The sequence below is a fragment of the Sorex araneus genome, chromosome X, assembly GCF_027595985.1.
Source record: "Sorex araneus isolate mSorAra2 chromosome X, mSorAra2.pri, whole genome shotgun sequence".
Taxonomy (NCBI): Eukaryota; Metazoa; Chordata; class Mammalia; order Eulipotyphla; family Soricidae; genus Sorex; species Sorex araneus.
The window spans coordinates 86,387,781-86,453,083 of NC_073313.1; the positions used below are offsets into that span (position 1 = coordinate 86,387,781).

Genomic DNA, 65,303 nt, shown 5'->3' on the forward strand with positions numbered 1-65,303 from the left:
GTTTCCATGGCTTGGAGGCTGGTCTCTCATTCTGGGTAACTCAGGGAAGGGACCACTAAGTAAAATGTGGTTGGAGGTCATGTGGGGGAAGGGTGAGGCGGGCCGAATACAGACTAGAGACTGAACACAATGGCCACTCAACACCTTTATTGCAAACCACAACACCTAATCAGAGAGAGAGAACAAAAGGGAATTCCCGGCCATAGTGGCAGGGTGGGGTGGGGTGAGACAGGACTGGGGAGGGGGGGAGGGATGCTGGGTTTACGGGTGGTGGAGAATGGGCACTGGTGAAGGGATGGGTTATTGAACTTTGTATGGGGGAAGCATGAGCACAAAGATGTATGGATCTGTAACTGTACCCTCACGATGACTCTCTAATTAAAAATAAACTAATAAAAAAAAGTGACAATAAAAAAAAATTTTAAAAAAAAGAATCCTGGTTCTACAACTTTCTTGAAGCAAATGTGCCATACCTTTCTGTGCCTCAGTTTCTCATCTAAAAAGTAAAATCTGTACCTACCTCATAGCACAGCTGGAACAATGCAGTGTCTTCTAAACCAATACTCTCAGAATAGTATGACACAATATAAACCACTCAAGTGTTAGATATTACCCAAATTCTCTTATGTTCTAGTCTACCAAAAAGTTTTCCTAAAATAAAATCTTAGAGATTGGAATCATGCTTTTATCCCTAACTCTGAAGTCTCTTGATAAGAAATGTCAATTGTTTGATCTTACTGTTTCAGTAACATGATGGATTTATTTAATCCAAACAAAAATACACATGTGACGATCTGGAGTTAAAATGAACTAATCCATATTTTGCAACCAAGCAGTTTTATGGAAATGCTTCACTCACCACCCTTAGATGTTACCATATATTGGACTTTTTCTATAAAGCTTTATTAAAATATCACTGTCATCACTGTCATCCAGTTGTTCATTGATTTACTCGAGCAAGCGCCAGTAACATCTCCATTTGTCCCACCCCTGAGATTTTAGCAGCCTCTCCTTACTCATTTTTTTCCCAATGATTGGAGGTTCTTTTCATGGTCAGGGGAATGAGACCTGTTATTGTTACTGTATTTGGCATATTGAATACACCATGGGGAGCTTGCCAGGCTCTTCTGTGCGGGCAGGATACTCTCAGTAGCTTGCCGGGCTCTCCAAGAGGTGTGTGTGTGTGTGTGTGTGTGTGTGTGTGTGTATACATACATACATATTTCTCTTTATGATGTGTCGCACGGCCACTGTGTGGCCGAGTGGTCCAGAAATATGTTCACTATGTATGAGGCTCGGCCTGAGCCTGTGGAAAGCAGCCTGGAGCATGACGGCGGTGGGGTATCAGAGGTCAGCTGCTGGGGCTAGGTCCCTTGGGGCAGGGAGGGCTCTCACCCTTCCCCTTCTGGCGCACCCCTGGTGTAGAGTCTGATGGCATGGTTATGGGGGCCTTATTTTATTCTCCATTTCGGGAGAAGCAGCCATGATTTCTGGAAAGTGGCCTATGAGGAGATTATCTGGAGGTGGCTTATGGGTGTGACCCCTGGGTCACAGGAGATTGGCTGTAGCAGGCAGAGGATCTTTGCTCTCGGGTCCTGTTGAGCCCACAGTCCAAGATCACAAAGTTCCGCATTACCTGGGTACTGTGGGACTTCGTTCATGTGTGAGGCTCAGCCTTAGCTGTGTGGAAAGCGGCCTGAATTGTGGCGGCGGTGGGATAGTGGAGTTCAGCTGCCTGGGCTGGGTGCTTTGGGGCAGGGAGGGCTCTCACCCGCCCCCCTCTGGGCGGTTTACCAGATACTGGACTTTCTTAAAAACTTTATTAAAATATACTTTATAAACCACAAAGATCACCCATTTAATGCATATAATTCAATGCTTCATAGCGTATTTATAGAGTTTACAACCAAAACCATAATCGAATTTTGGTATATATCCACCCCAAAAGAAATATAATACTCACTAGTAATACCATTTTTCCACAGTCCTCCATAACCACTAATTATTTTGTCATTATGAATCTATATTGTAGCAATCTGAGAATTCTTTGTTCTTCATCATGGCTGAATAATATTCCATTGTATGATTATACCAACATTTGTTCACACATTCATTAATTTATGCACTTCTGTGTTGTTTCTGCCTTTTACTAATGTGAATAATGCTTTAATTAATTCCAATGAATGGGAATCTGTGTGAGTCACCATTTTTAATTATTTTGGGGGGCCATGGGTCACACCCAGCAATGCTCAGGGGTTACTCCTGGCTCTGCACTCAGGAATTACTACTGGCGGTGCTCGGGGGACCATATGGGATGCTGGAGATAATAACCCGGATCGTCCGTGTGCAAGGTAAATGTCCTACCTGCTGTACTATCACTCCAGCCCCTTTCATTATTTTTATGTGCCAAGGAAATAGGTCAAGGAGCTGGGGTGGATGGCATACAGAAGGTCCAGTGCTTGATTCCCAATCTGAACCACGGTCAGCCGCATGCAAGGCAAACACTTGACTTCCTATACTTTCCCTCCATTCTCCCTGAAATTAATTTTTTGCTTTTTTTGGGGGGTCACACCTGACGTTGCACAGGGGTTACTCTTGGCTCATGCACTCAAGAACCACTCCTGGCAGTTCTCGGGATCGAACCCCGGGTCGGCCGTGTGCAAGGCAAACACCCTACCCACTGTGCTATCGCTCCAGCCTCTGATGAACTTTAATCTTTTATTTATTTGTTTGTTTGTTTGTTTTTTCTTTTTGGTTCACACCTGGTGATGCACAGGGGTCACTCCTGGCTCTGCACTCAGGAATTACCCCTGGCGATGCTCAGGGGACCATATGGGATACTGGGATTTAACCAGGGTTGGCTGTGTGTAAGACAAACGCCCTCCCCGCTGTGCTGTCGCTCCAGCCCCTGAAATTAATTTTTTAAAGGCAGAATTTCAAATTTATAGGAATGCACTGTGGGGTGGTAGATTAAGATGGAAGAAATCTGGTGACTTATGTTCTAGACTCCAATCTGCCACCACATAGGTGTGGCTTGGGATAAATTTGCTTAGTTTTTCTGGACCTTTCGTTATCTACCTGTGCATAAAGGGGAAGGGAGTTCAGTGGTTGTAACGCTTTGGGGCTGTGCCTCCCAGGGTACTCTCCAAACTAGGGTTATCTTCTTAGAAATAAAGGCTGGGGGCTGGACTGATAGCTTAATAGGCCAAGTGCATGCTTTGCATGTGGGAGACACGGGTCTAATACCTGGCTCCATATATACTCCCCTGAGCTGCCAGGAGCTAGCCCTCAGCAGAGCTGGGAATAGGCCCCAAACAATATCACATGGACCCCCAAACTTAAATATACAAAAATTAAGGTCTGTTTACAGACGAGACCCCAAGCGCCTGCCCACGAATGGCTCCTCCGCTCCTGAACGGCCATGATCCCAGAGGCACAAAAACCAATCTTGGAACCCAGCAGCTTCTGGCAGCTATCCCTCTGGACTTAATTACTAAAATACCAGAAATACAAAATCACGTGGTCACTGTTGTGGCCATACGACATCATATGCTCTTCATTATCAGCAATAAAAAACAAATTATCTAATGATGCCTTTTTGGCAGGTCTGATTGTTGGGGGAGAATTCCAAATAATAATAGTGGGTCTTCTGTCGAAAAATTGAATGTAATCAAAGAGAGAGCAAAGTGAAAATCATCTGCCACACAGGCAGGGTAGGGGTGGGAAAGGGGGGTATACTGGGGTTCTTGGTGGTGGAACATGTGCACTGGTGAAGGGATGAGTGTTACATCATTGTATGACTGAGACTTAAACCTGAAAGCTTTGTAACTGTTCTCATGTTGATTCAATAAAAAAAATTAAAGGCTGTTTACATTATTTCCCTATTTTGAACTTCCTTGCTTGCTCCTTCCCCCTAAGATAAAAGCCAAAATCTTAGGATACATAAGACCCTTCAATAATTGAACAAATAGGCAAAACTATTCTATTTCTCTTTCTACCCTACATTATCAGTGTTTTTCAAGCTTTAATTTATTATCAAGTGCCTTTGACAAAACTAATACCTTTAACTCCAATAAAGTTACGGTATCAGATGACGAAATAGAAAATATACATTTTCCCAATATCTGCAGGCCTTTTTGTCTCAGATGTTATTTGGAAAACCACTGCCCTACATTTCAACCATACTTGAGTTTCCTCCAGTTCCTTGCCTAGAATGTCTTTCCTTATCTACATCTGCTCTTCAGTACAAATGTCACCTCTGCTATGAAGTCTATGATCAATCCCTAGGTATTGGCTGTCCCTCCTCTGTGCTTCTACAGTACTTTCTCTCCTACATGGTATTTAGTATGTACTGCAATGATCTACTTGCATGTGTATTTCTTCTACAAGAATATAAGTTGAAACCAAGAAGACGGTTCCTTTGTTTTAGCCACAACCTGAGGTGATAAGAGGCTACTCCTGGTTCTGTGCTCAGGGGTCACTCCTGACAGTGCTTAAGTGTTATCCTTAAGCATAAGGCAAGTACATGAATCCCTTACTAGCTCTCCAAGCCAAGAAAGACTATGTTTTACCTTTGTATTCTCAGTTTCAAGGATAAAACAGTGTGTTGAATAAGTGAATGAATGGATAAAAGGAAGAACTAAAGTAATCATACCTCAAATATTTGAGTGTCTACAGTATACTGGCCACTGTTCTATCTAGTACAAGAAAGTAGCCAGTTTTGCTTAAGATGATTAGAACCTTGGTCACGGGGTTCTATTTTAAGTTCTTTTTTATTGGGGGGGGGCACACCCAGTAGTCCTTAGGTCTTACTCCTGGCTCTATACTCAGGGATCACTCCTCTACCTGCTGTGTTATATGGAGAGGGGCAAGGGGGGGTTCTTTTGGCATTTTATCAACAGTAGTGTTCAGATAAGTTTGCTTATTCGTGTTTAAATGTTATTCATGTTTAGACAAGAAACACTTGCCTTAGGGTACTCACCTTGCACACCGCTGACCTGAGTTTGATCACTGGCATCCCCCAAGCTCTGCCAGAAATGATCCCTGAGTGGGGTGCCAAGAGTAAGCTCTGAGTACTTTCAGGTGTGAACAAAATCAAAAACCAAATAAACAAACAATAAATTAATACTTGTCTGAAGTTTACAAGTTAGGTGGTACTATGACAACAAATGACAGTGGGAAAGTACAATGTGCATTGTCTGTTAACATAAATGTGCTTTAAAAATCCAGACTCAGTTTCATAGTCACTTTCTCTCTAATAGTATCCGTAGAAGGTAACTTAAAAGAGTTGGCAATGGTGGGGCAGGAGAGACATTACAGCAGGTAGGGCACTTGCCTTGCCCATGGCTGACCTGGATTAGATCCCTGGTATCCCATATGGTCCCCTGAGTACCCTTAGGAGTAATTTCTTAGTGAAGAGCCAAAAGTGAACCCTAAGCATCATTGGATGTGGCCCCAAAACCAAGAAAAAAGTTCACAAAGGTAAGCCAGAAAGATAAGCCACAAAGATTATGGTAAGTCACAAGGATTATGGCCACAAGGTAAGCCACAAGGGTTATGGCAATTGCCTTGAATGTGGGTGACCCCAGTTTGATCGTCAATTCCTGACACCAATCCCTGAGCACCACAGGGAGTGACCCTGAGCACAAAAAACAGGAATAGCCACTGAGGATGGCCAGGTAAGGCACAAATGCCCATGCCCATCCCAAAAGAGGTGTCATAAGAGAAAGGAATGAATAAAGACAAAAGCGAAGTTATACTGACAATAAATACTTTAATGAAAACCGAAGTTGGTAACGTACATAGCAATAACTGCCCTGGCCTATGCCTTCTGCTAGGGCCCAAGTTTGGGGCTAACCAACTACATTTAACCCACATTTCAAGAGAAGGCCATTTTAAATGTCACCCATCAGTATCCATCTTCACAGAAGATACCAATCTGTGGCCAGAGTTTCAATGTTAACAGTTTTTCTCAGGGAAAAGTTAACATGGTAACACAAACACAATTTAGAACCATCCTAGTATTTTTCCATCAGGAGGTCACTGGGAAACTGGTGGTTTTGTAAACACTTACAAGTTTGTCAAAATACAATAGAAGACGGAAAAGGGGGGAAGAAATGAGTAGAAAGGTCGGAGGGCTTGGCTCACGTGGACATTTGTCCTTAGATTTGAAGCCTCTTGAGCTGTTCGTATGTGATAAAAAACTGAAGAGTAAGTCATGGAAGATCACCCAGTTGATACTGAAAGCCAAATCCCATTCCAAAATTGTGTATTACGTTCTCTTAAAATGAGGTTCTTGTTCTATGCTAGTCTTAAGCTGCACTTTCTTGTAAGCTTTTCTTATTAAACAATAGATCTAAATATCCAAATCACACTCAACAGCTCTGAAATTGTGAGACCCAAATTTTAACAACCAAATTTAAGCTGTCAAGCTGTAAGGCTGGGGGGAGGGGTTTAAGTGAGGGAACCTGGGAGGTGGAGGGAGGTTGACACTGATGGTGGGATCGGTGCTGCAATATTGTCTGTCTAAAACTCAACTATGAATAACTTTGTAAATCATGGTGCTTGAATAAAGTGTCAAAAAATTTAATAAAATTTCTGACAAATCAAGCATGCACTGAGTCCCCATTATATGAGCATTATGATTTTTGGCACTTAGCAACATAAACTGATTATAGGCTAGACTACACTCTCAGAGGCAAACAGAACACACACACATACACCAAGAACATCAATGACCATACATAATTGAGTGCTAGAATCCTTGTTAGGGATATTAGACTATCATACCAATCTGAGGGAAGAGAGAAAGGCTCTCAGACTATAGGTTCCACAAGGATAGGGCATTACTTCTTCCTTTCTTTTTTTGGGGGGAACCACTCTGAGAAAGTTCAGGACTTACTCCTGGCTATGTGCTCAGGGGTCACTCCTGGCGGGATTTAGGGGGACCATATGGGATGCCAGAGATTGAACCTGGGTCAGCCGTGTGCAAGACATATGCCCTACATGCTCTACAATTATTGCTCGGGCCCAAGGTAGAGAATTACTTTTCAATCCTGCAGTGTTCATGACTTATATATACACCACAACATTATCCAATTTATGACTCTATACAAGAGACGCTCAAACACAGGAGAAGCTTTCACTCTAATGGTAAGAGCCTTAACCTGGCTCTGGATTTCTCCAGATTTCTATGAGTAATTTTGTCTTATTTTCTAGCTACCCTAAGGACTATATCTGCAGAGATTTTCCTCTGGTCATGTCCAAACAGGATTTCCAAACTTTTCATAGTCCCTTTCTAAACTGGCTATATTTGTTGTTGTTGTTTTGTTTAAACAGGACAAGAAGGGAAACATTGGCCTTCATTCTTTCTACCCCTTTTACTTTGTATTTACATGCAGTCTTGCCAACTTTGAGACACACAGAATTAAACTCTAGCTGAAAGAGTTTCTCTATTTAGTTCAGTGTTTTCCTAAGCAGTCAATATTGCTCCCACCCAGAGGTGCTGGGATGATCCAGGAAGTTGGTAGAAGCGTTAGGTGCAACTGAGACACACTTTCTGTCTGTTTGTTTAAAGAAGGCTGATAATCGGAGAGTGCTAAATAGTTTCTCTTTTCTATAAAGGGAGAAATAGGTCAGAAAAGTTTGGGAACCTTTGATTTGGTCTCATCTTCAAGAATACCATGACAATACTTAAATTTCTTATTTGCCTGAAAGTTTCAGTACTTAAAATTTCCTTCCCATATTCGATACGCCAAAAACAAATGGAGACGTTATTAGTGCCTGCTCGAGCAAACCGATGAACAACGGGACGACAGTGCTACAGTGCTACAGTACTCTACCATTACTGGAAGCCTGAAATACTTGCTTTTATTCTTGTGTTCTCAAAGGATACAATGATGTTCCATGGTCCAAGTCGAAGCCAGTTTGGCCAAAATCCTTTATAGAGAGCAAAAAAGCCTTCATGTTTCCACATCTGAAAGATAAATTAAAAACAGTAAGTTCCACTTTCTTTTATATGTATGGCAATACTTTTGTTTCAGTATGTATCTTCCGTGCCTTTTCCCCCTGCATGTGAGGCCAGCTGTGGAGCAATCCTCCTGGCATTCACCTCTAGTATTCTTGGGTATACGTCTCCCATTCTGTTTTATAATCCACAAATGAGTGCAATCTATGTCTATCCCTCTCTTTCTGACTCATTTCACTTAACATGATGCTCTCCATGTAAATCCACTTATACACAATTTTATGACTTCATCCTTTCTAACAGCTGCATAGTATTCCATTGTGTAGATGTACCAAAGTTTCTTTAACCAGTCATCTGTTTTCAGGCACTCAGGTTTTTTCCAAATTCTGGCTACTGTAAACAGTGCAAATGCATACATTTTAATGCTATTTAGTCTAAGTCCATCCACTCTTCCTTTAACATTTACTAAGCATATAGCATATGGAAGATACATTAAAAATAATTGTTTCCTCACTTGATTTTAGCCAAAAGGCCTACCTGAATATTGCAAGTCATAATGCCCAAAAGGAAGCAGAGAGACACACACAGAGAGAGAAAGAGAGAAGTGCCTGTAATGGAGACAAGCGGGGATGAGCGGCACACAGTGGCGAGAGGGAGATTGAAGATATTGTTGGTGGGAAATTTCCACTGATGAAAAGATGTGCATTCGAACACTAAATGACTGAAATCAAATCATGAACAACTTTGCAACTGTATATCTCACGTTGATTCAACAAAAAGTAACAACTTTTTCTACTTTTTTTTATTAGTGAATCACCGTGTCGTACAGTTACAAACTTATGAACTTTCATGTTTGCATTTCAGTCATATGTAGGATGACATTACTTTGTCCTCTCCCCGCTTGCCACTAGTAGCTTGTCCAGGTATTTCCTGGAGTTTAGGCTTACCCCAGTCTCACCCATCAAGGTGTTCCCGAATCACTCCCATCCCTTTGTTTAGCTTGTAATCACTTCTCTATGCTCTCTTCCCCAAAACAGCTAATCCGCTTTCCCTTAATCTGACTCTGCTAATTTGTAAGGTCAGACTTTCCTAGGACACTGAATATTATAACATTGCCTTTCTCCCCTCTTTATGCCTTTTGAATAATTTACTTTAAAGCAATGTCCTTTTTATATAGACACAAGAAGACAATATTATGCTTTTGTAACTTGGGATTTAATTGGCCTCGAATATTATTCCCTCCTGGGCATCTGCTTTCTCCACTTAAGCCTCAGTTGTCCTCAGTTCCTAACACCCCAAAAGCAGGGTCCCGACGAGGGACGGGATGGATCCAGGGTAAGCGGTATAACACCGGCATTGAGATGGGCCTGGCCAAAGTGCCTAATTCTTAACTATAAGTTAAGAGCTTGATCATAGACAAATGGTGTCATGATCCAAAAGTAATGATGAGACTAGGACCCTGCTCGGGATAGGAAAGACTGATCTGGCCTGAGCACTGTAGTCTGAGATCAAGATGACCCCTGGAGAGCAATTCTATAAGCTTTAATGCATTTCTTATTGTGTCCATACAAAATGATTAATATTATGAATTCTTATATGTTTACTGGCTGAGGAGAAGAGAAACACATTCTTGGGACTCCGCCCTTGGGTGGATCCTCCTGCTGAAAGGGAGTCAGTCCTAGGAGAAGCATCCCCTGAGGGAAAGGAACCTCAACCCTATTGATGGTGACCACACCTATGTGTACACCCCAACCCCCTCATGCTGGGGAGATTTAACTAGGCTGTAAGAGTGGATTTGGGGGCCAGATCCACAGATCCAGAAAGAGATCCAGAGCCGGGAGAGAAGCAGAGAGAGAATGAAATAAACTGATCTAGCAAGCAGTTTGGCCTTCTTCCTTCCGTCGCCTGCCCTTGGCCAACAGCACACACAGCGGTTCCAGGGCACCGAACGTGGGCGGTGAGACAGAGCCACCCAGAGAGCCCAAAAGTGCACATGCCCCTCGGCGAGCCTTAGTTTTTTACAGTCATACAGTGATCGTTTACATCCCTCCACCAGTGCCCATTCTCCTCCACCAATGTTCCCAGTATCCCTCCCGCCACCCCCACCCCAACCCTTACCACCCCACCTTGCGCAGGGCATTCCCTTTTGTTCTCTCTCCTTTGGGGTGTTGTAGTTTGCAATCAAAATTTATTTCAAGGGGCTGGAGTGATAGCAAGCAAGTAGGGCATTTGCCTTACACGTGGCCGACCCAGGTTCGATTCCCAGCATCCTACATGGTCCCCTGAGCACGGCTAGGAGTAACTCCTGAGTGCGTGAGCCAGGAGTAACCCCAGTGCATCGCCGGGTGTGACCCAAAAAAAAGCAAAAAAAAATTGATTTCAAGGGATTGGGGAAATAGCTCAACAGTCTGAATGCATACTTTGCATACTGGTAGACCAGGTTGGATTCTAGGCACCCACTTGGTCCCGTGAGCAGTGCCTGAGTTTGTTCCCCAAACCAGAACAAAACGAGTCTGACAACAATTATCAAGTGATGCTAGGTCTTATGAGTAAAAACATAGCAAAAATTAGCTATTTTAAAAAATACTCCCAAAACTTATCTGATTATGTTTTATATTTTGCTTTGCCCATCAGTCTTACAAGCCTATATTGCAGATATAGGTGAGATCATCTAACAATGGTCTTTTACCTTCTTACTTCCCTTAATTCTCTCCATTTTGTTGCAAGTAAAAAACTTCCTTCTTTCATTGTGTAAATGTATTTTTGTTATCTTGCTATCTTTGCCTAGGGTGGGAGTACTCCTAGCAATACTCAGTCAGGTTCACTGCTCTGCCCAGCAAAGCTGGGAATGACCAGGGTCATATGGGCAGAGCATGGGGGACCATGTGATTCAGGGGATCAAACTCAGGGCTTTTCAAATATCAGACGTGTGCTCTGCCCCTCTGCATTATCTCCTGGCCCCTGCACCACATCATCTCTAGAGAATCACTGATCAACAGACACTTCAGCTGCTTCCATTTTAGCAATTGTATATAATGTTTCAAAAAACACTGGGGTGGATATAACCATTTGTCTTATTTTTCTTATTCTTCTGACAAATATCAAAAAGTGGGGCAGCTGAAACAAGTGTCAAAAAGTGGGGCTGCTCAAGGAAGCCTTGGCAGCCTTATGAGGAAGCGCCACATTGTTTTCTAGTACAATTGCACCAATTTACATTCCCACCAACAGAACATAGATATAATGAGTTCCTTTCTCACCATACTCATACCAACGTGTTATTCGTGCTTTTGTGGTTTTCTTTTCTTTGGTTTGGCGGCCCTACCTAGCAGTATTCAGGCACCATTCCTAGAACAGTGCTAAGGGGACCATGTCATGCTAAGAATCAAACTCTGAGCTCTCTGAGGCAAACAAAGCATGTGCTTCGGTCCTCTGAATATTCTCCCTGGCCTTATTGCTGTTTGTTGGTTTGGGGGCAATGTCCGGCTATATCAGAGCTTACTCCTGGCTCTCTGAGCAGGGATCATTTCTGGAACTGCTCAGGAGATATCAGGTGTTAGGGATAGAACTTGGGTTGGAAGCATGCAAGGCAAGAGCCCTACCTGCTGTACTATCACTCCAGCCCCTATTACTGCTGTTCATGTAAGTGAGCTCATGGGTACAGTATGTCATTGTGGTCTTAATTTGCATTTCCCTGATGAGAACCTTTTCATATACCTCTCTGCCATCTCTATGTGCTCTTTGGAGTTGTGTCTTTTCAAATTATTATGTCCATTTTTTATTGTTTTTTGTTGTTAAGTTTTATGCGTTCACATGAATCTTGGATATCCAAAAACTTTATATCCTTTATATTCAAAAACTCTACTGAATGGAGGAAGATATATGCATGTCACACAAATATCTCTCCCCAATTAGAAGGCTGTTTTTTGCCCCTTTCACTGAATAAAATCTTTTTGTTTAATGAACCCTAAGTGTTACTATCTACGTTCATTTCCTACAAGACACTTTCCTGTTACTGGGAATATAACACATAGAGTAATGTTTGTGGTTAGCCAGCCTCCAATATGGCCCTCAATGAAAGCCAACACTAGTTACACATTTGTGTAGCTCTTACCATAATGTGTCATGGCTGTCCTGTACCGTCAATACAGAAGTAGCAGACTTGTTGTTTCTTTTTGTTCATTTGGGGGCCACACCTAGCACTGCCCAGGGTAACTCCTGGCTCTGCATTCAGGGATTTCTCCTTGCAGTGCTCTAGAACCATATGGGGTGCTGGGGATCACACCAGGGTTGGCCGTGTGCAAAGCAGATACCCTACCCACTGTCCTACTCGCTAACACACATCACTTTTAATGCTCTGCTCTAAAAAACTCACTTTCTATGTCAGTCCTTGTTCTTTTTTGCATCATGTCAGGAAGAAAGAGCCATGTCAGGATGAAAGAGACCCACATGAAAAGAAACTAAGAACTCTGCCAACAGTCCCAGAGGCACTGAGATGTCCTGCAAATAGTCACATCAGTGACCTTTGAAACAGATGTCCCCGTTCCATTCAAGTATTTAGATGAATGCAGCCCTAGCTGACAATTGTTCTATAACCGCCTGAGAGAATCTAAGCAGAAATCACACAGTTAAGCTGCTACTGAATTTCTTTTTTTGGGTTTTTTTTTGGGGGGTCACACCCAGCAATACTCTGGGGTTGCTCCTGGATTTGCACTCAGGAATAACTCCTGATGGTGTTCAGGGGACCATGTGAGATGCTGGGGATCGAACATGAGTTGGCTGCATGCAAGGCAAATGCCCTCCCTGCTATACTGTCACTCCAGCCCCTGCTACTGAATTCCTGACTTATTAAAAACTGCAAGATAATAGAAGTTTGTTGTTTTAGGCACTGAATTTTGGGGTAATCTGTTACACAGCAAAAGGTAACCTTAGCAGTTTTTACCTTCGTGGAATGTATAGTCTAGCGGTGCTGAACTAATTGATATGTTATATCCAGAAATGATCAATTCCAATAATAAAATAAAAACAGAGTAAGGGATTAGGGAATTAAATAAGGAGTAGTCCTTATGAGTCCATTTTTATAACCTGTCAGATTTTTTCTACCTCAGGAAAGAGATTTGAGGATTACATTAATAATGTGAATTTCTGTGTTTGGGCTTCTTTTTTAAACAATGAGGATTCTGCACACAACTCAGTGGTTAAGGGAATCAAATGACCAATTATAATTACCACAGGACATAAACTACTGGTATGTACTGAATTCAACCAATATAAACAGTTCACATTTTTTTCATTTTGGTCCATACCCAGTGGTGTTCAGGGTCCCAACATTGCTCAGGGAACCATGCAGTGCTGGAGATTGAATAAACCGTTCATATTTAATTAAAAACTATCTATTATGTAAACTCTTCTGTGTTAGGTATTTAGTTTGACATTGGGAAAAGTTGATTTTCTTTTCCACTGGTGAAGTGAAACTGACCACTACACAAAAGATATATTTAAGAGGCAGAGACAGTAAGGGGTTAAGTTGCGGTTCCTTCATGTGAATGAGCCAGGGTCAATCCTTAGCACTTAATATGGCCCCTCAAGCACCATCAGAAATGACCCCTGAGCACAGCCAGTTGTAGGTCAAACACTGCCCCCTTCCCCAAAAGGATATATTTAGATAGGACAATAACATGATAATCCAAACTTGTAAGTATCTCTTATCCCATCCTGTAGATTTAGAAACTCAAGGGGTCAGGAGAGAGCTCAAAGATCTGGAATGACTGTTTTGCATGTCAGATCACTGACACTGTATAAATCACCTGAGGACCACTGGGTATATATCCCCTAAAAACACAAACAAAAAAATGTTCAAGAAAATCAGCTTTACTAACCATCTGGGCAAAGTTTCCCCAGTGATACTTGGCTGGTGGTACGACCCAATGGTCCAGTACAGATTCAGTGATGAGGCTCAGTAGTGTTGGGCTCTACTAGCACTGCCCTGATGGCACTCAGAGGACACCATGCTACATCCACCAATGTTTGGCAAGGAGGCATGCAATATTATAAATCAAATGTGGGGGGCCAGGTTGCTAGTGTGGGTAGGGTGTTTGCCATGCATGTGGCCAACCCGGGTTTGATCCCCAGCATCCCATATGCTCCCTGAGCACTGCCAGGAGTAATTCTTGAGTGGAGAGCCAGGAAAACCCCTGAGAATCACTGGTTGTGACCCAAAAAGCAAAAATAAAATAAAATAAAAAAGAATTTAAAAAAAAATCAAATGCGGGTCTTATGTATGCAAGGAGGGACACAAACAGCTATCTCCACAGCCCCATTTTAAACTAATTTTGGGAACAAACAGTAACATTCTAAGGGAAATAACATGAAACATAGACTATAGTGATAATATGCTTCCCCCAATAGATTCTCAGCAAATGCTGAAGTTATCACACCAAAATTAATGTCAGAAAATCATGAAAATCAGTGAAGGTAAGGGCTACATGCAGATAATCTACAATCACAGACTGCAAAAAAATGGCAAGAGACCTTAGAGATACAATTTAACCCTATCACTTCTCACCTCGGTTAAAACACTAAGTCTTTAAAATGGTCTACAATTTCCATCTAGAAGCCAAAACCATTTAAAATGACAAATGAGGGGCTGAATAGGTAGTACAGCAGGTATAAGGCTTGCCTTGTATGCAACTGACCAAGACTTGATCCCTGGCACCCCATACAGTCCCTCAAGACCTAAGACCTAAGACCACCTGTGTGACACCCCCCCAAAAAAGCACAATAAAATAAAATTATAAATGAGATTGTGTCTCTTCCAATTTAAACTCTCCAATGGTTTCCCTGAGTTGAGCCTATACCTCCGAGTCTATTACTGTGTACCTGGTAAAACTTCAAACTGAGTGTCCAAAACTGGAAAATCTCCCATAAAACCCAATTCTCTTTCTAAGATGCCTGGCTCAATGACTGTTACCACATGGTCTCCAAAACCCCAAACTGGGAAGTTATCTTTGACACACCCTTTGTCCCATATCTCTTTACATAGTCAACCAAATCCTGCCCAGCTATGAACTATTCTTAACAACAGCCCACCTTCTACATTCCCACAATCATGTTAGACTCAGCCACACATCACTGCTTGCTCAGAGGCCTTCTAACCAATAACCGTAATCTCTAGGTCAGATTTCCTCAAAGTAGATCCCCAGACCAACCAGCAGCATAATTATTGCTGAGAACTTGTTATAAATGCAGATTCTCAGGGAAGGAGAGATGGTACAAGAAGTAATACACCTGCCTTGCATGTATCAGACCCAATTCCATTCTTAGCATTGCATATTGTCCCCCAAACACTACCAGGCATTTCTAGAAATAGCCCGAGTACTCTAAGGTACTCCCCTTCAAATGCAAATTCACAGACCAATCCGAAACCTACCTCATCAATCCAGTGTTGGAGTCCAATCAGCTGCATTTTAATGAGCCCTCCAAGTGATTCAATCTACTTTAAAGTTTTAACAATCATTAGGATAATTTTAAAAATAAGAGCCACTGGAGCAGACTTATCACGTTAGCTGACTGGTTTTCTTTTCTTTTTTTAATTTTTTTTATTGAATCACCAAGTGGAGGGTTACATAGTTCTCAGGATTATGTCAGTTATACAATACTCAAACACCCTTCCCTTCACCAGTGCCCATCTTCCATCACCAACCCCCCCAGTATATCTGCCGTCCCCTTCCACCTCCCCAGTCCCCACCCTTGTACGTGATAAGTTTCACTTCGTTTACGCTTTATCTCGATTACATTCCATGTTTCAACACACAACTCACTACCGTTGCACCGTTGCTGGGGTTTCCCCCCAAAAAGAAAAAGACAGTCCTATTGCCAAGGAAGCATTTGATAGCTGACTGGTTTTCAACATTGAGTGAGCAACACTGAGAAAGCGCCATGGATTCATTTTTTTTTTCTTTTTTGCTTTTTGGTTCACATCCAGAGATGTTCAGGGGTTACTTCTGACTGCACTCAGGAGTTACTCCTGGAGGTGTTTGGGGAACCATATGGGATGCCAGGGATGGAAACTGGGTCTACCGTGTGCAACCGTGTGCAACGCAAACATCCTACCCACTGTACTATCACTCCAGCCCCTCGAATTCATTTTTTGAGTACACAAATCACAATACCTGATAATTTGAAAATACTGATACCTAGGGACAAAGAGACAGTACAGGGCTTAAGGGATTGCCTTGCATGCAGCCAAACCTGGTTCAATAACCTGGCACTGTATATGGTCCTACTTACCACAGGGACAGAACTAGCCCCTGAGCACAACCAAATGTGGTTAAAAAAATAATCATGAAAGTTCTGTGTTCACTGGTTTAAGGTAGACAAGAAGATGTGAAAGTTCCATAGTGATTCAATGAACACCTATGAACACCTAGAATGGAAAATCACTGTCCAGCCCCCACAAAATCAAAGTGATCGATTCAAGGGGACAGACAGACAGTTCAGAGAGCAAGGGATTTGCCTTGCACACGGCTATCTCAGGTTCAACCTCCGGCATACCATATAGTCCTTTGAGCCAACCTGGAGTGACCCCTGAGCACAGAACCAGGACTAAGTCCTGAGCACTGCTGAGTATGGTCCTAAAATGAAAAACAGAGCGATCAATGCAAACCTGGGAATCATGGGGCTGGAGCGATAGCACAGCGGGTAGGGTGTTTGCCTTACATGCAGCTGACCTGGGTTCGATTCCCAGCATCCCATATGGTCCCCTGAGAACCGCCAGGAGTAATTTCTGAGCGCAGAGCCAGAAGTAAACCCTGTGCATCGCCGGGTGTGACACAAAAAGAAAAAACAAAAACCTGGGAATCAAAGATATAGCACAGGGGGTAACGTGCTTGCCTTGTATGTAGCTAACCCTATTTTAATCTCTGTCACTTCATATTGTCCATGAGCACTGTCAGAAGTAACCCCTAAGCAGAGCCAGGAGTAGCTTTAAACACCACAAAACATGGCCAAAAATATAATTAATTAAATACAAATCCGTCCTTATGAAAATCTCTTAATAGTTCCCCATCAAATATTTAAGTGCAAGCAAGCACCTCAGTATAGCATACAGTATTCTTTTTACTTTATTATTTTATTTTTTGCTTTTTTGGGTCACACCTGTCGATGCACAGGGGTCACTCCTGGCTCTGCACTCAGGAATTACTGCTAGTGGTGCTCAGGGGACCATATGGAATGCTGGGAATCAAACCTGGGTCGGACACATGCAAGGCAAACACCCTACCTGCTGTGCTATCACTCCAGCCCCTATACAGTATCTGTTTAAACCTAATCAAGCCACCAAACTTAGGAAGACATCATGGCTATAGAAAGTCCACTTTTCCAAAAGGTAAAAAAAAACTTTTGGGGCTGGAATGATAGCACAGTGGGTAGGGTGTTTGCCTTGCACGCAGCCAACCTGGGTTCGATTCCCAGCATCCCATATGGTTCCCCAAGCACCGCCAGGAGTAGTTCCTGAGTGCATGAGCCAGGAGTAATCCCTGTGCATCACCAGGTGTGACTCCCACCCCCACAAAAGAAAGCAAAAAAAAAAAACCTTTGAACAGGTTAATCTCTCAGTGCTTCAGAATCTACCTCAATTGTGAGACTAAATAAATAAATGCATGTAAGTCCCAATAAAACACTTCCTAATACACACAGTACAGTACTTGGTGTAAATTATTAGTTTTCCCTCTTCCCTTCCTTTTGCTATCACTGTGATGCCTGCAGGTGACTCACATGGTTGGGCTGAGACCCCTATAGTAATTGCCACGGGTCTCAGTTCTGGTTTGTGGTGCTCAAACATGAACTGTGATGCATGCTTAGGGTCAAGCTCTTCAGCTGTGATGCTCCCGCATATTCTACCTACAGTGGTCACAGGTAGTTTCACTCCTGTATCAGCATTTGTACTTTACTTTAAATTCCTGTGCTTGCTGAGGGGGGTAGTCACGTAACTGTCTTGCATTGCTTAGATATTCCTGGCTGCAGTGTACCACATCACATAATTTTCTGTTGTTCCAGGGGAAAGAGGGTCCCAAGTACCAGTGTTACTAGGACCACACTCAGTGCATGTGGGTAGCACAGGGATCAAACTTGAAGCCCTATGCTTATAAGGTAGGTTGCTTTGTCAGGAGCCAATCCCGGGACCAAGATATATTATTAAAAATGTCAACACTTACAGGCAGACAAACCTATAGTTCCAATGGAAGTAAAAATTTCCTCCCATAGACTGAGTTTATCATTTACCAAGTTGTGCTGATTATGTTTATATGTCTGTGATATGCTACTCTGTACCTAATTGGCCCTATGAGCCATTTCACTGGTCCCTAGAAACTTAAAAAAAAAGAGATATCCTTCAACAGCTGTTAAACTAAATATCTAATAGTAGAAAACCCAAATGCTTCCTTTTATTATATCCTACCTCCAATTTTTGTAGTATTATCATGGATTACATATTACATTTATGAAAACTTCCTACAAACCTAGCATAGGAGAAATTTTCAAAACCAAGGCACAGTGCTGAACACTGAGTGACAGATTTTCCATTACGTGGTCTTGATCTTTTCTGAAGTGGGCAAATGTGGGATGCTAAGTTCTTTCTTTCAGTTACATATATAGCTATTAATAAAAGCATCCTGCATTCTCAAACACTCAAGCTGGAATAATACTAAGGACCAGCATGCATCAGCGATTGCCAAGGAGACAGCTTTTCTGAGAATGACTCTGACAGACTATAAAAATAGATAAAATGATTCTTCCCCATCTACCTTCAAAATGCTAAGAGGGAATCAAAAATAATAACCTAACAAAGGTCTGAAGCAATGAAGAAAAATGAAAATACAGGGGTTGTGGTGCTGCCAGTCGGTCAACCTGTACCCCCAGGACAGTGTATCAGCAACCTAATGGTGCCTTCAGGATCCCTAACACCCGAAAATTGCCCATGTGCCTTTGGCCACACTCCAACAAATTGGGACCAAGTTTTCCGAGAAATTAAATGGCCACAAGTTAGGAACGTGGGAGCCACACCCACAACCATCTTCAGCTCAGCTATATAAGCTCATTTATCGGCCTTGCTTCAGAGACCCATAAATAAATCTCAAAAGAGATCAAAAGCCGCAGTTAATCTCGTACCTGTGCAAAACTGAACAGACCAGGGTAAATCAGAGTGGGTGGGTTAGCCCAATACCCACTCAAGCAGAGTTCCCAGTAGCTGCTTGCTCCCACAATCCAAAACCGCTGCCATACCCCTGGCCGGACTCCACCGTCTCAGGATAGAACATACCAAGATATTAACCTGTTGAAAATTTTGATATGTGGGTTTTGTGACTGGAATCTCCAGGCTTTCTCAGAGTTGGAATTGGCTACCTCCCCCCACTTCCCTATACTCCTGGAAACACTGGCAGTCACTCCCAAGAACCAAGTCCAGTGCACCATGTAAGCTCATCTACCGGTCCTGCTTGAGAGAGAGACCCATAAAGAAATACTGAAAAAAATCAGAGTAAACTGGAGTAGGGTAAGTCAGCCTGGTGCTTCCCCAAGCAGAGCCCACAGCAGCCATTTGTTCCCACAATCCAAAACTGCTGCAATGGGGTTGGAGCGATAGTTCCGTGGGGAGGGCATTTGCCTTGCACACAGTCAACCCTGGTTAGATCCCCAGTATTCCATTACGGTCCCCTGAGTACCACCAGGAGTGATTCCTGAATGATGAGCCAGGAATAACCCCTGAGCATAACTAGGTTGACCCAAAAAGAAAAAAAATTGCCACCATGTCCCTGGCCGTACTCTCTCAGAACAGACCTCACTGAGATATAATCTGCTGAAAATGTGGGTACACGGGTTTTGTGATGGAAATCTCCAGGCTTTCTCAGGGTCGGGATGGGCTACCACCCCCACCTCCCCATACTTCCAGAAGCCTTGGCAGTAATGTCCACTCCGCAAGCTCCCACCCAGTTAAAAAAGCTACTCCAGCCTTACCTTCCCAGTAAAAATCCTGAATGCCCTGAAAATCACAATGACCTCTTAGTATCTTCATTGAAAACCGTAATGCACAAAAGAGAGAGAGAGGAGGGGTGCCTGCCATAGAGGCAAGCTGGTGGGGAAGGGTGTTGGGGATGGCAGAGGGATATGGGGGACATTAGTGGTGAGAGGTGTGCACTGGTGCTGGGATGGGTGTTGGATCATTGTGTGAATGAAACCCCATCATGATCAGCTTTGTAATAGTCTATCTCATGAATATTCAACAAATTTTTTTGTAATTAAAATACAATCAATAGCCATAGTGTACGTACCTTTAAAATGCCATCCAAAGTACCCTTGTACAAATCCACATGTCCCACAATTGCTCTCTGGTTCATCATACGAGTTCGAACAACATCAACTGGATTGGAGGCCAGAGCCCCAGCCAAGCCACATGTAAAGCTGGAACTAAAGATGAAAACTTTAAGAAGGCTTACTGATGGAATTTCATCATTTTCCACTAAATAGAAATTAAGCTAAATACAAATGTACAATGAGGCAAACACACTAGTAAAATCTGACACTTACATTTTCCTTGTAATATAAAGGGAAGGGGCACGCTTGACAGTACTTAAAAGACCATGTGGTGGTGGAGACTGAATGTGTGCCAGACCTTTGAGCCATTTCCCTGGTCCTTAGAAACTTTTAAAAAATGAGATATCCTAATAAAAATAAAAGAGAAAGAAAGAAAGAAAGAAAGAAAGAAAGAAAGAAAGAAAGAAAGAAAGAAAGAAAGAAAGAAAGAAAGAAAGAAAGAAAGAGAGAGAGAGAGAGAGAGAAGGAAGGAAGGAAGGAAGGAAGGAAGGAAGGAAGGAAGGAAGGAAGGAAGGAAGGAAGGAAGGAAGGAAGGAAGGAAGGAAGGAAGGAAGGAAAGAAGGATACCCTATCACCTATTTACCCAATTTTCCCAGACCCATTTGTTGAAGAGGCTACCTTTACTCGATTTTATGTTCTCAGTCCCTTTATCAAACATTAATTGCCCATATACATGGAGCTTTGTCAGAGGGTATTCAATTCTGATCTCTTATATGTGGCATGTAGAATACTGGATAAGAAAATGTACTGTAGTGAAAGGGGGATCTTTAGATCACCTTTGACCCCAGTGTTTAGAGAGGAGGAAAGAAATAAAGAGGGAGGGGGAAGAGAACAGGAAATATTGGGTGAACAGGCATGAGGGCTTCAGTTATACTGGTGATACGGATGTAGGAAAGCCATATATCTAAAACACAGGCTCATTTAACACTGAAAACATGAGATTTAAGCTGCAACTACTGAAATTTTGTAATGTTCCTGTCAAGTTGACAGGTGGGGATGGGATGGGGGTGGGAGTTAGGGTGGGAGGGAATATGGGAACACTGGTGGTGGCAGGACTAGTATTAAAATATTATATGCCTAAATGCCTAAAGGACTAGAGCGTTAGCACAGCAGATAGGGCATTTGCCTTGCACATGGCCAACCCGGGTTTGATTTCTTCGTCCCTCTCAGAGAGCCTGGCAAGCTACCAAGAGTATCCCTCCCACGTGGCAGAGCCTAGCAAGCTACCCATGGCATATCTGATATGCCGAAAACAGTAACAAGTCTCACAATGGAGACATTACTGGTGCCCACTCAAGCAAATTGATGAACAATGGGACGACAGTGCTACAGTGCAATGCCTAAAGCACAACTATCAGTAACTTTGTAAATCATAGTACTTTAACAAAAAATTTTTAAAAATCGACAACAATAAATTAAAAATGTTTATATACAATTAGAAAACCAAAAGAAAAAGAGAGATACCCTTTGGGCTGGAGAGCTAGCACAGCGGATAAAGTGCTTGCCTTTCATCACCCAAACCAGGTTTGATCCCTGGCATCCCATATGGTCCCCCAAGTACTCACAGGAGTAATTCCTGAATGCAGAGCTAGGAGAAACCCCTAAGCATTGCCATATGTGGCCCAAAGAACAAAAGAAAGAGAGACAGTCAGAGCGAGACAGAGAGAGATACAGGGAGATCCTTTGGTGGGAGGATTAGTACTAAAATACTGTATGTTTAAAACCCAACTATGAAAAAATTTGTAAATCATGGTGGTTTAATAAAAATATTAAATAAAAAGAGATATCCTTCAGATGTTGTCCCTCACCTAGAGAAATATTAAAGGGCTTAAAAGGGGGTTAAGGTGCTTGCTTGCACGCAACCAACCCAGGTTTGATTTCTGGCTGTCCATGGTCCCCCAAGTACCACCCAGAGAAACCTCTGAGAATGGTGCCAGTAGTAAGCTCCAAGTAATACTGGTATGGCCTCAAATCCCCATCCCTCTAAAACACTCATCCATATAACTTTATAATCTGAAACTCAAATAGCGTTATTTTAAAAAGAAGAAGTCAGTTTATAAGTCTACTAAGATTCCTAAGTGGGAAGCAAAGATACACTAGGAAGACTGAAGTGCTTGCATTATATGCAAACGATCCCAATTTGATCCCTGACATTACAAATGGTCCCTGAAGCATTGCACGAAGTAACCTGGAGCAGAGACCCAGGAGTAGCCCCGGTGCACTGTAGCAAGTATGGTCCCAACGCCCTCCTCTGTAAGATTTTTAAGTCCCGAACTGGCAAGTATCATGCATCATCTATAATTTATGTAAAATTGTTAACCATGGCATATCACATGAACTTAAGTAGCAAAATAGCATAAATGTTACAAGAGAAAGAAAATATAGATAAGACCAGCAACAGTTATTAGTTCCAAACTGGTTTTGTTTCACAGGCCAGATAAAATGTCATCTTTTTTTAAAAAAAATTCATTCTTTTATTGAATCACCATGTGGAAAGTTACAAAGCTTTCAGGTTTAAGTCCCAGTTATACAATGCTTGAACATCCATCCCTTCACCAGTGCACATATTCCACCACCAAGAATCACAGTATACCTCCCCCCACCCCCCCACCTCCCCAGCCTCCCACCCCCCCTGTGTAACTGATAAATTTCACTTTACTTTGATTACATTCAATATCTCAACAAAAAAACCCTCACTATTATTATTTGGAGTTTCTCCCCCCTAAAGTTGGACGTGCTGAAAAGGAAGCATTTGATAATTTGTTTTGCATTGCTGAGAATGAAGAAATATGAGGTCAAAGCGGCCACACTAGCAGCCGCATAGTTTTGGATTTCTGCATGTTAGTATTTTAGTAACGAAGTCCAGAGAAATATCTGCCAGAAATTGCATCATTGCAAGCTTGTACCTCTCAGCTACTTTATATTCCACATATGAGTGTAACCTTTCTATGTCTGTCTCTTTCTTTCTGACTCATTTCACTCAACATGACACTCTCCATGTTGATCCACTTATATGCAAATTTCATTTTAATTCTCACTGAGAAAAGTTTGCTTTCTCATCTAAACCAAAGCAAATGAAAGGTAACTAGAGATTACATGTGAACAAACATAAAATGATAGATAGCTGGGAGACTGCTGTTACATACTGCCACCAAGTTCCAAAGTAGTTAAGATGTCTATATACATGTCAGAAAATCGGAAGTTCTGTTAAAGAGGTAAGGGGATTTAGGCCAGATGTATCTGTTATCGACTCTAATGAGAACTTAAGTGAAAGATGCTCCCTGTGTTTAAGATACGGCAGAGCGTGGCAAGCTACCCGTGGCATATTCGATATGCCAAAAACAGTAACAAGTCTCACAATGGAGACATTACTGGTGCCCACTCAAGCACATCAATGAACAACGGGACAACAGTACTACAGTGCTACAGTGTTCAAGATATTAAAAATGAAGAATGAGCATAACCTGCCATACTTACATAAAGTGAGTTAATATGGTGTCTCCCATCATTCCCGACATTATCAAATGCTTCTTGGTAATATCATAGACTGGTAGCTCTACTCCCACTACGATGGCAGCCCTTTGAGCAGTTGGCACAACACCCTGCAGGAGATAAGTGACAGAAGACACCAAGAAAATAAATAGGTAGTAATCTAAGTCTAAAAATGAACAAAATGGGAGTTGGAAAGAAATTTTAGGAGTATTGCAATTGCCTTGCATGCAGCCAACCCTGACTCCATCCCTTGTACTTCATATGGTCTCCTGAGCACTGCCAGGAGTAATTCCTCAGTAAAAAATCAGGACTAGCTCCTGGGTACTACGGGGAGTGTCCCAGTAGTCCCTCTATGTAAATAAATAAATATAAACAAAATGGGATGGAGAGCAGAGAAACAGTACTTAGATGTAGTTAACTTGTGTTTGATCCCTGGCACGCCATATGGCCTATGAGTACCACCTGGAGTGACTCTTGAGCACAGAGCCAGGACTAGTCCTGCACACTGCCAGGTGTGACACAAATTTTTTAAAAAGGGGCCAGAGGATAGAAGGAAACAAAAAATCCGGTATGGATTACAGAGGTAACTCTTGAAAATTGATGGCTGATATATAACACTAATAAATCTCCAATTCATTTGCTGTACATGAAATAAAATCACTGACACAAAATACAAGCAACAACGTAATAAACTGAACTTCTTAATAATTAAACATTTTTTGTTATTTAAAGAGTACCATCAAGAAAGTGAAAGACTGGGGCTGGAGGGATAGCGCAGCAGGTAGATGTTTGCCTTGCACGAGGCTGACCCGGGTTTGATTCCCAGCATCCTATATGGTCCCCTGAGCTCTGCCAGGAGTAATTCCTGAGTGCAGAGCCAGGAGTGACCCCGTGCATCGCTGGGCGTGACCCAAAAAGCCAAAAAAAAAAAGAAAGTGAAAGACATGTGAGAAAGCATACATATCACAGACTAGTATACAAAATTTATGAATAACGCTTAAAACACAATAAATAATCCAATTTTAAAAAGAGCAAAAGATCTAAACAGACATTTTCCAAAAAATATACACAAATATACAATAAGTACATAAAAAGATATTTAACATCATTAATTTTTAAGGAAAATCAATCAACACTACAATGATATACCACTACAAAACATTAGGATAGCTATAAGGGGGAAAAAGCAGACAAGTGTAGATGAGGATGTGGAGAAATTGGAAACTCTTACAAACTGCTGGCACAAACATAAATTGAAGAAATCAAATTATTTTTATTTTTTTTATTTTGCCTTTTTTTTGGGGGGGTCACACCCAGCGATGCACAGGGGTTACTCCTGGCTCTTCAATCAGGAATTATTCCCGGTGGTGCTCAGGGGACCATATGGGATGCTGGGAATCGAACCTGGGTTAGCCGTGTGCAAGGCAAATGCCCTGCCCGCTATGCTATCGCCCCAGCCCCTGGAATAATCACTTTAGTACCTCGTTGATAATTCTTCAAAAGGGTAAAACAGAAATAACAGGTGACTCAGTAATTTCCCACCGAAATACATACCGAAAAAAACTAAAAACATGTAATCAACCAAACTTTTATACACATAGAAATGTTCATATTATCAATATCCCCTAATAGCCAAGCAGTATAAACAACCAAAATGCCAAGTGAAACTATCAAGAGAATGTGATGTGTAAATATAACATTCTATCGTAAATTGGCTAATTAATAGAGAAGAGAGAGAAAGGACATTCAAGTTTGTCTAGGGTTAGGAGGCTTAGGGCACAGGAAAGTGATAATTAGATATGGGGGTTTCTTTTCATAATGACAAAAATGTTCTAAAAGTGCTAATTACACAAGTCTGGATGTAGTAAAAATTATATTGTATACTTTAAGATAAGGTATGCTATAATTTTAAAGCACATGCATTGCTTCAAATATACAGCCACCAAGCATTAAATAGAAATAAAAACCGTGGGGCTGGAGCAATAGCATAGCGGGTAGGGCATTTGCCTTGCACACGGCTAACCCAGGTTCAATTCCCAGCATCCCATATGGTCCCCTGAGCACCACCGGGAATAATTCCTGATTGAAGAGCCAGGAGTAACCCCTGTGCATCGCCAGGTGTGACTCAAAAAAGTAAAAAAAAACAAAAAGAAAAAGAAAAACTGTTAAATTTTTGTATTTTGCTCTTTTGTGTATGTTACCAAGTCACTTACAATATTATGACAATTCAGAATTTTATGGCTTTTTATAAAAAAATTTTTCTTTTGCTGTGGCCGGAGCGATAGTACTGCAAGTAGGGCGTTTGCCTTGCACACGACCAACCTGGGTTTGAACCTGGCATCTCATATGGTCCCCCAAGCACTGCCAGGAGTAATTCCTGAGTGCAGAGCCAGGAGCAATCCCAGAGCATTGCTGGGTGTGACCCCAAAAACAAAAAAAAATCAAACAAAAAATAACACTTTTCTCTTGCTAATTCTAGGTACTGATAATATAGAATAATTCTAGTAATAAACTACTTACTCTCCAGAGACCCTTGGTACCTTCTTGTTGGTATATATCAATGAAGCTTCCAATCATGCTGCCTTGGAACAAGCTTCCTTGAGCCTGCATTCGAATCTAAAACAAGAGGAAAAATTTTGTATCAACAGAGAGAATCCAAAGGAGATTCTCTACTCCTTTGAAAATAAGAAAAACCTAATATCTCATGACAGATAACCTTGCTATCTCTATGGTTTCATGATAGACCTGGTGACAAGGGGTTGGAAATAAGAGCACATGTAAGCCAAGAAATCCCGAGAAGATATCATGGTCCCAATCCAGCGTTTCTTTTTTTTTCTTTTTGGGTCACACCCGTCGATACACAGGGGTTACTCCTGGCTCTGCACTCAGGAATTACTCCTGGTGGTGCTCAGGGGACCATATGGGATGCTGGGAATCGAACCCAGGTCGGCCGGCCGCGTGCAAGGCCAAATGGGTAGGCCCTTGTCCTGCATATGGCCAACCTGGATTCTATCTTGGCACCCTATATGTTCCCCCAAGCCCACAAAAGAACCCTGAGCAGAGCCAGGAGTTAGTTCTGAGCACAGCCAGGTGTGGCCCAAAAACTGGGGGGAAAATCCATCCCACTAATCTCGGATTACAAACTAAATATTACATATGACAAGTTTATCTAACTCTTCCTCTGTTCTATCCTCAGCCCTTCTCGCTTCATCTCCTCTGTTCTAATTTGGCATGTGAAAAAAATCTTGCATGTGAGTCCTTTTTTATCTTCATTTCCCACGACTCAAAGAACAATGATTTTTTTTTTTACAAACACTCAAATCCTGGGGGCTGGAGCAATAGCACAGTGGGTAAGGCGTTTGCCTTGCAATTCCCAGCATCCCATATGGTCCCCTGAGCACCACCAGGAGTAATTCCTGAGTGCAGAGCCAGGAGTAACCCCTGTGAATTGCCGGGTGTGACCCAAAAGAAAAAAAAACACTCAAGTCCAGAAAATTGACTTTTATTTCATGCAACAGATTTACAAACATAGTAGGACATCAGCACTATCAGTGTCTAAAAATATTGATTTGGCTCAGAAAGTCCTTCTACCCGAGACATAGGATAGACGTTAGGGTACTTGCCTGACACACAGCCCCCCCCCCACGTTTTGAGCCCCAGAAGTGATCCCTGAGCTCAGAGCCAGGAGTAAGCCCTAAGCACTGCTGGGTGTGGTCCAAAAACAAAATCACACACACAAAAGAAATAGCTTTTCTGAGCACTAGCCTTGGCATTCAGAAAGGGCCTAATGAAACACTGGATTGGGGGCTGGAGCAATAGCACAGCAGGTAGGGCATTTGCCTTGCATACGGCTAACCCAAGTTCGATTCCCAGCATCCTATACAGGTCCCCTGAGCACTGCCAGAAGTAATTCCTGACTGAAGAGCCAGGAGTATCCCCTGTGTGTTGCCGGGTGAGACACAAAAAGAAAAAAAGGAAACGCTGGATTGGGACCATGATATCTTCTTGGGATTTCTTTGCTTCTATACATGACTGGGTACTTCAAGCCTGGCTTAACATGGTTTTCCTGGGGTTGGAGCGATAGCACAGCAGGTAGGGCGTCTGTCTTGCACACAGCCGACCCGGGATCGATTACCAGCACCCCATATGGTCCCCTGAGCACTGCCAAGAGTAATTTCTGAGTGCATGAGCCAGGAGTAACCCCTGTGTATTGCTGGGTGTGACTCGAAATGCAAAACAAAACAAAACAAACCACATGTTCTTCCTATTCACATTTACAAGAAGACTCTTGGCATTTCTAGGCAAACCTCATTTTATCTATTTTAAATGAAAGTATGGCTATTTAACACCTTTATAAAGATAATTTGGATTTACCACCCATGGTCTATGACCTTATGCTGATACCCCTCTAGTTCCTTGCTGATTCTAGTGTACTTGGTCCTTGGTTTTAATGCTGGTATCTCACTGGTCCTCTCCCTCTAAGTTCTAGTCAAACTCTTGACAGTGTAAATGAAAATCTCTGTCATGGCTTTGTTGCTCTGAGATGAGAAATCTCTCCATTCCTGTCCAAATAGCTATGAACAGAAAGAGCTAGAGGGGAGGGAAGTTCTCAAGAGGGGATATGTGAATAGAGAAACAGATTTCTCTACAATCTCCCACTCTATCCTGGTTTTTATGAATAATGAATATAATCTTTTTTGTTTGCGGCCACACATGGTGGCGCTTAGGGATCACTCCTAGCAGGACTCAAGGTGCCATATGGATTCTGGGGATGGAACGTGGGTCATCTCATGCAAAATCAGCACACTACTCACTGTATGACCTCTACAACCGCCACTCATTTCTTTTTACCTTAAATTTTTAACCATAACAATGCATGCAATTATCCACAAAAATTAGTTATCAAGCAGATTCTGTGGGAATTAATCTCATTTTTCTACGTCCTTCTGTAAAAAGATGAATTATGGGGGCTGGAATGATAATACGTTGGATAGCTTGCTTGCCTTGCATGTGGCTGACCCAGATTCTATCTTGACATCCCTTATGGTCCCCTGAGCACCAGCAGAAATAATTCCTGAGTGCAGAGCCAGTTATAATGCCTGAGCACTGCTAAGTGTGCCCTACCCACCTTCTGTAAAAAGAGATGAATTATGGGAATATCTTTAGGGTTAATTCCTTTTCTTTTTATTTGGGGCAGGTGGTGGGGAGGTGGTTTGAAGAGCTCAAGCCAACTGGTATCATGGGCTATTCCTGGCTCCATGTTCAGGGGTGACCCCTGGTGGTGCTCAAGGGACCATATTGCAATACCAAGTCCAGCCTGTGTAGGGCAATGGTTCAGCCTGTGTAACGCAAGTGCCTTAACTACTGTACTATTTCTTCCTGTCCTTGTGGTTAATTCTTTGTCAGTCTAACACAGGGATGCACATACAAAGACAGAACCAAATCGCATCTGTAGGGATTTTCTAAGTGTAATGTCTTAAGATTAGCCTGAGGAAAATACTGGAAATGATGAAGCATATGTGTCCTTTTGGGACATCTACTGCACCTCTAGCAAGTTATTATAATGACTAAAGAATCCAGAGTAACCCCGGTGTGGCCCCAAAACAAAACAAAAAAATCACATTCTCCCTATATTTTTTTTTGTTTTGGGGTCACACCCAGCAATGCTGTGGGATTGCATTTGTACTCAGGAAGTACTCCTGACAGTGCTCGGGGGACCACATGAGATTCTGGGAATTGAACCTGGGTCGGCCACGTGCAAGGCAAATTCCCTACCCGCTGTACTATCGCTCTAGCCCCCTCCCTAATTTCTTAGAACTTAGAATTCACATATTTAATCATATATTTATTGATACCTCCTAAGAAAAAGAAAGACATGGAGCCAGAGCAATAGGACAGTAGGTAGGATGTTTGCTTTGCACACAGCTGAGTCAGGTTCAACCCGTGGTACCCCATATACTCTCCTGAATTGTCCAGAAGTGATCCATGAGTGCAGAGCAAGGAATAATCCCTAACACCACCAGATGTGATTCAAAAGCAAATAAGGAAAGGAAAGACAGCACCATTTTAGACTTAAGGTACCTCAAAATGAAAACTTTCTTCTTTTTTTATTTTATTGAATCACCATGAGATATAGTTACAAGCCTTCACGGTTTAGTTACAATCACACAATGATCAAACACCCATCCTTCCACCAGTGTGCATTCCCTACCACCAATATTCCCAATATACCCCCCCTTTCCCACCCTCCCACTCCCTCCCTGGCAGACAATATTTCCCATCTCTCTCTCTCTACTTTGGGGCATTATGATTTGTAATACAGATAATGAGAGGTTATCATGTTTGGTCCTTTATGTACTTTCAGCACACCTCTCCCATCTTGACCGATTCCTCCAACCATCATTTTCTTAGTGACTCCTAAAAGGAGAATTTTCTTTTATTTATTTACTGTCTTTTTGCTCTTTGAATCATACCCGGAGATGCACAGGAGTTTCTGCACTCAGGAATTACCACTGGAGGTGTTCAGGGGACCATATGGGATGCTGGGAATCGAATCCGGGTCAGCCGCATGCAAGGCAAATGCCCTACCTGCTGTGCTATCATTCCAGCCCCAAATGAGAATTTTCTTAAGATCTTTTTTCTTTCTTGTTGTGTAGGTGGGACACACCTGACAGTGCTCAGGGCTTATTCATGGCTCTGCACTCAGGAATCACTTCTGGCAAGGCTTGGGGGCCATATGTGTTGCCAAGGATCAAACCCAGGTCAGCGCGTGGCATGCAAGGAAAATGCCCCAACCACTATCTCTCTGGCCCTACTAAATGCCATTTTAATCATCTTTATTTCCTCAAATTATGACACAGGTCAATCGATCATACCATAATAAGTGAAGATTACAGAATCTATCTTGTTTTGTTTTGTTTTGGGACCACACCCAGCAGTGCTCAGGGATAAGTTAGTCTTGGCTCTGTGCTCATGGATCATTCCTGGTGGGGTTCAGAAGATCATATGGGGTGGAAGGAATTAAACACGGGTTGGCAAGGCAAGTGCCCTACCCACTGTACTATCACTTCAGACCCCCAGAATATATCTTTCTTTTGTAAAGTGGGGAAAGGATCATTAACAAACACAAGTTTCATCTCTGATAGATTTCAGAAAAGAGTACAAATAGAATCCAGAACTGATTCCCTTATAAATGCACAGCCTTAGTTAGCAACAAATTAATGCATATCATATATACTACTATTTAATGAGCATCTATCACCTACCAGGCAGAATGATAAGCAGTTTACATTAACCATTTCTAATCCTTAGCAACCTCTCCAATAAGCATAGTATTATCCTCATTTTAGAGGTAAGAAAATATAGACATAAATGATTCTGTGATTTGACATAAGTTTTATTGCTAGCAACTGACAGATTAGGAATTGAGTTTGAATCTTCACATTTGTGCTCTTTCCACATCACATTGCAAACATCCAATACCACGAGCTCTCTTACCTTTAATACATCAGTGGGATTGGCTATAGCGGAAGATATCACTCCCGACACTACCCCACAGATCATATTAATCAGGAGAGTTTCATCTGTATAAAGGGAAAAAAGAAACATTTGCTTATGTTATATAACAGTTTCTGAGTTATCAGAGAAAGGGAGCCCCAATCAGAGAATGAACTACAGAAATGAAGTGCAAAGAGAAGCAGGTATCTCTAGATTCCAAATTACTGCTGAGACATATAAAAATTGGGAAATATTAAAAAATAGGGCTGGCGAGATAGTACAGGAGGTAAGGCTCTTGCTTTGCATGCAGCCTACCCTACTTCAAATCCCTGGCATCATATATGGTCTCCCGAGCACCGCCAGGGGTCATTTCTGAATAAGGAGCCAGGAATTACCCCTGAGCACTGTGCAGTATGGTCCCAATTTCCAAGTTATCGGGGGCGTGGGGGGGGGAAGAGTTCCCAAGTGATATTCAGGAGGTTCTGGAAAATCCCTAGTATTAGTCAGCGAAACAGCTACTCAGTACTTGAGGAATCAGTGCTACCTGGGCCCTGCAGGGCCAAGGATTATGCAGGTCACTCAGCATCCAAGCTGTGCTCAGGGGCCTACAGAGTCATACCCAGTGATGCTCCAGGGACCATGGAGCATTGGAACTCCAAACCAGCTTGGACCCATGCAGTGTGCCCTAACCAATGGATAACCTTTTTGGTTTTGGTTGATTTGGGGACCACATCTGGCAGTGCCCAGAGAATGGGGGTCCTGGTGGCCAATCCCAAATGGATGCCTGGCAAGGGAAGGGCCTTACCTGCTTTACTATCTCTCCAGTCCTACCCCATAAATCATTTTTTTAAAAAAATAAGGTATATCTAAAGGATATCAGGAAATACCCTCTACAAACTCGGATAACCACATCAATTTAGCATTGAATCCTTTTCTGGATAATTGATTTTAGGGACTGACGAGAAAACGGTGGGTAAGGTACTTATTTTGCACACGGCTAACACAGGTACAATTCCTGGCACATGGTCCCCCAATTACTGCCAGAATGATCCCTGAGCACAGAGCCAGGAGTAAGCCCTGAGCACAATCAGGTGTAGTCCAAGCCCCCACCCACAAAGAATCTAAATATGTAAGAGCCAATACTAAAAGATAAAAATCCTTTGTTGAATAAGAAAACTTTATTTAATTATTAAATTTGAGTGGCCTTGGTATCCATAAAATCAAATACTAGTTTGAAATTAGACATTCCAGTCATGGGTTGGAGCAATAGCACAGCGGGTAGGGCATTTGCCTTTCATGCGGCTGACCTGGGTTCCATTCCCAGCATCCCAGATGGTTCCCCGAGCATTGCCAGGAATAATTCCTGAGTGTATGAGCCAGGAGTAACCCCTGTGCAATGCCGGGTGTGACCCAAAAAGAAAAAAAAGACGTTCTAGTCATTAAGAACTTATTTTCTTGGCTAGAAAAAGAGAGACTATAGAACCTATTGTTGTTAAATGAAATTCAATCTTCACCACACTTAACCAAGAAAGTGAAACAAGGTAAATGCAAGTGAAGATTCTAAGAAAGGAAAACTATTTTAGGAAGAGTTACAAGAGAACCCTTCAAAATTCTCAAAGAAGACATTCCAAAAATTCTGAATTATGAAAATAAGGTTATACAAAGGACATTACTAACCTCAAGGTTCTCCAGCTACCCCAATCTCTAGTTAAATACCCTTCTAATATAGAATTAAGGCACAAAGCAGTAGCAGATAAATGATAATGCTAAATGTGGAAAAGGTGGCATTAAAAATAAGAATAACATAATATTAAATAACCTAAAAGAGGGCCAGAGTGATAGCACAGTGGGTAGGGCGTTTGCCTTGCACACATCCAACCTGGGTTCAATCCCTGGCACCCCATATGGTCCCCTAAGCACCACCAGGAGTAATTCCTGAGTGCAGAGCCAGGAGTAACCCCTGAGCATCGCTGAGTGTGACCCAAAAAGCAAAAATAAATAAATAAATAAGCTAAAAGAAGTTTAACAAAATTTACAGCTAGCTGTGGGGAGGCGAAGAAACAGTACAAGAGTTAAGGCACTTGCACTGCATCCTTCTGACCCGGGTTCGAGTCCCCAGTACCACATGTTTCCCCTAATCACCACCAGGGATCCCGTCTGAACACCAGTGGATGTGGACCAAACCCCACCCTTCCCCAAACTGATAGCTAGAGAATATATTTGGTTTGAAGTTTTCCTGATGAAGAGACTATTAACTACTAACAAATTAATTAGAATAACAATAAAATTAATGTTTGAGACAAAACTAAACTGTTTCATGTTCCCTCTCTAATGACCAGCCAGTATTGTCTTTTTTCTGATCTTTAATTGGTTTTCTTTTCTGGAGGGAGCCACACCCAGCTGTGTTCAAGGTTTCCTCCTAGCTCTATGTTCAGGAAACACTACTGGTGAAGCCAACAGGACCATAAGGGGTAACAGGGATTGAACTTGAGTCAGCCATGTACTATCCACTGTACTATCTTTTCCAGCTCCCTATGACAGAAAAAAAGAACAGTAGAAGAGTAGATCTCTCTAATCTAGCATTCATCAACTTTTTTTCATTGGATCATGAAATAGACCATTACAAAGCTGGTCACGATTGGGTTTTAGTCATACAGTGTTCCAACACCCATCCCTCTACCAATGTACATTTCCCAGAACCAATGTCCCAGTTTCCCTCCCACCACCCCTAACTTCTCACTCCCCAACCTGCCTCTATAACAGGCTCTCTCTCTCTCACCACCCACCATTTGCAAAATAGATACTGAAAGGTATCATGTATATCCCTTTACCACCAGTAACCAGTCCTCCTGGCCCCTGTTTTCCTTGTCCTTTGCTCTTAGTCTCATATTAATTTTTATATACTACAAGTGAATGCAGTCGTATATCTGTTCCTCTCCTTCTTACTAAGCTCACTCAGCATACTCTCAATGTCCATCCATTTATAGGCAAATACCATGACTTTATTTTTCCTAACATCTGCGTAGCATTCCACTATATAGCTATACCATAGTTTCTTTATCCAGTTGTCTGTTCTCAGACTCTTCTACTTTTTTAATACCTGTGGACCAGCCCCAATCCTGCATACCAGTCCATGGACCACAGTTAGAACCAAAACAGTTGACCAGTGATTGAAGATCAACCCTGTAACCCACGCTCACCTATTTCTGCAAGGATTTATCCCATCAGTATAAGCTAGCTTTGTCCTTGCAGTGACTGTCAATCATTTTCAGGCATCCCATGACAAACACGTCTTTAATCAATCAAGCATAATTTCAATAATTCCATCAAGTACTACCACAAAAGAGAGTAAGATATCTATACTGACCTTCCAAACGCTCTACAAATAATCGCTTCAAGCTCTGGTAAATGCCAATTTTAATGGTGCCATATGATGCCTGTCTTAGTAAAGCAGGAGCAATTCTACCAAAAAAGAAAGAAAACATGGACTTGCAAATTTGCACTACCTCCCTCCCTCCTTTTAACCACAGAGACTTCTCCCCAACCCCCTCCAAGGACTCATGAAACTTTCACCAAGAGAAACACATCTTAGGTCATAAAACAAATCAACAAACTTAAGTGAAGTCATATAGAATATTTTCTCTAATCATAATAGAATTAAACTGAAAATCAATAAAGAACTACTAAAAACATGGGAATTAAATATTATATTCCTGAACAATCCATGGTTCACAGGATCTCAATGATTTTTTTAAAAAAACAAACTGAATGAAAATTAAAATTCAACATATGAAAATATGCAGGAAAAGAGCCAGAAGACAGTACATTAGGGAGGGAACAGCCTAACATGCATCTGAATTGGGTTCAATCCCTGGCATCACTTGATCTCCCCCAAACAATTCTGATGGCCCCCATACACGGCTGGGGTGGCCCAGGTAATCCCTGGCATCGGGGGACCTGAGCAGTGTGTCATCCTTGGGCTTTTGCATTGAATCCCTAGCCCAGCTGGCAGAGAACTGCATGTGGGGCCCCCAGACCTCCTGATCACCACCTGGTAGGTCCCCCCCAAATATGCAGGATACAGCTGAAGCAGTGCTGAAAGAAAATTTATTATACAAAATACTAGGAAAGAGGCAACATCTCAAATGAATAATCTAAATTCCTACCTCAAGAAACTAGAAAAAGACACTGCTGCTGAGATGTGACCCGGGGGGCCGCATGCGCGTGCGGCTCCTCCGCAGCTGCACAAGCATGAATCCAGACCCAGCTGAACCAACTTCAACATGGGCAGCTCCTTGCAGATTGTCTCCAGCCAGAGAACTAAGCCGCAACCCCATGCCCGCCCAGGTGGGGAAAGGTATTTCTCTCTCTCGCCTGTCCCTTCCCGGGGATGAAGGGTGTGGGGACCGCCATATTATGATGACCACAGATGGGGTTTACAAGCTTGCAATGATTGAATATCTGGAAGAAATCTCCCTGGACTTAGTTGTAAAAGTAAGCGGCCGCGCGACCTCATTTCTCTTTACAACAGGTCTGACTCTAGTGGGGTGCTCCTAATAATAATGGTGAGGTTTGTGTTGAAATATTGAATGTAACCAAAGTAAATAGAAAGTAAAGTGAAATTTATCAGTTACAAGGCGGGGGGGGTGCGGGGGTGGGCGGAATGGGAGGTGTACTGTGTTTTTTTTTTTTTTGTCTTCGGTGGTGGGATATGGGCACTGGTGAAGGGATGGTTGTTTCAGCATTGTATGACTAAGACTTAAGCCTGAAAGCATTGTAATTTTCCATATGGTGATTCAATAAAATACAATTAAAAAAAAGAAACTAGAAAAAGAGTAAAATAAACCCAGATCAAGCAAAAGGAGGCTAAGAAGACAGCTAGCTCAATCAGCTGGCACTCCTGCCCAGGTCTGGCCCCCAGCAAGATATGGTTTTCTGAGCAATGCTGAGATCAACCCCTAAGCACCACCAGGTATGACCCCCCCAAACCAAACCAAAGGAAAACCAAAAGAAAGAAAATAGAGCATCAATCAAAGATCCTGAAAACAGGAAAATGGAGAAAAATTAAAGAAACAAAAAGTTCTTCAGGAAAAATAACAGTAAAGTTTATAAATTCTAACATGGCTAACAAAAAACCTAGAGCACTGATACCAGAAATGAAACAGAGAAAAACATCACAAATTTTGTAGCATTACACATATTAACAGGGGGCCGGAGCAGCAGTACAGCAGGTAGGGCGTTTGCCTTCCATGCAGCTGACCCAGGTTCAATCCCCGGCATCTCATATGGTCCCCCAAGCACTGCCAGGAGTAGTGCAGAGTCAGGAGTAACCTCTGAGCATTGCGCAGTTATAAATAAGCAATAAATAAATAAACATATTAACAAAAAATGAAGAGGGGCTGGAGAGATAGTAGGATACACAGCTAAGCTGAGTTTGATCCGGTGCACCATATGGTACCCCAGGCACTGCAGAGAATAATTCCTGAGCACCATGGGGTGTGTCCCCAAAACCAAAAATAAAAGAATACAGGCTGGAAAAACATACAGAGGTTAAGGCACTTGCCTTGCATGTGGCTAACTGTGTTCATTTTCTGGTTACTGCCAGGAATAACCCCTGAGCACCACTGAGTGTGGCCCCCAAATCCAAATTAATGATTTCTTCAATACCACAACTATCACGTTCCCATTTATATAATGTTTTTTAAAATTTCTTCAGGGGGGCCTGGAGTGATAGCACAGCAGGTAGGGCATTTACCTTGCACGCGGCTGACTGGGGTTCGATTCCCAACATCCCATATGGTCCCCCAAGAATCACCAGGAGTAATTCCTAAGTGCATGAGCCAAAAGTAACCCCTGTGCATCACCGGGTGTGACCCAAAAAGCAAAATAACAAAAAGCAAAAAATAAATTAAAAAAATTAAAAAATGGGGCTGGAGTGATAGCACAGCGGGTAGGGCGTTTGCCTTGCACGCGGCCTACCCGGGTTCTATTCCCAGCTTTCCATATGGTCCCCTGAGCACCGCCAGGAGTAATTCCTGAGTGCAGAGCCAGGAGTAACCCCTGAGCATCGCTGGGTGTGACCCAAAAAGCAAAAAAATAAATAAATAAAAATAAATAAAATTTAAAAAAACAAAAAGCAAAATAAATAAATAAAAATAAAATAATGGGTTCTGTCTAGATCTGTAAACTGGTTTAGGTTTGTTAACTGTTGATATAGTCCATGACTCTGCTTTGCGGTAAAATTTAAAAAATAAATAAATAAAATTTCTTCAGGGGCCAGAGCGATAGTATAGCAGGTAGGGTGTTTGCCTTGCCCACGCCTGATCTGAATTCAATCCCCAACATTCCATATGGTCCCCAAGAACCGCCAGGAGTAATTCCTGAGTGAAGGGCATCGCTGGGTATGACCCAAAAAGCAATAAAATAAAATAAAATAAAATTTCTTCATAGTTGTATTGTTTTTGAGAGATCACAGTGCTTCAAAACATAAAACATAAATTAATCATAAATCTATAATTTAAATGAACAATGTTTTAAGAGAAGGAATGATTCTTCATCAAGGGACAGGGTGGAAATTTTTTTTCATTTTTTCATTTTGGGAAGCCACACCCAGCAGTGCTCAGGGTTTATTTCTGGCACCATGCTTAGGGATAACTCCTGGTGGGCTCAGGGACCATATGAGGTACTGGAAACTGAACCACATTACCCACGTGTAAAGCAAACCCTCTACCCACTGTCCTATCCCTCGAGTCCCTGGAAGTTTCTTCTGCCAAAATCTGGGATCCACACTTCTGTTTCGTAAGAGGATAGCCAGCCTTCATCTACACCACTGAACGGAAACATTCCGTCAATATTCTGATAAGTGTATTCTGTGTGGATAAAGTCTGGACAATCTGAGCTGTATGTTGGAAAACGTTTCTCTTCTCGTGAATCAACATGTTCCTGCTATCAATACTGGTATGTCACACATTTATTTACTTATCTCTAGGGGGCAGAGATGTAACTCAGTGGTGATACATTGGCCTTGCATGTTCTGTGAGGTCCTGATTATGATCCCTAAAACAAAAAATGTGGGCTTTCATCTCCCTTATTCTGCACTGAACATTTATCATTCCAATTTTAGTATATGTGCTGCAGAAGCGAGCACTACATTAAACTACCAGGATAGTACTTTTTTAAGGAGGAAAATTTTCAAAGATGTCAGTATCTAGAAACTCGGGAAGAATAGAAACATATAGTTAATGGGGCTATTACTCAGAGTGGCATCAAAGACTCTGGAAATGGCATGTTAAATGGCAATGTAAAACTAACAAAAGGGCTGAGTGAAAGACCCATGAATAACCAAAACTCCATCAAGATGAAACAGATCATGTGAAGCGTCTCATAATCATTGAAGAATTTTAATTCATGATTTAAAACTCCCCCCGAAGACTGTCTCCAAGTCCAGATAATTTCACCAAAGAATTCTACCAAACATTTAAAAATTCACATCAAGGAGTCAGAGATCTAGTTCACAGAAAGAGCACTTGCCTTGCATGTATGAAGCCCTAGGTTCTGTCTCCAGCACCACGAACATACAATCATGCATGTGCTGTCACACACACAAACACAACTTCCACATATAAATTAACAAAAATAAATCACAAAATTTCTTCCAGAAAAAAAAGAGGAAACGGTCCCTAAGCTACTTCATGAAAACTATCATGATTATTAAAATCATGATATTAAAATCAGACAGATATTAAAATCAGACAACATCCCAAAAACAAAAGCCCAGACCGAGAAGGATTCACTAGTGAATTTTTCCAAACTTTAATGAGGACTTCTGCCAATCCTTTTCAAGATTTTCCAGAAGAGTAAAGAAACAGAAACACTCCCAAACAGTTTCTGTAAGACAAATATCACCCTGATACCAAAACACCACAAAAGAGAATTACAGGCCGATATCTCTAATAAACACAGATGAAAAGATCCTCAACAAAATTCTGCAAATAGAATGCAACAATTCATAAAAAAGACCATACACCATAACCAAGTACGATTCATCTCAGGGACGCAAGGAAGATTTATCATTCGCAAGTCAACCAACATAATATACCATATCAATTAAAAAAACCATATGATCATATCAATAGATGCAGAGAAAGCACTTTACAGGCTCCATTCATGGTAAGAAAAACTCTCATCAAAATGGGAGTTGAGGGGCTGGAGCAATAGAACAGCAGGTAGAGCATTTGCCTTGCACACGGCTGACCCGGGTTTTATTCCCAGCATCCTATATGGTCCCCTGCGCATTGCCAGGAGTAATTCCTGAGTGCAGAGCCAGAAATAACCCCTGTGCATCACCAAAAAGCAAAAAAAAAGTGGTAGTTAGGAGGTTGACTCCATGGCTTCGAGGCTGGCCTCACGTTCCGGGGAAAGGTCAACTCAGAGAAGCGATCACCAACTACATTGCAGTCGAAGGCCATGTGGGGGAAGGGAGTTGCGGGCTGAATGAGGGCTAGAGACTGAGCACAGCGGCCACTCAACACCTTTGTTGCAAACCACAACAGCTAATTAGAGAGAGAAAGCAGAAGGGAATGCCTTGCCACAGTGGCAGGGTGGGGAGGGGGGGAGATGGGATTGGGGAGGGTGGGAGGGACACTGGGTTTACGGGTGGTGGAGAATGGGCACTGGTGAAGGGATGGGTTCCCAAACTCTGTATGAGGGAAGTGTGAGCACAGAAGTGTATAAATCTGTAACTGTACCCTCACGGTGATTCTCTAATTAAAAATAAATAAATTAAAAAAAAAATTGTACAATAAAAAAAAAAAAAAAAGTGGTAGTTGAAGAACTTTCCTCAGTATAGTCAAAGCCATCTACCACAAGCCCATAGCAAGCATTATTCTCAACGAGGGAAAACTAAAAGCACAAGATAAGGTTGCCCACTCTCACCACTTCTATTCAATATAGTACTGGAAGTACTTCCCTGGCAGTTAGGAAAGAAAAGGATATCAAGGGCATCCAGATAGGAAAGGAAGAAGTAAGCTTCAACTATTTACAGATATGATACTATACTTAGAAAATCCTAAAAACTCTATTAAAAAAAGCTCCTAGAGGGGCTGGAGAGATAGCACAGCGGGTAGGGCATTTGCCTTGCACACGACCGAAATCGGTTCGAGTCTCAGCATCCCATATGGTACCCCGAGCACCACCAGGAGTAATTCCTGAGTGAAGAGCCAGGAGTAACCCCTGTGCATCGCCAGATGTGACCCAAATAGAAAAAAAAGCTCCTAGAGGGGCTGGAGAGATAGCACAGTGGGTAGGGCGTTTGCCTTGCATGTGGGCAACCCAGGTTCGATTTCCAGCATCGCATATGGTCCCCTGAGCAACACCAGGAGTATTTCCTAAGTGCTGAGCCAGGAGTAACTCATATGCATCGCCAGATATGACCCAAATAGAAAAAAAAGATTATAGAAACAGTATATTTATATACTAAGAGTGGCAGGTTACAAAATCGTTACCACAAAGTCTATGGCTTTCCTATACACAAGTAATGAAAGAGAAGACAGAGATATTAAAAACCAACTCTGTTCACAATTGTGCCTCAGAAAATCAAGTACATTGGGATCAATTTAACTAAAGAGGTGAAGGACCTATCTAAAAATAAAACCACAGAACACTACTTCAATGAAATAAAAGAGGATACAAGGAAATGGAGACACATCCCATGCGCATGGATTGGGAGGATTACCATCACAAAAATGTCAATACTCCCTAAAACATAACACAGATTGAAGCTGTCCCTATAAGGATACCCATTACATTTTTCAAAGAAGCAGATCAAACACTCCTGAAATTCATATGGAACACTAAACCCCCACAAAAAGCTAAAGGAATCCCTGGGAAAAAGAAGATGGGACGCATCACCTTCCCCAACTTCAAACTGTATTACAAAGAGGTAGTAATTAAAACTGCATTGTCTTGGAATAAAGACAGACCTGTAGATCAATGGAATAGAGTTGAAAATCCTGATAGAGACCCTCAAATATATAATTATCTAATCTTCGATAAAGTAGCGAGAAATATGGAGGAAGGAAAGCCTTTTCAACGAGTGGTACTTGGAAAACTGTAGCTACATGCAAAAAACGAGCTCAGACCTCTTTCTAATGTCATGCACAAAAGTCAGATCAAAATGGATTAAAGACCTCAATATTAGACGTGAATCCATAAAGTACATGGAAAAAACATATGCAGAACCCTCCATGACGTTGAAACTAAACACATTTTGAAAGATAAAACACATAACGAAGCAAGTGGAAGCAAAGATAAACAAATGTGACTACATTAAACTAAGGAGCTTCTGCACCTCAAAGCAAACAGCAAACGGGGCCAGAGCGATAGTACAGCGGGTCGGGCATTTGCCTTGCATCCAGCTGACCTGGGTTCGATCCACGGCATTCCATGTGGTCTCCCAGCACTGCCAGGAGTGATTCCTGCCAGAAGTAATTCCTGATTACAGAGCCAGGAGAAACCCCTGAGCATCGCTTGGTGTGACTCCACCCCCCCAAAAAAAAGCAAAGAGCAAACAAGATATAAAAACAGCCCATGAAATGGGAAAAATATTTACCCAATATTTTACTCATCTAATATTTAGCCAATATTTACTCATCTAATAAGGGCTTAATATCAAAAAAATATATATGGCACGGGTAAAACTTTACAAGAAAAAATCTAATCCCATCAAAAGATGGGGAGAAGATATGAACAGAAACTTCCTCAAAGAAGAAATACAAATGCCCAAAGACACATGAAAAAATGCTCTACATCACTAATTATCAGGGAGATACAAATCAGAACAATGAGATATCATCTCACACTACAGAGACTGGCACACATCAAAAAGAATAATAAATCAGTGCTGGCTCAAATGCCGGGAAAAAGGCACTCTCATTCACTTTCGGTGGGAATGCCGACTGGTCCAGCTGTTTTGGAAAACAATATGGGCATTCCTCAAAAAACAAGAAATTGAGCTTCCATACAAACCAGTAATATCACTTCAGGGAATATATCATAGGGGCCTAAAAACATACAGCAGAAACACCATCTGTACTTCTGTGTTCATTGAGGAACGATTCACAATTTACAGCACTATTCACAATAGCCAGAATCTGAAAACTACCTGAGTACCTGAGAACAGAACAGACAACTGGATAAAGGAACTATAGTATATCTATACAATGGAATACTACACAGCCACCAGGGAAAACGAAGTCATGAAATTTGCTTATAAATGGATGGACATGAAAAGTATCACGCTGAGAAAAATAAGTCAGAAGGAGAGGGACAGACATAGAATAACTGCACTCATTTGAAAAACATATTATGTGACTAGTACTGGGGAGGACTGGTCCACAGTTGGAAACTTGCCACAAGTTTGACAGGAGGGCAATTAAGATAGAGAAAGGACCACTATGACAATGATAGTAGGAATTGGTCACCCTGAACAAGAACTGAATGTTGAAAGGAGGTAAAATAATATATATAACCTGTATTGCAAACCATAATGCCTAGAAGGAAAGGAAGAGAAAAGCAGAGAGGGAGAAGTGTCTGCTCATGGGGGCTGGAGTCCTAGTACAGCGGGTTGGGCATTCACCTTGCACGTGGTCCATTTGGGTTCAATCCCCAGCATCCCATGTGGGACCCCTGCAAGGAGTACTTCCTGAGTGCAGAGCCAGGAGAAAGCCCTGAGCAATTCAGGGTGTAAGCAAAAAGCCAAAAAATAGTGCCTGCTATAGGGGCAAGCTAGGGGGGTGGTTGGCGGGAGGGAAACTGGGGACACTGGTGGTGAAGATACGGGTATTGGGACACTGTATGATTGAAACCCTATGATGAACAACTTTGTAACTGTGCATCTCATGGTGATTCAATTAAAATGAATAAATAGAAATAAAATCAGAGAGAAACAGTATGAAAAAGCAAAAGTGTACAGTCTCAAGAACTTAGATGGAAAATCCTTAAAAGAACACTAGCAAATTGAATACAGTAAAATAAAAAAAATAATACTTCATTACTCACCTTAGGGATTTGAAAACTTCAATTTCTACTTCCAAAACGTTGCAGGTATCTCTTTAATCTTATCAAGAAAGAAATACTGGAGCCAAGTGTACCCTATTTAACTTCTGTTATAAACTAGAAACATTTTCACTCATACTTCCTTTGAAGTTCTTCCAAATTGCAGAACTAAACTTTAGTAGTTATAAATAAAGACATCAGCAGCTCAGATGGTTAAGATTAAAAATATTATGACTAAATATGGATATGTGACTTTATTGCTTGTGATCTGGGAAAAAATAATCCTGTGATCATTCATGCTGATGGAAGAACAAGGTGAAACAAATGATCCATAACTTGCGTGTTTCAAGACATAGTACTTTATTTCTCCCCACGAAAATTCTTTTTGTTTGGCCACACCAGGCAGTGTTCAGGACTTATTACTAGCTTGGCTCTCAGGGATCACTCCTGCAGGAGCTTTGGGGACCATATAGGGTGCTGGGGATTGAATCCAAGTTAGCTGCATGCAAGGTAAAAACTTTACCTGTCCAATCTCACCAGCTGTCTAATCTCACCGGCCCCTAGGAAAATAATCCTTTAAATTAAGTTTTAAAATATATTAAGGGGCCAGAGAGAATACAGGAGGTAAGGTACTTGCCTTGTATGCAGCTGACCCCAGTTCTACCCTGTTACCACATATGTTCCCCTGAGGACAGAGCCTGGAGTTACTTTTGAGCACCAGGATGTGGCCCAACCCCTGACCCTCACCCAAAATTAAGTCTAACACAGGCCAATAATAAAACATATGTCCATTCTTTAAGCAACTAATATGTACTCTGGAGGGAGGAGTGGCCGAGAAAATTGTCAAAGATAAATTGAATGATAAACCACAAACTTATGGCTAATCAAAAGCTGACCCCAAAAAGGGTTTCTCTGGGCCAGATATATAACTCGGGGGTGATATGGTTGCCTTGCATGTTATGTGAGGCCCTGGATATGATCCCTAGTACAAAAAAGGGTGGGCTTCCATCTCTCTCATTCTATATTTAATGTTTAAAATGCCAGAATAGCATTTCTTTAAATAATGAAATTTTCAAAGATGTCAGCATATGGAAACTCAGGGAGAATAGCACTTAGTAGGGTGCTATTCACAGTCATGTCAATGCCTCCGGGAAAGGATGCAATGAGACATCAAAGTGTTTCATTTATAGTCAATTGGGTACATGATTCAAAGCCTTACAAAGTTTCATTCCATTCAGGGGACCCCAGAGGTCCCAGTCCCAATAGCAGAAAACCTCCCGAAATCAACCGTCATCATGCTCATGGCTGCTCTCCACACACTCGGGCCAAGCCTCATCCACAAGTAAACCTATCCTTAATGCGGCCGCACTACATCTCATACTTCACACCACTACTCCAAGAGTAGCGCTCCACATTTTATGGAGTTTAAAGTAGAAGGCAACCAATCTTAGAGGGAAATATATATTTTACAGATACATTATATATATGCACACAAGGCTCAACCCTGACAACATATTAGTAATCTCTTATAGAAGGGCTTAATGGTCCCTGGATGAAATATAACAATCTTCACACACTCTACTCTAAGGAAAGTTTTTTGGAACATTTTCAGCAGTTTATTCATAACAAACAATACAAATAAATCATTTTGGTTCTACTTTGGGGCAGGGATAGGGGTTCGGGATGGAAACATCCACATATGGTGGTGGGAATGTGTACTGGTGGTGGGATTTGTGTTCAAATATTAAATGTAATCAAATATTGTGAACTACTTTATAAAAATTAAATTAAATTTAAAAAAAGAAAAAAAGACTTAAAAGCAGAAGTGAAATTCATCAGTTATAGAGTTGGGGGTAGGGGACAGGGGTGGGGGGTATAACTGGGGATTTTGGTGGTGGAATATGGGCACTGGTGAAGGGATGGTGTTTGAATATTGTATAATGAGACATAAACCTGAGAATTTTGTAACTTTCCACATGGTGATAAAATAAAAAAAAATAAATAATCTTTTAAAAATACATTAAAAAAATTTAAAAAAGCAAAGTAACATATTACCTATTCATCAGGGGATAGGACTCAAGGCATGTGTAAGGCCTAAGTTTGATTCTTGAAACAACATACCCCCAGACCTCTGGTACAGTTCTGATGGCTCACAGAGCATCACTAGAATTGCCCCTCAATAAATTAATTAAAATTAAAGTAGCACATCAATATTGAATTACAAGTTAAAATGGTGATTATGAAGAGTTGAAACTAGCAGAAAACTGAAATACAAAGCTTCTTTAATAAAAAGTACTTCTATTTATGATCTAAGGAAAGAATCCAGTCTTACCCTGAATACAGAGCCAATACACCTTCTTCTTTATAGATTCGGAACAAGGCATGAAACATTCCTCGGTATTTTATCTCTTTGAAGCGGACATCAATACTTTGGCCTTGAACCTGAAGTCTTGTTTTGGTGAGGTCCACAGGAAAAGTTCCTGTGAAAGAACACACTCATAAATTTTTCCAAGTGGCACAATTAAATTTTGCTGGATTTAAGCCAATGATGATTATTAAAATATAAGTAAAGTCCTTTTATAATACATACAGGATCTCTACTAGAATACATAAGAGTTGTATGGGGTAAAATAAAATGTACTAGACAGCATAGAGAAGGCAGAATTTGAAACACGGTTTAAGTGAAACTGATAAACCATTTTGAGATGGTTCCCATAACTTCAAATGTAAAACAATTCAAATATTTTAATTTTACCAGTAACATAGTCATCTCCTTCTACTCGTCTCCCACCCAATGTCTCCCCATCTCCCTCTCATAAAATATTATCAAAATTTCATAAATAAGAACAGATGACCAAGAAAAAATTTTTCATAAAAAATTCAGTTCTCTGAAGCATTACAAAGTTCAAGATTGTTCTCTTTTACCTTGACAGGAAATAATCATTTTCCTAATATGATGTAAGGTAATGGTGAAGACCATAATGAGCTATTCACCCTGAAGTAATAATACCAGTAGAGTGCCTGAAAAACATTTTCTTTAAACGAATGTCTTTCTCTTATAATTTTCAACAAGATAGTGTCTATTATATTGACAAAATAGCTTTCAAGGAATATTCCAAGATATAAAAACAACATAGTGATCCTGATATTACTTATGAGCATATGTCAAGAAAATAAATAAAGGTTAGATGATAGAGTCATTTACGAATACTTAAGAAAAAATTTGGGAAGATGATAAAACATAAACCAAAACTATTTAAAAGCTAAAATCAAATAGAAAGCAATCTGGTTTGACTGTATTTTGTTTTGGAGCCATAACCAGTGGTGCTCAGAGCTTACTCCTGGCTCTGCACTCAGGAATCAATCCTGGTAGGCTCGGGGACCATATGGGATGCTGGGGATCAAATGAGATCAGCTGTGTGCAAGGTGAGCAACTTACTCACTGTATGACCTCTCTGGTCCCACAAATCTGCTCCTTATGGTATAGATGGTAACATATAGTAGCAGTTATTTTTGGTAAAACTAGAGGAAATGTGAAAAAAAGCTCACTATATTTGCTTTTCAAAGTACTGTTTTAAAGCTAACAAGTAATTTATGACAAAATATGACTAATAATGGTGTGACTGAATTTTAAGAAAAGTCAGACTAGACCAGAGAGATAATTCAATAGGTGGAGTGTGTACTTTGTATGCAAGTGGCCCAAAATTCAATCTCTGGCACTGAATGGAGCCCAAGCACTGCCAGGAGTAATTTCTGATTGCAGAGCCCAGAGTAACCCCTGATCATGGCTGGGTAGGACCCAAAAAGCACCCCCCCAAAAAAAAAGTCCACCTGAAGTAGCCCCTAAGCACCACCCAGTGTGCCCTCACTGAATATTTTTTTCTTTTTGGGTCACACCTGGAGATGCACAGGGGTTACTCCTGGCTCATGCACTCAGGAATTACTCCTGGCAGTGCTCAGGGGACCATATGGGATGCTGGGAATTGAACCCAGGTTGGCTGTGTGTAAGGCAAACGCCCTACCCGCTGTCGCTGTGCTATTGCTCCAGCCCCAGGTAGTTACTCTTTAATTATCTTATGTTGTACAGAATAAAGGCAAACAAGGCTGAACCCATGGTCAAAGACAAATTTGTCAGTCTCATATCCACCAAAATCCTTCCCACTGGGATCAAATCCAGGTTGGCTGCATGCAAGGCAAGCACCCGACCCACTGTACTATGTTTCGTTCCCTCTGATTTGAACTTGTCTGTGTATTTGCTTATATAATGAAACAGAGCTTTGAAGTAATAAAATCTGGATACTAAGAAAACTTGGATACCAACAACTTAGCAAAAGTGAAAAAGCATCAGTAGAGAAAAATAGCAGAAACCACTATAATGTCTAACTCCCTCTGGATCTTCACAAGCAATCTAAACCTAGTAAATTAACAAATAATCAAACTGTACAAAAGGCTTTTGAAGTCTGACCTAAATTTTTTTTTACTAGGATAGAGAAACAATGAGGGATTAAGGTGTTTGTCTTTTAAGCAGCTGACCTAAGTTTGATCCCCAGCACCGCACATGGTCCCCAAGAGTGATCCCTGGGTATAGAGTCAGAAGTAATCCTTAAGTAAGCCACCTGGTGTGACCCAAAAATTTTGGGAGGCCTGGAATGATAGCAAGGCGAATAGGGCATTTGCCTTGCACACAGTTAACCCAGATTTGATTCCAAGCATCCCATATGGTCCCTTGAGCACCACCAGGAGTAATTCCTGAGTGTATGAGCAAGGAATAACACCAGGTATAACCCAAAAATAAATAAATAAATAAATAAATAAATAAATAAGATTTTGAAAATTAATGTTTAATTAAAACAAAATTTTTGAATAAAAACTTAGGTGGGGGGCTGGAGCGATAGCACAGCGGGTAGGGCGTTTGCCTTGCACACAGCCAACCTGGGTTCAATTCCCAGCATCCCATATGGTCCCCTGAGTACCGCCAGGAGTAATTCCTGAGTGCATGAGCCAGGAGTAACCCCTGTGCATCTCCAGGTGTGACCCAAAAAGAAAAAAATATTCAGTGAGGGCACACTGGGTGGTGCTTAGGGGCTACTTCAGGTGGACTTTTTTTTGGGGGGGTGCTTTTTGGGTCCTACCCAGCCATGATCAGGGGTTACTCTGGGCTCTGCAATCAGAAATTACTCCTGGCAGTGCTTGGGCTCCATTCAGTGCCAGAGATTGAACTTTGGGCCACTTGCATACAAAGTACACACTCCACCTATTGAATTATCTCTCTGGTCTAGTCTGACTTTTCTTAAAATTCAGTCACACCATTAGTCGTATTTTGTCATAAATTACTTGTTAGCTTTAAAACAGTACTTTGAAAAGCAAATATAGTGAGCTTTTTTTCACATTTCCTCTAGTTTTACCAAAAATAACTGCTACTATATGTTACCATCTATACCATAAGGAGCAGGTTTGTGGGACAAGAGAGGTCATACAGTGAATAAGTTGTTCACCTTGCACACAGCTGACCTCGTTTGATCCCCAGCATCCCATATATTCCCCTGAGCATCCCAGGAATGATTCCTGAGTGCAGAGCCAGGAGTAACTCCTGAGAACCACCATGGTGATTCAAAAAGAAATAGACAGATTTGTCAGTTTTCACACTCCTTTAAAAATTAATATAAATCAATTACATTTTTGTGCATCATGTCTTACAAAGCTATTAATATCTGATGAATGTGACAGATTTACCCATGAGAAAAGCCAAAGAAAACAAGAATTGCTTAGCATGGTTAAAAGAGCAGACTCTAATGAGGTCAGACAAGCAGTGAGATGACAGTGACAAGCCTTTTGAAATGTGAGCTTCTTTTATTTTGTTGCAATTTTATTTCTCCCCAGTGGAAAGTTGTTGAATGAGAATAAGCAGTAAAACGGCTCCTCATTTTGAAAGGCATTAAAGAACAAACCTATGTACTGCTGTCCTTGGGACAAGCTTTCTAATTTGCTAAATATATTTGCCCATTTTACTGACAAGGAAATTAGAGTTCAAAGATGTTAAACTGGATATATCTATAATTGGAGGGGGGGCAAGAAATAACAAGTTTAGTTTGACTTAGAAACCAGTAGCCTCTTCCTTGGCCCCCATGCCTTCCTGTAATATATCTATGATTAATTTCTCATAGAATTATTTGTTTGAAAATCACATATGAAAGTGCAGCTGCTGAGGAATGTATTGTCAGAACTAACAAAGAATTATCTTCTATATCCTAAGGTAGGATAAAGGTTCCAGGAGGTAAGACCGATCAGTTACAAAGGCATTGACCAGAGTCTAGGCAGCAAGTGGGTGAGACATGGAATATAGGCATTTGGTTTTGGTGAATAATCATTCTGGAGCATGTTGCTATGTAAGATAAGTATAGAACCAGAAAATGAAAAATTAGGCTAGGAAAAAGAATAGAAAGCTTCAGTGATGATAACTAGGCCAAAGAAAGTCAGGAAAGGCCCAGACTTAGTTTTTTAATTATTATCTTCTGAAAGTTGACAAGAAATAAAGGTTTATCACATATGTGTTTGTTCTGTTTTCACTGCAGAAGTCTAGCTATTTAGTCTCTTCTGTACTTTAGTATTTTATTTTAGACTATAAAACCAAGCTCCCGGATGCACGTGGCCGCATCGTGGCCTAACATCTAACATCTGGTAGCCTAGTTCTCCCTCTTGGAGAACCTGGCAAGCTACCCAGAATTTACTGCCCACATGGGGGAGAGCCTGGCAAGCTCCCCATGACATATTCATACATCAAATACAGTAGCAATGATGGGTCTCATTCCCCTGAAAGCCTCTAATGTGGCACCATTGGGAAGGACGAGTAAAGAGAAGCTGCTAAAATCTCAGGGCTAGGATGAATGGAGACATTCCTGGGCCCGCACAAGCAAACAGATGATCAACGTGATAACAGTGATATAGACAGTGATTAATAACAGAGTTTCGGGCATTCAGTGTTCCAACTCCAAACCCATCACCAGTGTCAGTGTCTCTCCACTAATGCCTCAAGCTTCCCTCCCTGCCCCACCCCATAGTTCTCACATTCTTACCAAACTCAGCAACAATAGAGGCAAGGCCGCCATATACAAAGGGTTTCCAATTCAGACCAGACATCTCATGGCTTACAGTGGTACTTCTCTGGTGCTAGAAATAAACACAAATCAGATCAAGGCAAGAATGAGAAAGCATATGTTAGTATCTGGTTATGTTTTATATTGCTTTTACTGACTAAATTGCAAAGAAAACACATGTACAGGGAAAAACCCTACCAACTAGAATGCCACAAAATGGGGGATGCTGGATGTACTAGATGAATATGGATTTATTCCTTATTGCCATTATGTGGGGGTCAGGGTGATTCACTTGAAGCTAAAATTGTGCCCCTCATTCTCCAGTTTCTTTAATATCCCCAGCGCCCTCCTAGTAATAGACTTCAGTCCATCCAGCACACCAAACTTAGCCATTCAACTAGACAACAAGTTAAGGAATCTGCCAATCCAATTATACAGGCTAAAGCAACTCACAAAAGCACTTTATAGTATTTAGTTTGCTTGATGCAGGTGCAAAGCACACCCCAATATCACCACCCTTTCATACTCCTCTCATCTCTTCACCAAACATTTGAGTTTTAGTTAATCTAGCTACTTCCAGCTGTATACAACTTACCCATTAGGTCCCAGGCTGATTTAAATACCAACTTTCCCACCTTCCTTCAGGTTCCCTGAGGAGCAAGAACAAGCCTTGCTCTCTTCCTTCCTCATCCAGGCCCCATTAGATCTGTCATTTTGATCCTTTTTTTGGCTTTTTGGGTCAACCCAATGATGATCAGGGGTTACTCCTGGCTCCAAACTCAGGAATTACTCCTGGTGGTGTTGGTGACCATAAAGGACACCAGGGATTGAACCTGGGTTGGCTGTGTGCAAGGCAAACACCATCCTCGTTGTACTATTGCTCCAGCCCTGTCATTTCAATCTTTGCAGCATTGTTTTCTGCTATCCTCAGCTATTACTTTCTCATACTTTCCTATTTTTCTCCTCTGTCCCTTTTTCTTTTAGTGTTGGAGAAATATTCTACTGTTCAACCTCTGTGTAAGGCTGGTAATCCTGAGAACTCCTATTTAAAAATGTGGCATGGGGCCAGAGCGATAGTACAGTGTGGGTATGATGTTTACCTTGCATTTGACTGATTTGGGTTCAATCCCTGGCATCCCACATAGTCCCTTGAGCACTTCCAGGAGTAATTCCTGTGTGCAGAGCCAGGATTAAGCCCTGGGCATCACCAGGTATGACCAAAAAAAAAGCCAAAAGTTAAAAAAACAAAACATAAAAAATGTAGCATTTTACACAGTCCTCCAAACCCTATCAGGAGTAATTCTGAGTGCCAAGCCAGGAGTAAGCCCTGATCACTGTTAGGTGTTCTCCCCTCAAAAAATAAGGGGCTGTAGAGACAGTACTGAGGGTAGAATACTTGCCACCTTGCATGCACATTATCTGGATTCGATCCTCAGGATCCCACATGATTCCCTGAGCACCATCAGGAGTAACTCCTGAGCACAAGGACATTGCTGGGTGTGGCCCAAGAATTCTCCCACAAAATACAGCATGTTATGGATGTATTTCTGCTTCTAAAGAAACGAGGAGCAGGCAATGCCACATACAACTGCATTTTATTTTTCCCCAAAGTTTCTCCCTCTAGATCAGAGTGGGTTTCAAATATTAATGTGTACCATCTCGAAAGCTGAAAACAGACTTCAGGGTCTCATTCACACTAATTCATGGTTTGGATCTTGCCTGAAAATCTCCATGTTCTCTCATTATACTGATGCTTCCACATTTTAACAACTGCTGCTCCAGGAATCAATCTGCTAAATCCAGGTCTAGCTGGAAGTAGTATCCTTTCATAGAACAGACACTCCAGGTTTCTTTCCAGTATTTATTCCCTTTTCAGAGCTTCAGAATATGCATATCGTTGAATTTTATGAGCAATTTCCAAGTTGTCTATGATCAGAAATGAAGTCTCTGAAATCATACTGTCTTGATTCAAATGGTTCAAATTCTGACACCACCTTTTATTAGTTCTTATGACCTTAGGCAAGTTAATATTCAGTACTTGAGTTTTCTGAACTATCAAGTGGGACTAATAAACACTAATTATAAGGTAGCACTATAGCACTGTCCTCCTGTTGTTCATCAATTTGCTCGAGCGGGCACCAGTAACGTCTCCATTGTGAGACTTGTTGATACTGTTTTTGGCATATCGAATACACCACAGGAAGCCTGCCAGGCTCTTCCGTGCAGGCGGGATACTCTCAGAAGCTTGCCGGGCTCTCCGAAAGGGAGGAAGGAATCAAACCCGGGTTGGCTGCGTGCAAGGGAAACACCCTACCCACTGTGCTAATTATAGGGAAGCTTTGAAAATTAAATAAGAAGTGTAAACAACTAGATGTCTGTCACCTAACTCAATATCTGTTAGCTATTATCATTACTACATTTTAAAAGTACCTAAATTTATATTTTAATAGATATTATTTGCTGTCCTCCTGCACTGCCCAACGGGATTAGCAACATTAAGCCACAGTCTCTTTTTTAGGACAGACCAGGTTTTACCTTATATCCATATAAGGAATTCTCTAAGCACAGAACAATTATCCAGAGAGGAGAGCAAACATGTTTTATTTATTGGCAGGGGCAGAGGGGGGAAGGTTATTTGCTTTTGAGCCACACCCAAGTGTGTAGGGGGTCACGCCTGGTGGTACTCAAGGAATCTTTTGCAGTGCCAGGGACCAAACCGGACTAAAGCCACACACGAAGCTAGCGCCTGACCCTCTGTACTATCTCTCCAGCCCACATACCAAAGTTCTGGCTACAGACCAAAAAACAATTATGGAAACTCCCTTTCAAGCATAGTGTGATCAGCCAGCCAGTCCATCTGTCTTAAATAGCTTCCTTGGAGGAAGTTGTTCAAAGGAATTCTATAAAATCGAAGTGGGGAGGGGTACTTCCAATAGGTCTTTTGTTATCAACTTCTGAACTATGTTATGCCCATATTTTTAAGATTATAATTGATAGCAAATCATGACATCTGGTGAAAGGCTAAACCTGGAAAAGCAAGGACCATGGCACAACCCCTGAGTTTGTGTGGTCAGGAGTGGCGACGGGGAGGGATGCACTCTCCATTCATAAATTTAGAGATAACCCAATAAACATTTCAAACAGTTGCTGTGCATCTCTGCAAATTTTTCTCTTCACAACTTATTTCCTATCTTCTCATTACAGAGTCTCTGTTAGAACTTTACTAACTGGTGGGTGGGCTGGCTAATCTGCAGAACTTTACTACCACATAGGCTTTGAATTTTAAAAAAGCATGTACTCGGGATTCAGGAAATCATGAATCAGTTAAAAGCAGGGGACAGAGCCAAAATAGGGAGTAGAAAGACCAACCACTGAATCTTAGATTGGCTCAGTGGTTCCTTAATGAAAATTTCACAATTCTGAAGTGAAATTTAGAACAGAAGGGTACTGGGGACTAGAGAGATTGCACTGGGGGTAAGGCGCCCAGCCACCCTCAGCTCGCCAGGAGTAATGCCAAAGTGCAGAACCAGGCATAAGCCCTAAGCACTGCTGGATGTGACCTCAAAATAAAGTAAAACAGAAAAAAAGGGAAAAAGAGGTGCCTTGTCTGGTGAGCAACGCAGCCGGAGAAATGCTCCGGTCCCGAAACCGGGCCAGCAACACTGGGGATCCAGACGGAGGAGGTACAGCCGGCACACCTTCTCCAGATGGAGCCCTGGCGACACTAAACAGCAACTAACACGGCTCCGGGTTGCGGGACTGGAACACATCCGAACCATGAGGCCTTTTCAAAAAACTGAAAACATACAATCTTTTAATGGAAAACCAATTATCAAATGCTTCCTTAGTAGGGCTGTCTTTCTTGGGGGGAAACTCCAACAACAATAGTGAGTTTTGTTTTGCAATATGGAACGTAATCAAGGTAAAGAGAAAATGAAGTGAAATTCATCAGTTATACAATTGGGGGTGGGGGCGGGGGCGGGAGGTATACTGGGGATTTTGGTGGTGGAATATGGGCACTGGTGAAGGGATGGTGTTTGAATATTTTATAACTGAGCATAAACCTGAAAACTCTGTAACTTTCCACATGGTGATAAAATAAAAATTAAAAAAAAAGAAAAAGAGGTGCCTCGTGCCCCTTTTGTGTGATTTTTTTTTTTGCCCTAGTGCTTTTTTAATTTGGGCAATTTAAAGGATTGTTAGATCTGTTCTTCCTACTCCCAGAAAATTATTTTTGAGAGCCACATTCACTGATGCTGGATGAGGGGATCACTTCATGCCACCTTCCTTCTACCACCATCTTCTAATCTCATTCAACAGTAAATCCTTCTCTTGCCAATCTTAGAAAAAATTCTTGTTTTAAAGTCCTGTATCATCTTAGAATGTTCTGATTTTAAAGAGTCGTTTTTCAAGCTCAGTCAGAATTGTCTTTCTCTAGCTTTTACCTATTTTTCGGAGGTAATATGTAACACATTATTCTTTTACCCATGGAGAGTTTTTCAAATATTTTATTTGAGGGAGCCCCACCTAGTGGTGCTCAGGGGCTACTCCTGGCTCTTGTGCTCTGGAGACACTGCCAGCATTGCTTAAAGGACCACACGGTGCTGAGCATCAAACGTAAGCATCCACATACAAAGCATGCACATAGCCTCATGAGCTGCCTCTCTAACCTCTTTCAAAAATTTTAGGACAGAGCCAGAGTGGCAATACAGTGAAAAGGCCATTTGCCTTGCATGCGGCCCACCTGAGTTCAATCGCCCGCATCCCATACAGTCCCCCAAGCACTGCCAGGAGTAATTCCTGAGTGCAGAGCCAGGACAAAACCCTGAGCATTGCCGAGTGTGACCCAAAAAGCTAATAAAAAGAAAATTTTAAGACAGCTATTGTGTTCTCCTGTATCTTATTATTCCCAGGTTGAATATGCACAATTGTTTTCATAATTCTCTGTATCACACTCCAGTAACTATAGTTGAAAATTACAGTTCTTTTTGTGGAGGCCATATTACAATACTGAGTCTTTAATATGTCAGCTTAAACCTCCAAGTCTTTTAGAACCTGTACCCGTCATACCCAATGTACGGATAGGCAATTTATTTAAACACTCATTTAACCCTTTCTGTATCTCAATATCAGGCACTAAAATTGACTAGGATGTGATTTGTCTTCTAGTTACTCTATATTATTCCCTCTAACTTTTATTTGGTTTGGGGGCCACAACTGGCAGTGCTCGAGGCTTTTTCCTGGATCTAAGCTCAGAGTTCACATCTGGCAGGGCTTGGAGGACCGGCCTTATGGGATGCTGGGTATCAAACCCAAGTGAGGTGTGTGCAAGGCAAGAGTTTTATCCACAGTATATATCTCTAGTCCTATTTCTTTGTTAATGAGGTAAATGAGGCAAGAAATGACAAGGCAAGACACTGTCTCACAGTGCCCGTTTATAACACTTTTGAATAGCTTACACAGAAGTGAACACATATCCATCAAATACTTATTTGATTCCAGTGTGATGTCTATTATGTACACATTCTGGATATGAAAGATTATGATAAAATTATGATATAAGGGGCTGAAGTGATAGCACAGCGGGTAGGGCATTTGCCTTGCATGCGGCCAATCCGGGTTCGATTCCCAGCTTCCCATATGGTTCCCCGAGCACCGCCAGGAGTAATTCCTGAGTGCATGAACCAGGAGTAACCCCTGTGCATTACCGGGTGTGACCTAAAAGGCCGAATAAAATAATGATAAAAATCAGAAAGGTAGCTTGCTTGACTGGACCAATACTGCATACTCTGTACATGATACTTTGTTTTACTTTCCTAACTTTTGTTACAGAGAAGTGTGTAATAAACCCAAGTATTCTAAAATGACTTTGATTAGTGGGGGGCTATCTCTTGATATGGGTAAACAGTCTTATCCAAGTTAATAATATAGTATCACAAACATTTTCATTGTATAAATTCACTGAAAATTGTCTTCAAAATGCAGACATGTGTTCTGAAAAAAAAAAAAAGGAAAATTTGGTAGTCTAAAGACTGATTATTAAAAAAAAGTCCCAGAAACAAATTGCGCGGCTCTCTGCTACTCCAAACATCTAGTAAAAAAGTCTGGGAACCAGTCTTCCTTTCTCCTCTAGGTAAGCAGAAGCACTAAAGAATCTCAGATTCCAAAACTAATAATAGGAAGTCAAGCAAACGTTTCTTTGAGGAATATTAAATGTTCAAACCTAAAATACACTATGAGTATAAACATAAGTTTAAAAAGAACATAAACACACAGGGGCAGAAAGATAGCACAGTGGGTAAAGCGCTTTCCTTGCATGTAGCTGACGCAGGTTCGATTCCATGTACCACATATGGTCCCCCCACACAAGCCTGGCCAGAAGTGATCCCTGATCACAGAGCCAGGAGTAAGCCCTGAGCACAGCTGGATGTGGCCCAAATACCTAACACACACAGAACATATGTTCTAACACCAGAAGGACATTTATCATAATCCTTTTTTATCATAATCTTTTATATCCAGAATGCCATAATGACATTTTTGTTTAACTTATCTTTTCTAGATAATCAAGGAGACAGGGTTGAGGAAAAGTTATATGAAATACAGTACTTGCCTTTCAAGAGCTTACAATCTGGTGAAAGAAATCAAAATAGTACATTAGAGAAATACTGAAGCACTAAACCATATAGTACAAACCAAGAGCCAAAGTACAGAAAAGGAGATAGCATGGGTTTGGATGACTTGATAACTGGTATATAATGAGAACAGGACGGACAGAGACAAAATGGGGGGATCACAGCATGTGGAGGCAGGCATTAGTACATAGTTTATTCTGAAGAATGGTCAACCTAACAGAAATTTTCATTATCTTACTGAAAAACAAATCCAACCAAAAGGATAAAGAATAGATTAGGTTGAAATACTTAAAGCCAAACTGTGTGTGAAAGACGGATACTGAATACTGCAAGTTTTGGGCTTTACTTTGGGGGGGGTGGGGGCAGCCACACCTGGCAGTGCTCAGAGGACATATAGGATGCTGGGCACCGAGCGTGCAGGCAAGTGTCCAACCCGATTTACTATCGCTCCAGCCCCTGAATACTCTAAGTTTTTAAACAGGTAAGTGACATAATGAATCCCACCACATTTTAGTTCACTTATTAGGGCTGCAGCAAGCCACTGATTACATAGAGGCACAAGGCAGGGAGATTAGCTTAGGATGGTGTGGAGTAAAACACAAAGGTTTGTTTGCAGTGAGGCTACAATCTTCTGAAAGAGTCACAAAGGACCTTGATTATGTAGGTACTCAAAATGAGGGGAAAAGTTCACGAAGTAAGCATCCCTTACCTGGAAAAAAAGTAAGGAAAAATTGATAGGAATTTCAAAATTAAAATTTAACCTGCTGTTTCCAGGTCCGAGAAATTAATTCATATTGACAGCGGCTGCCATACCAATTAGCTGAACTGCGTTTTAATAGATGCCTCCAATGCCTTGACCTCAAGGAGTGGCGGGGGGGGGGGGGAGAAACAGAAGGGGAGCATCTCTGAATAGCATCCCTCACACTAACACAATGGACGTGTTTGCTTACTCCGCTTACAATCACTGCCGCCGTTGCAAACTTCACCCTTAGAAAAATTAGGATTATTCCGGGAAAGATACCCATTCACCCTCTGGGTAGCAGGATCTTGCCAGGTCCTCGGCTGTCTGTGCGAGTTCGTGGAGAGAAGGGAGGCGCCTGAAGGAGGCGGCCTCCCAGGGGGGTCGAGGAAGCAGGGTTCAATCGTAGAAGTAAAACCACCGATGCCAGAAGAGTGAAAGACAGGGAAGGGGCTCAGCTGAGGGGAGAGAGAGATCAAAGGACCGTTAAGCCCCTCCCAAGCCGGGAACCAAGCCAGCCGGCCCCGCGCAGCTAGGCGCGGCCCAACCCCGCTCCCCAGCCTGCAAGTCCAGGGGCTCCCCCTCACCTGCTCGGGCTCATCGGATGACTGGGAAGCCGAGGCTCCCACGATCGGAAACGCTACCGCAACGCCAACCCGGAAGCACTGCGACCAGCGGAAGTAACTAAGGAGTCGCCGTGGCAACCGTGGCGCAGCCATTAAAACCCCACCTTCCGGAAGCCTGAAAAAAGATGGCGCGAAATAAGAGGAAGGATGACTAGGGGGTTGGCGGGAGGGGGGCGGGGGGCTCGGCCTCCTGGTGGCGTAGATTCCTAGAGGGTGTCGCTTCGCTCTCGGGAAGTGCGGGAAGAGGGCGGTCAGGTAGGAAATGAGAACTTGGCAGCTTCTGCAGTTACTGAAATCTGTTTCGCCAGCTGGGGACCGATTTGTCGCCTAGTCACTGTTTTCCCTTCCCACCCACCTCCGTAGTTCTGGCGCGAGGAAGGGTGGGTAGCAGAGGGGCGCCTGCGCACAGCGTACGAAGACGGAGGGAAGGGGGTGGGGCGAGGGACTAAAACGGAAGTGGGGAAATCAGTGGGTGGGGGAGGGGGCGTCTGTGAAAGAAAGTCAAGATCGGGGGCCGATAATTTCTATACAGTGGGGAAGAGACATTGTGTAGCCCCAAAACCAAAAGAAAAGAACATAAAAGAAGCTAATAAACCTCGGCAACCCTATGCTCTGGGAGTTAGGAATTTAAGAATTAGGCCTGAGGGGCCCAGAGAGATAGTAAGGTAGTACTGCAGGTAAAGCACTCTCGGTTTGATCCCCCGCATCCCATATGGATCCCCGTGCACTGCCAGGAGTGATTCCTGAGTGCAGAGCCAGGAATTTCCCTTGAGCACTGCAGAGTGTGGCACAATAAACCGAAAAAACAGAAACAAAAACACCCAAACATGATCTTAAAAAAAAAAAAGCGAAGCTTTTTTTTTTACAGTAGGTAAGGCGCTTGCCTTGCATTCTGTCAACTAAGGTTCAATTCCCAGTTCTGTGCCTCCAGAAAAAAAAATCAAGAATGAAAATAACATAGTATTCCAAACCGGGAAACTGTTTGAGGGGAGGAGGTGGTTTTGGGGGGCCACACCTGGTAGGTGCTTAGGGTTTGCCTCTGCCTCTGTTCAGGGATCGTTTCTGGTGATGCCTGGGAGACCTTATGCGTTAAGGGGAATCAAACAAGAGAGGCAGTTTGCAAGGCAAGCCCTTTAATCCCTGTACTATCTCTTAGGTGTAAGAACGGGAAAACTGGGCTCGAGCAATAGCACAGCAGGTAGGGCGTTTGCGTTGCACGTGGCTGACCCGGGTTCGATTCCCAGAATCTCATGGTTCCCCAGCACCGCCAGGAGTAATTCCTGAGTACATGAGCCAAGAATAACCCCTGTGCATCTCCGGGTGTGACCCAAAAAGCAAAAAAAAAAAAAAAAAAAAAGGAAAACTTCTGTAGTTAACTGTGATTACAGTCACATAAATAATACAATATCATACGTCAATTATATCTCACTAAAACTGAGAATCAATCATAAATTTAAAAATTAGAGTATTTATATTTTCATGAAAAAGTACTATTAAGAGTGAAAAGGCAAGCTCCAAACTGGAAAGTTGTTTTTGGTATTTTTTATTGCGTGTGGTGGGAAATCCAGTGATACTGAGGGCTTACTTCTGGCTCTGTGCTCAGGAATCACTCCTGATGGTACTGGGGAGGACCCCATGTGATGCTGAGAACTGACTCAAGGTTGGCAGCATGTGAGGCACGGACACTGCTCACTGTATTATCCCTCTAGCCCAGATAGTGATGAACTTTTGTTTATGATCCTATGTAAGTTGTATAGGTACAACTTCAAGCCTTTTCAAAATATGTTACCATAACACACCTACCATCTAAGTCCATAGGACCTCCTACCCCTTCAGTCCTCATTCTTTCTCATTGATGACCTTAGAGAAAAATTCACAGCTATCCTACAAAGTCTCCTATCCAGTATAAAGAACTTGTCATAAAAAAAGACAGGCAAGTCAATATTTTTTCCATTTCTTTTTATTTATCAAATCACCTCAGTGATTTGATAAATAAAAAGAAAGCTCAACAAAGCTCAACATTTTAGGTGGAAAATATTATTGAAAGGCATTTCATAAGAGTATATCCAAATGACCTATATGTATATGAATGTGTTTATCATTATTGGTCATCTAGAAAGTTAAAATCACAATGCATGCCCACTAGCATGGCCAAAGTTGAAAGCACTAGATACAAGGGGATGAATAAAAGTCTCTCTCTTGAAATGGCTGCATAGTTTATTCTTTTTGCACTGAGGGCAGTTTCTTACTACATTTTAGCCAAAGGCTGCTTTCCTGCAACATAACCCTCTCCACATGTCATTTACAACATGGCTATATGTTTCTTCCAGGCAAACAGGAGAGTATCTGAGATGAGCTTTTATTAACACAAAGAATAGTGGGGCTGCTATTTTCTGTTATTTTGTTCTTTTTTCAAAATCACAATTGGTTTTTATATTATTAAAAATGGCAAAATCAGGGCTGGAGCGATAGCACAGCGGGGAGGGCATTTGCCTTGCACACGGCCGACCCGGGTTTGATTCCCAGCATCCCATATTGTCCCCCAAGCACCGCCAGGAGTAATTCCTGAGTGCAAAGCCAGGAGTAAACGCTGAGCATCGCTGGGTGTGACCAAAAAAGCAAAAAAAAAAAAAGGTAAAATCAGACTTGCTCTTCAAGCCCATGTTATCTCTTGAACATGTATCTTGCTGGCTATGTTTCTTTGCTGCTTATTTCCAATCTGAGAAGTCTGTGTTCTATCTTGAACAAATACTTTTTTCTCTCTCTCCTCACATTTTTCTAAATAAATTTCAATAAAATTGTCTTATGATAGTTGGAAAATTATCATTCTAGACAAGAACTGGGTGCTGAAAAGAGGTGAAGTGATATGCATGATAGCTCTTCAGTAACAGTACTGCAAACTATAGTGCCTAAAAGGAAGAGAGAGAGAGAGAGAGAGAGAGAGAAGTGCTTGTAGGGGGCTGGAGCAATAGCACAGCGAGTAGGGCATTTGCCTTGCACACGGCCGACCCGGGTTTGATTCCCAGCATTCCATATGGTCACCTAAGCACCGCCAGGGGTGATTCCTGAGTGCAGAGTCAGGAGTAACCCTTGTGCATCGCCGGGTGTGACCCAAAAATAGCAAATAAAAAAAAGAAAAGTACACTGGGGCTGGAGAATAGTACAGGAGGTAGGGCGTTTGTCTTGCACGTGGCCGACCTGGGTTCAATTCCCAGCATCCCATATGGTTTCCCGAGCACCACCAGGAGTAATTCCTGAGTGCAAAGCCAGGAGTAACCCCTGTGCATCGCTGGTTGTGACACAAAAAACAAACAAACAAAAAAACAAAAGTACATTGGTGAAGGGATGGGTGTTGGAACATTGTATGACTGAAACTCAATGGTTAACATATTTGTAGCTGTGTATCTCAAGGTGGTTCAATAAAAAATAAATTTTCACAGTGATTCTCTAATAAAAAATTTTTTTAAATTAAAAAAACTTGTCTTGCTTCACCAAAACAAAATAAATAGCATGTTCTGGGCTAGAGTGATATTATAGAGGTTAAGCCTTACAAGCTGCCCACTCAGGTTCGATCCAGGGCATTCCATATGGTCCCCAGCCGCTGCCAGGAGTAATCCCTGAGCACTGCCAGGCAGGGGCCCAAAATCAGGAAAAAGGTTTTTCACAGCACTTCATTTAATCTAAATATTAAAAATAATAGGAATTCAGAATATAATAAACATAAAAATTATTAATGAGATTATTCATTTTTATTGCAAGTTTTTGTGTACACTCATGTCAATTCATATTAACTACATTTTATCTGCTCAAAAGCTATATGTGTATTGGCCATTGTACTGAACAGCTGAGGTCTAACTCATTTAGACCTTCTCTAGCATTTATCCTGGCCTCTCAAAATCTTCTGACTCCTAGAAACTCAAAGGTGCTCATTAGAAGCACATCCCAGCATCCCTTATGGTCCCCCTCAGCCCCAGCACTTCTGGGAGTAATTCCTGAGTGCAGAGATCCAGGAGTAAGTCCTGACATCACCGGGTATGGCCCAAACACACACATGTACACGGGCGCACGTACACACACATACATACACTATCCCAACTCCCTCTGAAAGAGGCAGTTTAAGTCCTTTGTTGCAGCTATTGTTTATTGTGGTAAAATACATACAACATAAATTTTATTTTTAAGCGTACAGTGGAATCAAGCACATTCACAATGTTGGTCAACCAACAACCACTACCTATTTTCAGAACTTTTCATAGTGCCAAACAAAAACCCATTAAACAATCACTCCCTTTTCTCACCAGTTTGCTATTTTTTTTCTGTCTTCATAAATTTAAGTCCTCTAGATACCTCATATAAGTAAAATAATCATATTTATTTTTGTCTTATTTCTCTTAGCACATTTTCAAGATTAATCTATTAATCTATAACCAAATTTGCATACTTGATAAAGGCTGAATAATGATTCCATTGCATGTATATACTACATTTTGTTCAATAATCTACCTACAGGGGCTCTAGCAGTAGCAAAGTGTGTAGAGCACTTACTTTACATGAGGCTGACCTGCATTCCATTTCAGACATTCCATATGGTCCCCCTAGCTACTCCAGGAGTAATTCCTGAGAGCAGGATAACCCCTAAGCATTATTGGATGTGGTTCAAAAAATAACAAAAAATATGCTGATAGACAATTGGATGGTTTCCACCTTTTGGCCATTAATAAATAATGTCGCTCTTGGTATACAAGAATCTGAGTCCTTTGTTTTTTGTATTTTTTTTCTTTGGGGGGCCTCCAGGCTTCCTCCTGTAAGGGCTCAAGGAACCATCTGGAATGCTGAGGATTGAACCCAGGTCAACCGCATGCAAGGCAAGCATCTAATCTGCTGTACTATTTCTTTGACCCCTTGATGCCTTGCTTTGAATTATCTGGATTAGAGTGAAATTGCTGGATCATAGGTAATCCTATATTTATTTTTTTAAGGCACTATCAAACTTTTCCCATGGTATCTGCACCAAATTACTATAGCTTTTGTTAAACAAACAGCTGTAATTTCTGGCTGTCTTGTTAGTTTGTTTGTTTGGGGGCCATATCCATGGTACTCAGAGCTTACTCCTGACTGCTCCAGAATCACTCTTGTCAGTGCTTATTGGACCATATGTGGTGTAGGAGATAGAACCTAAGTCAGCTGAGCATAAAATAAGCACCTTATCCACTGTACTATCACTCTGGCCCCTGTGGCTACTTTTTAATCAGGAAGTCTTATTTTAATTTTTTTTGAGTTTTAAGCCACACTAAACTCTATGCTTGAGGTCACCCCTGGCAGTGCTCTGGGATCATGAGGTGCTAGAGACTGACCCAATGTTTTCTTTTTTTAATTGAAGCACCATAAGAACAGTTACAAAGCTTTCATTTAAATCTCAGTCATACAATAATCCAGCACCCATCCCTTCACCAGTGCACATGTTCCACCACCAAGAACCCCAGTATAACCCCTCACCCCCCACCCTGCCTGTGTGGCAGATGATTTTCACTTTACTCTCTCTTTGCTTTGTTTACATTCAGTTTTTGATAGAAAACCCATTATTATTATTAGGAATATTCCCCCAACAATCAGAACTGCTGAAAAGAAATCATTAAATCATTTGTTTTCTATTGCTGATAATGAAGAGCATATGATGTCGCACGGCCACGACAGTGGCCACGTGGTTTCAGAATTCTGGTTTTTTAGTAATTAAGTCCAGAGGTATTTCTGCCACCAGCCGCTGCATTCTGAGGTTGCTTTGTGTGCCTCTGGGATCATGGCTGTGCAGGAGCAGAGGAGCCGTTCGTGGGCGGCCGTTTGGGGTCCCGTTTGGGTGGGTGACCCAATGTTTTCTGCATCTGAGACAAGAGCCTTAACCCATGTGCTATCTTTCCAGCACCAATCAGAATATTTAAAAACATATTATTGGGGGGCCATACCAAACAGTATATGGGTTTGCTAGGATTTGAAGTGATGTCACACCTGAAGTTGCAGTATGTGGTAAGTACCTCAACCTCTGTACTATCTCCGCAGTCCCCTGTACATATTCCTTAAATGAAACTAGAACATAGAGGGCTTGCTTGTGCTGGTTAGTGATAGAACACTTGAATGAGTGAGACCTGTTTTGCTCACACACACATGGACACAACACGCACACCCCCCACAACAAATCTGCCACCCCCAACTCTGCCCCCACCCCTCTCACACACTGCTGCAGCAGCAGCAAAACAAAGAACAATGTAATGTAAGAAAAATAACTGCAGGGGTCAGAGAGATAGTACAGTTGCCTTACATGTGGCCGAGCCAGGTTCAATCCCTGGCATCCCATATGATTCCACAAGCACAACCAGGAATAATCCTGAGTGCAGAGCCAGGAGTAACTGAGCATCACTGGGTGTGGCCCCCAAACAAAAACAAAACAAAACAAAAACCCCTGCAATTAAAAAAAAGGGGAAAAAACAATGTTGATATAGATACAGGTTGTTCCAGGATTGCTCTTTATGACATTTATTTTTCTCTATCTTTCCCTACCCCTATCCCTGCCAAGATCCTGCAATGTAAGACATGCACCCTATAACTAAGTCATATGCCCATCTCAATGATTGCTTCTTAAAATAAAAATTGTTTGTTTCCATGGAATTCTAAACACGTATTTAAATGAACATTATTTTAAAATGTACTTGCCTTAAAAATACCATTTTTAGGGCTGGAGTGATAGTACACTGGGTAGGGTGCTTGCCTTTCACACAACTGACCTGGATTTGATGTCTGTCATCCTATATGGTCCCCTGAGCACTGCCAGGAGTAACTCCTGAG

At 41.8% G+C, this 65,303-nt stretch overlaps 1 protein-coding gene and 2 non-coding genes across 8 annotated transcripts; all 3 read right to left on the reverse strand.

Moving 5' to 3' along the window:
• Positions 1-5,753: 5,753 nt before the first annotated feature.
• Positions 5,754-58,557, reverse strand: SLC25A14 (solute carrier family 25 member 14). Of its 6 annotated transcripts, none has more exons than XM_055123047.1 (11): positions 58,428-58,557; positions 58,123-58,298; positions 50,446-50,539; positions 45,705-45,852; positions 34,686-34,780; positions 31,319-31,404; positions 26,342-26,437; positions 23,807-23,931; positions 20,287-20,422; positions 7,895-7,975; positions 5,754-6,203 (listed from the first exon to the last, which is right to left on the reverse strand). In XM_055123047.1, the coding sequence occupies exons 3-11, from the start codon at positions 50,507-50,509 to the stop codon at positions 6,162-6,164; spliced, it is 873 nt and encodes a 290-aa protein (XP_054979022.1). In that variant the 5' UTR covers positions 50,510-50,539; positions 58,123-58,298; positions 58,428-58,557; the 3' UTR covers positions 5,754-6,161. The 6 variants fall into 6 exon arrangements, with proteins under 6 accessions (XP_054979022.1, XP_054979018.1, XP_054979017.1 ...); XM_055123043.1 differs by having other exon boundaries at positions 58,061-58,298; XM_055123042.1 differs by having other exon boundaries at positions 58,052-58,298.
• Positions 51,448-51,573, reverse strand: LOC129400257 (small nucleolar RNA U109). The gene has a single exon (XR_008627565.1). It is a non-coding gene; the product is annotated as a small nucleolar RNA U109 (small nucleolar RNA).
• LOC129400259 (small nucleolar RNA U109) lies at positions 51,962-52,054 on the reverse strand. The gene has a single exon (XR_008627567.1). It is a non-coding gene; the product is annotated as a small nucleolar RNA U109 (small nucleolar RNA).
• Positions 58,558-65,303: the final 6,746 nt, after the last annotated feature.

Excerpts from the sequence above, each read along its gene's own strand:
- SLC25A14 (XM_055123042.1), bottom strand. The coding sequence starts at position 58,126 with ATGGGTATCTTTCCCGGAATAATCCTAATTTTTCTAAGGGTGAAGTTT. Across the intron at positions 45,853-50,445 it reads CTCTATTGTTGCTGAGTTTG|GAACTTTTCCTGTGGACCTC; the intron begins GTAAGAATGTGA and ends GTTCTTTCACAG. Across the intron at positions 31,405-34,685 it reads ATTTGTAGAGCGTTTGGAAG|ATGAAACTCTCCTGATTAAT; the intron begins GTCAGTATAGAT and ends CCCTTTATACAG.